The sequence below is a fragment of the Pinus tabuliformis genome, chromosome 3_1, assembly GCF_031772625.1.
Source record: "Pinus tabuliformis cultivar Carrire ecotype Pingquan chromosome 3_1, CPIR1, whole genome shotgun sequence".
Lineage (NCBI taxonomy): Eukaryota > Viridiplantae > Streptophyta > Pinopsida > Pinales > Pinaceae > Pinus > Pinus tabuliformis.
In genome coordinates, this window is record NC_142301.1 from 221116185 (window position 1) to 221188273 (window position 72089).

Here is a 72089-nt window from a genome sequence, read left to right on the forward strand (position 1 = left end):
CGGGAAATGAAAGCTGGTCCACGAGCTTGACCACTTTTCCTTCGTGCGGAAAACACATTACTCTAAAGAGTGAGGAGACGATGGCTCTCATGCAATATATATAGTCTCGTCCAAGGAGTAGGTTACAATCCAAGGGTCCTTGAACGACCATCACGTTCATTTGAACGGTCTTCCCTTTCAATGTGATAGGCACATTGGGGAGGATCCCTAAAGGTCGACTGGTTCCTTTATCAAAGCCTGTCAGATTTCTCATTTCAGGCAAAAGCGCTGGCGAACCAAGCGCTTTCCAAGCAATAGAGGAAAGGATACTCACAGATGCCCCCTCATCAATGATGGTGCCAGCCATGACCATTCTGTATATTTGGACGATAATTCTGAATGGTATGCTTGCTAGCAAACGGGGTCTGCCTAGTTGGTTCCAGTCGAAGGAGACAACTAGGTTGCTTGGTGGTGGGACCGAGTAGACGGCCGGGTATCGCTCTGACGAACTTCCTTCCTGCGATAAAGGAATGGGGGAATTGCCCCTATGTCCGTCGGAGTCTGTGCTGATGAAGAGAATCTGGATGGTGTCATGTTTATTCTCTTCAGTGACTGTATCATTCGAAGATAAATCCTCTTAAGGCAAGACCGGGTCAACTGCCGCCTCGACCTTTTGACTTTCGTCAGGTATGGATTCAGCTGGTTCATATTCAATGACCGGCGCTTCAGCTGACCATTTGAGCGGGCCAGCTGGATTTTCAACTAACGAAGGACTCGGCAAGACTTTTTTATATCCAGGAGGAAGTCGTAACGGTGAAACCGGATGATCATCCAAAACTCATTTCGCTTCGTCTAAGAAGGGACAACGGTGGATGGCGTGGTTGCCTTCGCACAGTCTACAGGGAGATCTAGCTCTCCCTTTTTGTCCAAGGACTTCACTTTCGCTAGTTGACGGTATGCATTCAACATGGCTATCAGAGGTTGATGCCACCAGATTGTGCAAACGGGGAGACCAGTCCCTTAGTATCCGAGGGATGCAGGGACAATCTCTGTGGAAGTAGTCTCCCTTGCATATGACACATGGCGATTTAGGCCTAGTCAGTGCTGTGTGTGGATTTTTGTCAGACGACACTTGTTTGCCCCCAGTCGCTTTTGGCTCCTTCTTCTTCTTCTCTTTCTTCTTCTTTTCCTTATTCTCCTTAGGAACTTGGTTTTTTGTTTTACCAGTTCCGTCAAGTGAAGAGGAAGGAGGAGAGGAAGAATTAGAGGAAGTAGAAGGCTGGTGGGCAACTCTGGACTGGTCTAACTGTTGATTCGACTATTCAGGAATAGTGGTGTTCTGAACGACATTGTTTGAGAAGAGCCAGACCGGCAAGCCAATTGTCAGTCCTGGAAGCGACAATGTGGCCATATGGGGCGCACCAACATCTCCCCAAGAGGAGAAGGGACACCAAGGGGAATTCCTTGGTTGGTGGGTTCCATTTTCTCATCTTAAAGATCAACACAGGAAAGAGGGGGTGATTGTTCCGTTTAAAATAAATTTTAACGACGCTTTAGACACAACTTGCTTTTTCACTTTTAAAGAGTCGAGAAAAAGCTAAAGATGACTCTAGTCTCCTTCGATGTTTTAAGGAGCCCGAAGTGACAAAAGCTCGGATGGACTTTTTCTGTTATAGAGTCTGAAAAAGGCCAAAAGGAACTGCTCTGGAGTTCTAGGTAGAGGGTGTGCCAAACTTTTCGCAAAACCGCAGAATACTTTTTAAGGTACGGGCGGTCAATCTTCCCGAATGTTGTGTTTAGTGCATTGCGATCAGTAGGGTGGCCGACACGGCTTCCTAAGGATAAAGATTTTATGCCTATAGGGGTCTCCCAATATATACTCAACGGTACATGGGAGCACAATCCATACTGGCTCTATCGTCCCTCAGGAGGAATCACCCAACCATCAGCGAGATCGACAGTCACCAGGTTTTACGACGCCGGAACACGTCTCTAGCCTAGACCTCTATGTTGTGCGTTAAGTTACAAAGCGTTGTTAAGTTCATTCAATTTATTTTAGGTTGATCTTTCTTAGAAGTTTGCCTTTTTGGATCACCACGAGATGTATGATACAATTCCTAAATGCAGTCTAAAGATGATAAGCAAGCTTTTATATCTTTTCAACAATGAAAATCCTAGCTACAAGGGGAAAAGGAAGATACAAACTTTTCTCAAAGAGCATAGAGCACACTGTAATGCACTTTTCCCTAAATCAGAGCATGCAAACTATCAAAATGCAAATGCACAAATGCATGTATTTGTTTTCGCTTCCTTAATATTGATGCCTAAAAAGAAAGCTGTTGTACAAATTTGAATTCGATTTCAAGTGAAAACATAAACAAGTTCCTTTTTCAAAATCAAAAAGACGATTACGACACTTTATGATTTACTTGTTTCGACACTAGAAATGCATAAATTCAAACCAAACGACAAAAGTAAAAGCTCAATCAACTGTGAACAACAAACCAACTCACTCCTAAGATCAAAACGACACTTATGACAGGTCTAGATCTAAGGGCGACAGTATGACTAGTTTACTTTTGTAATGGGAAACTGCAAATGATGTAACAAATACATAAAGAACAAATACAGTTTCTTTATACAACTGAGGCGGAATTGAGGCAAAGAAAAGGGGTTTTAGATAGGTACACTGACTGATAACAGGCTGCAAAAAACAGAGATGAAACTGAGCAAAAGGAAGCAGGGAACCACAGCTGCACAAGGCAAAGACTGATCAGCGCACTCCCAACACAGAGGATTTGACATTCAGCGCAGGTAGCCTTCACGGGACCTGCGTTGAAATGCAGAACCTCTTCACAGAGTCTACGCTGAAGCAGAAACGAGAGTTGTTTCTGGGTTCTGGGTTACGGTTTGCAGTTTGATCTACAGTTTTTGGCCGGATAAAAGCTATCAATTAGGTACAATTAGGAGGATGATTTATAGGAGGACTAAGATCTATCACAAAGGGCTGTTAGAGCACTTGTGGATTAGTTTGTTCAGATCATAAAAACAGGCCCAGTGAGTGGGCTAGAGCGGCAGATCTCTACTTTGCACTTGAAAATGGCAAATGCATTTCGATTCGGCACTCCTGAGTTTATGAGAAGAACAACAACAGAAACACAAATAAACCAACAAGATACGTTCCCCAGTGGAGTCGCCAATTTGTTGTTGGGAAAAGTATCCAATTCGGAATGCCCCTATCCCACTCTAAGAGGTGATAGTGCCTTAGCAACAAACAGGTAAACTTATTCGAGTATTCTTCTTTATGAAATGCAAGTGAGGAAGAAGGATCTAACTAACCTGTATCTTCTGCTAGTTTGTCGATCCAATCGCTCCTCTCTTCAGTAGTTCCCAGCTCCCAGCTCTCTCACCGGCCCAGCTTCACAGAATTCCTGCAAGATCACAAGAGAGAGAAACTACAAGAAGATACAGATATACATTCATAAAAAGCTCAAGATCAGATTAAGCTAAACATGTAAGCATAACAAAACATCATTGATATACAGCATGTAGGAGAAACTCAAATAGTTTATTGATAGAGTGATAAAGTCCAAGAGGAGATACAACCAAATGAGGCCCGATCTAGCATCTACCTCCCAGCAAAGGAATCCCTTCCTCTCCTCCAAAAAAGCATAAATCACCCAATGTACTAATCTCAATCTCAAACCAACAGCAATTCTCTGCAAAGTACAAAATTCTAGCCTCCTGAACCTCTGGGTGAGAGATCCATATATAGATGTAAGTAGAGAAGATGAGTCAGCTTATGTTTTGACTTGTGGCTTCTCTCTGTTAGTTCTTGCTTCCACTTGGAGGTTGAGAACCTCTTACTCATCACTAGTCGAATTCATTAAGGCAAGTGTCATTGAGGAAGATTCTGGAAGCTTCTAGGGTCTTTCCACCTCGTTGAATGAACTTGCCATTTGTCATTTCCCGCTCAACGCACCCTGGTAGTGCTTCTACCTGCGTTGCAGTGCACCTAGCCAGTGTAACCTCTGCATTTCAGTGTAGACAGCTAGTGGAGCCTCTGAATTGATCCTGAATTGACTGTTTCTGAGTGGTTTTTGGTGGAGAACTTATGGGAGAAGCTGTCTTTGGTTGACCTTGTTCCTTTAGGGGTAGGAACAACTCATTTAGGGACTTTGGATCCCTTGGATTATGGACATTTCATGGTCAATGCTATAAGGCACAAAAATGTCTATAACACTATGTTGGAAGAATCCTTCACGGTCCTCACCTCCTTACAGGAGGAACCCACCATAAAACGACTAGAAACAGAGGCATAAGAGCTTCAAGTGCAATATGACAGTGTGCATGGAACGACGCAGATAGTTGTCCTGACCTAATGGCTAGCGAAGCTACAACAGGCAAAGGCGTTAAAGGAACAGGGGGATGCCGCACGACAGAAAGAAGCAGTACTTAAAGCGCGCGTCCAACCTTGGATCGATGAGGCCTTCCTCATCATTGTTGATATCGAAGGAAATCTCGCAAAGATGAAGGTGATGCATGTCGTAAGTCAGGGATTTGCCCTTGACAGTGAGAATTTTGGCAGAAAGAGCAGAGTAGATCCAACAGACAGCAGAACAATGCGTTGCAGACCTTTGCGCAGCAGAGGCACAATTGGAGGTGCTCTGGGCCAAGATTGCCGCACCAGTACAGTGACTCAGGACGAGTCACGATGATTGTGTTGGGGGCCTGTTGGGCATGGGATCCCCCATAGCATGTTTTGGGGCTCAAAGCCCAAGTTTTGGTCAATTGTATTGTAAGACTCCATGAATTGCGGGCGCGAAGCGCAAGGTCTAGGATGACTCATAGGGTTGTCCGCCCTAAAATATTGTAAATTAATATAAAGTTGTGTCAGCCTATCCATGGTCCGCAGACTATGGGATTGTATAAATAGAGCGAGGCTCTGAGTGTAAAGATAGCTAAGGAAAAAATGAAAGAATAGCGAAGGGCATGGTTCGAGGTTAGAGATAAATCTGAAGTGTACTGGGTCATAGTAGTAGAGAGAGGTTCTACAGCTGAGTGAACAGGGTGGAGTCGGGTTTGTAATTGAGATTAAAAGCTAATAAAGAGAAGTTTATTCTGTGCATCTATTCTTGGATCTATCCTTTGATGTTATGCATTACTTTTACTCTGTTTATATACTGCGCGCAATTGGTAAATACTTGTATGAATGCTAATATATGACCATAATCTAAGTAATCAACTAACAAAGCTTAATTAAGGAAGACTTGGGTAAATAACACGGGTTGCGCTGCGACTAGAGCTGTGCGAAAACAATATTGCAGGGTGTGGGGTGCCCGCAGGTGCACGTAGCATAGTAGGTGCGAAGGTTGGACCGCGTACTAATCACCTCATATTAGACATCCCTAGGGTGCGGAAACCTGGTTCTAGCACCTTCCCATACTACTTCGGGAGAGACCTCAATTTGCGCTCCACGGACTGTTGCCGAAAGGGCTAGTAGTATCGGGATTTGCTTGGATAAATCACTTCTGAATTTGGGTCAGGCCCCACTAAGCCAACACACTCCATATATACTTCCTAAATGAAATGTGTGAAAAAAAACACTACTTCACTAATGACAAAAGTTAACTACAAACTCAAATTGTATTTCACATATAGATAAATGTATTTAAAATTTATCATTTATATTAATTTTTATATCTTATATGAAATAAATAAATAAATAAAATAAATTGGAATAAAGTAAAAAATAAAGAAAAATTATCATTTATGTTATTTATATCCTATAAAATATATATATAAAATTTGAATACAAGAAAACTATCATTTTTGTTACTTTTTATATCCTATATAAAATCAAAAAGTATAATATATATCATAATGCCATATGATATGTTTTCAAATTTATTTACAAAATTTACATGTTAAACGAAACAATGAAATTTTAAATAAAAGGAAAAATGATGAGGATTCAAAAAACATAATATGTAAGTCACAACACATATACAATATGTTATGCAATTTTTTTAATGAAATTTGAATAAAGAGAGAATTGATAATGGCAAATTGGAGACCAATTTTGAAAGTCTTTAATTTTATTTATATCCATTAAGAGTATTATGAGTGAGAAGCTTAAAGAAGCTCGTAGAATGATTGAGAAGCTTAAAGACGCTCATAGCATAATTGATGTTTTGTTTTTTTAATATTATAGCATAATTATATATGTTAAATGAATAATTAATGTCTACAAATTAAATATTATTAAAGTTAAATTGTATTCTTGTAGAATTAAGTGATTTTGTTTGATCTTGCTTTTTCTTTTTTTCCTTTTTAATAATAATGGTTATTTTTTATTTTTATTTTTTAGTAATATAAGAAAATTGAAATTATATAACAATAAAAAATTATTAATTAAGAAGATTAAGATTTAAGTTTAATCTTATTTCTTTATATGTAAAGATTAGGAAAAATATATTTTCTTTACTAAATTACTTTTTTACAAAATAACAATGTAAATTATTGAACGCGAATTGTAAACTCAAAATGAGAACTTTAGCAGAAAAACAATTCGCAATTGAAAAGTGTTGATGGTTGAATATATATTTTTTTAATTATTTTTTTACGGGATAAATTTTCAACATTTTTTAAAATGAGAATAAAAACCAATAAAAACTATTTTTTTTTGTACAAAATACACCTTGAAAACAAAAAGTGTTCATGTTGGAATGACATATTTTTTTTCGAGGTAAATTTTCAACATTTTTTAGCAATGACTTTAAGGATAAAATATCATGACTTCGAAAAACCTTAAAATTCCAACAATTTTTAGGCATGACATTAAAGATAAAATATCACGTCTCTAAAAAGCCTTAAAATTCCAACAATTTTCAGTGATGGCGTTAAAGATAAAATACTTTTAACTGTTTTCAACCATAGCATTAAAGATACAATATTATAACAAAGAAAAACCCTAAAATTTTGACAAATTTTCAACCATGAAATTAAAACCAAAGATCACAAGTACATAAAATCTGAAGTTTTCAACATTTACGGAAAAAATTTACGACTAAAAAAACTTTATAATTGAACACCTAAATGAAAGAGTCATTATACCAAGAGTGTTTTTTTTAAATTCTAAAAGTATAATGAGTTTAAAATCTTAGCCTAAGACAATTTGACACATTGTGAGGGAAGACTTGATCCATTATAACAAAAACTTTAAAATAAACTATCAAATTGACATATAATGGGATTGGGTCACTAGTCGATGATTGACATAGACCCTACTAGAAAAAATAAAATAAAATAAAATAATAAATAAATATATAAATAAATAAAAATGCAAAATGCAAAATAAAATCCTCGATGGGAGTGAGGAGTAGAGAGGAGGATGTTCCTAAGGGAACGCGTGGGTGCCTGTGGTAAGCACGTGTCTACAGGATGGCGAGCTGGCCTCACGTCCCTTCCATATTACCGTGAGTATGAGAGGTAGTAAATACCGGCGTGGGAAACCTTAAGTCACATTCGGTCTTGTAGAGGATGGTGAGCGCATTAATGTTATGGAGGGTGGTGAGGGTGTTCGATGGTCATTCTACAGTGGAGAGAGTTTTGGAGCCTGTGTGTGGAATGTTGGGAGAAGAGGAGGGTGTTGCAGAGGCGCTATGGGCAGACCAAAGGGTCGACATTCTCATAGAAGGTTTCGCCCCTACTGGTGGGTGTGGGTAGTTGTCAATTGCCGAGTTGGGCTTGGAAAGAGAAAGTCTGCAAGGAATGTGTTGTAAGTGTGTCTAACAGGGGTGGTTTGTTGTGGCTTCTATTTTTTTGGTTCGGTTTCAATCCGGGTTGGTTGCAAATTTACCTTTGGTGGAGCGGGATTATTGAAGTGTTCCTCCCCAACTAGTTCACAGGGTTCTGGGATGCGGTGTGGTGCCATTGGAGAGTTTGTCGTGGGTTTTAGTTTGCTGGAATTGTGAGGGGTTGCTTCATGGCGGGTGTATGTTTTTGGTTTGAGGTGGGAATAACTTTGTAAGTTGTGGGTGCCTGATACTGGAGGGAGGGGAGGTTCAGTCAGAGCTAGTGGTCTTGACCCTTGTGTGGATTGTTTGGGAGCTATTGGAAGGGTGGTCTTCGTCTCGCTTAGGTGGAGTTGGGGTTTCAAGCATGCGAATGGTTCCTCAGCCCAAGTGTTGCCTAATTCGAGCAGGCCAAGCATGGCTAAGTCCCGACCCTGACTCGAGCTAGTGTTTGGCAGTGGTGGAGTGAGTCCGAAAGGTCTAACTAAAGAGGGTTCAAGCCACGGGGCTTCAGGAGGCAAAGGTGGTGGCTGGTCGGGGTGTTCTCGACATGCAGGGTCAGTAACTCGAGGTCGTAGATGCGGGGGCTCAACTGGGAGTCGGGGCCACCTCACTCCACCTATTCTGCAGCGAGGGGGTTTAGTTTTTTGTGGTGGTTCTGGGCGTCGTGTGTCGGTGCGTCAGGATGGTCGCGGTCAATGACAAGGTTGCTGCACGGAGCACTACCGAGATGTGGTTAAGTCAATTCTAGATCATCTGGAGAATTCAGAGTAGGTTAGACAGGAGAAGCACACCAATTTGATAGAAACTATGAAAAAAATGCATTATTTCTAGTGTCATACCTGGTAGTGTGTTGTGGCGGTTTGGAGCGGCTATAATTTTCTATCAGAGAAGGTCGAGAAATTGGAGGCTTGGATGGCCCATTTTGAGGAGCATGTCCAATGCTCCTTTCATCCTTTGCCACCTCCTGGTACAACTATAGACAAACCAGCCTCCATCACCTCTGAAGACTACCATGGATGCAGGTGTTTCATATGTCCAGTCTGTTTACTGGGGCCTATGGCCTTAGAAATTGTGGATTGTGTCTCTCTTTGTTTTTTTGTTTCATTGTCATATGCTTTCGGTGGTAGTCAACATGTTAATTTTTCATAGGGCTACATTGTTCTTTGCTTTGATAATTACATTTATTCATTAATATATTATGTTCACCCCATATCATCATTACATTATTATGATCTACACCATTATTCGTCAACATATGCAATCATATAGAAAGAACACCATCATCATCATCAATGCAACGAAACATAAAGGAATAATAAAAGAAAATCAGGCACACATAGAGACACCATGATTGGTCTGAGACTAGGGAAAAACCCACTATGGGGAAAACCCTTGCAAATATTCTTCTTCTTAGATCGTCATCAAATGATTCAACAAAAGAGAGTACAATGATCCATAACTTTATCTATGCAACAAAACCACTATGATATCCATGAAGCAGATCTAATCATGCTTGAAAATAAAACCCCGATTCTGATGACTTTAATATGTTGTCACTAATTGTAGACAAATGTTGGGTACTACTGTTACTGTGTTGAACACTACTGAACATTGTGAAGAATCTTCAGAATACTAAAATATCATCTTTGAGTCCTAGACACAGTTAGGAGGAATTGTGTGAGCGTCTATAGCAGATATTGATGCTCTCTGTGAAATGTATGTCAACGCCTATGGAAGCCCAGACTCTCCTAGACCATTTTGTGCATGCGTCTTGGGTCAACCTCACAATATCTGCTCCAAAACCCTTGGATGCTCTCTTCCAATTTTTATGTGTACGTCTAGGACAGCTTGGACACTCTCGGGACCACTCTGTGTGAGCATCCGAGGACCGATACCTTCAGATTTGCCTCTGAAACTCTGGACGCTCTCATAGCCTCTGTGCCAGCATCTATGGGTCTCTAGACGCTCTCATAAGCTTGTGTGCCAGCGTCCAGAGAATAAAATGCCACATTATGTGCCAACATATAGGAATTAGAAAGCCCTAGATGAGTGAGGGCTTTGACCCTAAGATTTCACACCCTTGTGCGAACTTTCCTCCAACAGACCTGTGAAAACCAAGACAATAAGAGAAGAGAAGTTGGCCTGATCAAGGTTTCCAAATGAGCTTGAGGTCTCTTCTATTTATAGGATTTCATGAGGGCCCACTTAGGGTCTAAGTAGTTACACATGTGGTTAGGTCCGACCCATTCCATAATACATGTATGAATAAAATAATTCAAAAACTAACTTTCGCTTGTCCAAATGAGGTGATATTTAAGTCTATTTTTGTCCTCTCAAAAACAAGAATCTAATGCAATCATCATCTTGGTCATTTGATCCGTCTAAGGTGGAATTTAAACGCAGTTGAAAAAATTAACACTCCCTCTCAACAAGGGAGAATTCCACCTGCCAATATCTGACCATGGATCAAAATACCATTCTGGTGTCTTCAAGTGTCATCGCATATCATCCCTAATCATCTTTGTCATGTATTCATAATTACATGACCACCTCAATCATCTCAGATCATCAATGTGCATCTTGATCTATCCCTTTCTTATTCCTTCTTATCTCTTGATTGTTCCTGCTCATATGCTAAACATTCTTGAATCTAGAAGAAGAAGAATTTGTTACCAAAGGGGAGGTGAAGCTACCACCCTCTACCCATCAGGTTGTTACCTTTAGTCTCTATCAATGGGCTTCTACCCGAAATATCATCATCAATCGTCATTAGAGAGCATATAATCAAGGAGAACATATCAACCTGGAACCACATCGAGGAGCACATATCGACCCAGAATCTCATGGGGGAGCTATACATATACAACCTCATATCGAAAAAATAGGATATCCAAACACACACGCAAGCATATCTTGACCCTGGGATCTCATAAGGGAGCTCAATCTAAACTTGGAATCTCATAGGGTTATCTCAACCCATTCTATTTCCTACTAATCTTCCCATCGATGACCCTGAATAGTGATGTGGTAGAACACTTGCATCATAAGCGACTTGGGTTATACATCCCAAGTACACTCTCAACTTGTTGGCCAAACAAGGAGCGGTATTCTTGACAAGCCCAACTCGTGGGCATGATTCCAAATAGGGTATCCTCTACAAAGACTAAACACAGGAGTAACATTCTTCGACCCTATGAAGATAGGGGAGTAGCATATTCAACCCTATGGGTAACCAATATGGGTCATACATTATTTTCCAAAGTTCCGTCAACCCCAGGAGCCTTCCATCTCAATTCCTCACCCTGGGAGCTCAGATAGGGAGGAAGAGTTGGTTTAGTGTCCTCAATTAACATTGCTCTCATCATACTCAAATCTGGTATCTGCTTGTCTCAAAAGCAATTGTTTCCTGTTCATACAGGACATCATATGAAATATCATGTCAGAACATAAATAATCATATAAATCACAAAAGGATACCACAATCATCCTCCCTCTCAAGGAGGTGCCAACCACAAGCTTGAGCTTGTTTCGAACAACTGCATTGTCTCAATATATGAGAGTATATTCCTCCCAACTATAAATATGGGACTTTCTACTAATCAGATCACAATGTATCCATATCATATCCAGATCATGCTCACACAACTCTCTAAGGAACTTCTTCATCTTTCCTCATAGCTAGACATGCTAGCAACATCATGTTCAACCTTGGTCATTCTATGGATTTCTCATCCAAGATATCATGGCAGATATCATACTAAATCAACATCCAAATGTGCTTAACAACAATAATCTCAAATATGAGCAATACATCCATGTAGTCACATATCATAGGAGAAATATCTCATCCTCAAAAATAGAAAACCTCATGCAGATATGTCAAAGCATGCTTGGTGGAAAATCTATGTGAATGAAGTAGCTCAATCATGAATTTATTCAAGTTCTATGCACATCATACATATACAAATGGATGTTCAAAACGAAACATCAATGCTTCAATCAACCGTCAGATTCCATGTCAATTTCAAAAACATCTTGAACTTCAAATTAGAGTAGCCAAGGGTTTTCATTTTCATTATACAAAAACATTTTTCAATAGCTTTGCAATATAGAATTTCTTTTCAAATTCCAGAAGTCGATTCATCATGCTAAGATACATCATTTCGAGCTTTAGGAGCTATCTCCCTTTGATTTAGATCATCAGAGGCTCATCACCTGTCAAGAATAGACCATCAATATGTAAAATCAAAACCATAATCAATATCAAAGCCATACCTTGGAACTCATCCTCCTGACTTCATTAGATAATTGTCAAATATAGATATATCCTGATCGGGGAGCTTCCTTCATGCAATGCTCTAAGAATAATGCCTTGCTAAGCCAACATAATCAAACTTACATAAATCAATGTTGTCCCATCACGACAACAAAGTCAGCTCATCAAAGTTTAGAAGCCATATCACAACCTTTATCAAAGTCATAAATATCATAGTATCAATTCCTTCAACCAGGAGACAGGTGGAGCTCATATCAAATCTTGACTTCATCATGCCAACAAGTTGTAATCAGTCATTCAATATCAACCCAAACTTCATCAGGTCATTCTCATAAGTAATATCTATCGCTAGGTGCAAATGTACACACCAAGGATGAGTCATGCAGGTTCCGTTTTCATGTTGAATCACAACTATCAATACCTCAACCAATTTGCTAGGAATGAGGAGGCCAATACAAAATCATTTTCCTGAATACCCACATAAGTCATTATGCCCGCATAGCATTGATATAAGGGAAAATCAACAATCGTCAAATCAAATAATTAGACATCAGGTCAAGTCCAAATGAGCTATCGTAGAAAGATCTATATTGAAAACATATCTCAATCATCAATTCAAAGTTATTGTCAAGCATTATGACAAAACATTGTTCATATATATCAGTAAGCCAAATCATGCCAACCTTTTGTAGCACAAACATAGTGACATATCTATATGTATGTCCCGGTCACCTGCAAACACAAGTTAAATTTGCATGTTCATATTATGACAAACATTCAACATTTTCATACTTGAAGATATTTCTGTTATCTGCCACACATCTGAAGGACTATCATCTCCGAGGTGAACATCTGATTTCATGCATAGTGATCAACAATTTAACCCAACAATTTCAGAAATCAGATTAGAGTGGCAGAATATGTCAAAGACATATTGATTCAGAGTTCATACATCTTTAGAAAGCTTCAGATGATGGTAAACTATAGCCAAACCCCTGGACACTCCCTTCAGGTTAGCATGAGAGTGTCTTTAGATTCCTAGACATTGTCTAGGCCTTAGCATGCGTGCGTTTGGGGACGAAATCTCCCAATTTTGTGACTGCACCCAGAGAAGAATCCCTAATTTCCATACAAGCTCTAGATTTGAGACTTTGTTGCAGATCAATAATGTTAGATGTACATAAATCACACTTCAATAGTATAGAATGAAATTATTAATAAGGGTAAGAATCTTGAGATCTCCCTCTGATTGGGGATCTACTTCATTCATATTCATTCATGTCATCAGCTTGTCACTACTAGAGTCATGCAACAACCTATCTGTTAGATCATAAACACATATCTATCATGGCTATCAACATCATGACATCAATATTTCATCAAATATTAGACTCAAAGCAACATATAGATGCAACATAATATCTAAGATATTATGAACACAATGAAACTTTCTATCAAGTCACTCCATCAACTTAGGGAAATAAGATATGCCATAGTTACTCATCACATCAAGACATGACCATAGTTAGTAAGATATCTAGAATGTCAATCTCGTAGTTATACCTCTAACATCAAGGTTATCAAGCTTATCATGATCAATGAGATAAAGTTAGGTCATTTAATAAAACTTTACCAAAACAATAAGAGTGTCAATCTCTCTTTCCATATGCTTTCATCATGCTTAACACAAGCATTACCAACAGACTCATGTATAGGAGTCAATGAGTTATTCTTCTATATAAAAACCATGACAAGTATCAAGAGTATCCTTCTTTAAGGTGTTATCCTTCTTTACTAAATTTAAGGTGTTATCCTTCTTTATAGGATCAGGATGTCCAACGGATGGATGTTAGCCAATAATCAAGTGTATCAATATATCAACATTAGATAACCTCGTAGAATTAAATAAGATCAAAATGTTCAACATCAGGTGTATCATTTCATCATAGGAAACATAGATCCAAATCACTTTCATATGCATGTATGAGCCATCAAAGAAAGAGACATTCTCATCATACCTTAGGGCTTACCGAGCCATCCAATGTTACAACTAAAATATAACATACTATGCATACCTTGTGATATTCAAATACCTATGCACATTTTCATTAGACATAGGCCACTTGAAGCACTTTTTCATCTTTTCATATAGTTCCTTTTAACCTCTTCCAACTCTAGCCATCCTTCCTTCATTTCAAATGATCCTCAAGAAGGATCTACCCATCACATCTCATCAAGGAGGCTAGAAACATACATATACTCAAATACATATGCAGGAAGTATAAGAAATAAACATAATCATCAAATCCATAAGTCTAAACAAAAGTAGGAGGAATCATAAGTTCATAAATACTTATCTTCAATGAGAGGTGATCCTCTCCCTCTTGAACCAATCTTCAAGAGAAATTAATGTCCATGGTCCATATACCAATTGTTGCCTTCAGTTATCCAACCAGGTCTGCTATGGATTATCTCATCTAGGGCTTCATCAAATATTTTCAAGTGCTTGAGCATCTTCAAATTGACCAGCTAGGTTTCATACCTCATATTGTTTCCATAAACCAAGGTTTTCTCTCCCACCCTAATCTTATAGAATCCATCAAACCCTAATAGTCAAGTTGCTTAGGGTTTTCTTCAAACCCTGTAATTCTTTTGGGTCTCCATCATCCTCTTCTTGCTTGAATCAAAGGTGTCATCATCAGGGAAATCTCCATGGCTTTTCTTCAGCCTAACTCTGATACTGTGTTAATTTTTCATAGGGCTACATTGTTCTTTGCTTTGATAATTTCATTTCTTCATTAATACATTACGTTTACCCCATATCATCATTACATTATTCAGATCTACACCATTATTAACCAACATATGAAATTATATATAAAGAACAACATCATCATCATCAACACAATGGAACATAAAGGAACAATAGAAGAAAAGCACACACACATAGAGAAACCATGATTGGTCCGAGACCAGGGCAAAACCCACTATGGGGAAAACCCTTGCAAATCTTCTTCTTCTTAGATCGTCGTCAAATGATTCAACAAAAGAGAGAACAATGATCCATAACTTTATATATGCAACAAACCAACTATGATATCCATGAAACAAATCTAATCATGTTTGAAAACAAAACCCTAATTCTGATGACTGTAATATGCTCTCACTGACTGTAGACAACTACTGGGTACTATTGTCACTCTGCCGAACATTGTTGAACACTGTGTAGAATCTTCAGAATACTGAAATCTCATCTTTGAGTCCTAGACGGAAGCCAGAGGAGTTGTGCGAGCATCTTTAACATATATGCATGCTCTCTGTGAACTGTATGTCATCGTCTATGGCAGCCCGAACACTCCCAAACCATTTTGTGCATCCGTTTGGGGTCAAAATCACAATATCTACTCCAAAACCCTTTGACGCTCTCTTCTAATTTTTATGCGTATGTCCGAGACGGCCTGGACACTCTTACGACCACTCTGTGCGAGCGTCCAGGGACCGATACCTTCAGATTTGCCTCTGAAACTCTGGACGCTCTCATACGCTTCTGTGCCAACATCTATGGGTCTCTAAATGCTCTCATAAGTTTGTGTGCTAGTGTCCAGGGACTAAAATGCCTCATTTTGCCTAATGTCCAGGAACTAGAAAGCCCTAGATGAGTGCAAGCTTCGACCCTGAGATTTTAGACCCTTGTGTGAACTTTCCTCCGACAGATCTGTGCGCACCAAGACAATAAAAGAAGAGAAGTTGGCATGATCAATGTGTCCAAATGAGCTTGAGGTATCTTCTATTTATAGACTTTCATGAGGGTCCACTTGGGGTCTAAGCAGTTACACATGTGGTTAGGGCTGACCCATTCCATAATACATGTATGAATAAAATAATTCAAAAACCAACTTTTGCGTGTCCAAATGAGGTGATATTTAGGTTGATTTTGGTTCTCTCAAAAAGAGGAATCTAATGCAATCATCATCTTGGTCATTTGAGTTGTCCAAGGTGGAATTTGACCACAGTTACAAAAATTAACACAACAAACCTGATCGGGGTGAGATTACCTGTGTTTTTCCTCTGAAGTATTTCCTTTTGGAACTATAAATAGAAATTTGACTTAAAAACAAATACAAAAGAAAACAAAAATTAAAACATTGAAAAAAAGCAAATAAAAATATATATTAAAATATAAAACAAATTAAAAACATGACAAAAAACAATAAAAACCAAAAATAAAATTAACTCATGAAAGATCAAAGTTTAAGCAAAAAAATTAAAGATGAATAAAAAATAATAAATAAAATAAATAAATATTTCTAAAAAAACATAGTTTAATGAAAAAGAGAAATATTAAATAGTAAAAAAATAAAAATAAATAAATAACACATTAAAATAAAATTAAAACATAAAAAATAATAAAAACATTTAAAAAACATTTTTTTTCTTAAATTAAATAAAAATATTTAAAAAAAAAAACATTTTTTTTCAATAATAATTAAAAAATTAAAATTAAAAGCAGCACCCATTCTAAAGCATGTGGTTCCATGGGCCCTTAGACAGGGCAAGGTCATCGGTCAAACATAGCCCAAAATGTTTGTTTGTTTGTTTGTTTTGTTTTGTTTTTCTTTAATCTAATCATATTTTTTTGTGTTTTTATTTTTATCTATTTTTTAACAAATTTTTTTGTTAGTTTTACTTAAAATTTTATCTGAATCATTTTTTTGGAAAAAAATCTTCAAATGTCTTCATCTTTGGATATAAAATTCATAAAAATTTCATAAAATTTGCTATTTTTCAACTTTTTTAATTCAAATTTTTCATTAAAAAACCTTATTTAACATGTCATTTTTAGGGAAAAAGATCCTGGAATACACATTTTTAAATTATATCTATATGCAAAATGTGTATTTTTTTTCTAGTGTTTAAAATTATTATTTTTTAGTGACAAATAATATTATGTGTATTGAAGTATTAATTAACAATTTATAAATATGTAAAAGATCATAACCTCAAATTACTAATGTTATTATTTTTTAAAAATTTGCAAAAAAAAATAAAATTTTCATTATAAAAAACATTGCAAAGAAAAATAAAAAACACAAGCTTGAAAACCAAGAAGAAGAATAAAACAACTTGAAAAATAGTTAAATAATCAACATCAAAAAAAAAATTGTGCATAGTTAGGACATAAAAAAAATTAAAGTGTCAAAAATATGCCTTAAAAAAATATCGATGCTTTTCAAAATCCGCATGAAAATTACCAACATTTAAAAAAAAATTTGCACACTTAATACATTAGAAAATTTAAAGTGTCAAAAATAAGCTCTCTAAAAGAAAGGTTGATGTTGCAACAATTTTCAAAATCAACATGAAAATCACCACCATTTAAAAAAAAATGTTCATACTTAATACATAAGAAAATTTAAAGTGTCAAAAATATGTTCCAAAAAAAAGTGTATTTTGAATCAACACTTTTCATAATTGGATGATTTTTTGCTAGCGCAAAAAAATAGGTACTTGGTACCATTCCTGTTTGATAGTTTATTTTCTATATTATGTTTTTTTTGTAAGTTTAGTTAGACTACATCTTTATCATGTCCAACTTCTCACCCTGATTAGGGTGATAACACAAGATTTGAACCCAAGACTTCCACTTCAGTAAGACTTCATTTCCATAATCATTATTGATTGAACTACCCCAAACAGACTTTATATTATACTTTAAAAATATATTATAATAATAACAATAATAATTATTATTATTATTATTATATTTTGAAAATATATAATAAAAAAATTAACTAAAAAGAGTTAAAATTCTAATTTAATTTAATTTTATATATGTAAAAAAAAAAAAAAAAAACCTCTTTATTAAATCTTATCTCTACCCATAATTTATTTAAAAAATTATAAAATCCTACGTATATAAATTAGTTTCTATATGTCATAACCAATTCCCCTTTAGATTAATAAGAGAATATATTGAAACTAATATGATATATAAAATTTTGAATTTAATTTTTAACTTTAATTTAATTTTAAGCTTATTGAAATAATGTAGAGATAAAATTCAAAATTTATCATATATTATTTTAGGGGTTTTGGTTTAAGAAAGGTATTTTCCATGAGGAAGGGCAAGGGGATATGAATGAGAGCACATATATGATATATTATTTTTTCCAGGTTAAACATATATAATTTACTACTTATATATAGGTAAACTGACCATCATAATTTAGTTGAGGACGTAATTATAAGTATGGTTTTTTTTATTAAAATGAGTTGTAATTTTTGGATAAAATTCTACATTTTATAAAGATAAGTGTATATTTTTATTAACCACGATGAACCACACTGGTTGGTTCGAAACGCGTCGACGAAATATTGGTTATGTGATTTTGCCGAAGATTTCTATACAAAGTAATGTAATGGTAAGTAATGTATGAGTTTCATAAATAAACAGGAAAACTTTAGCAATGGTAACGATTTTTGTTCAAAATGTAGTCGGAAGTGGATCTTGTAGAGTGATGAGCTGAGGATCTCTTAAGAAATTCCTTGCTTATATGTTTCCGAGAGATAGGGTACCAAATTCACTAACTTGCTCTTAGATCTTTGTCAAACTCCTCTCTAGAGAGACTGCTCATTAGATTTTCTCCTTCGATTTGGTTTGTGACCTCATGTTTTACTTAGAGTTTTGGGTGAGTATTCCTGCAATCATGCAACTCTTGCTTTTTTAAGTTAAGGAACTAGATGATGTTTCTCCTCTCTCAATCTACAACATTGTTAAATATGTTACTGTTTTATGGTTCTACATTTATGAGGGGCCATTAGAGGTAATCCTCCTTCCTCTCAAACCTCTTCTTATAAAAATGTCATCCATGCTCGACCCCCTTCTAAGGTAGATCAACCCCAGTAGACTCTTGGGTCGTTTTTGGTGGAAAAATCTAATGACGTTCCCTCTATAGAAATATCTCACCTAGATTTGGAGGATCTTCATCAACTATATTTTGAGGCAAAACCCTAATCTATCATTTTAATGGCTTCTGGTCTCATACGACCAATCTCTACCTATGGATCTACTTTGTATGGATTAAAAATGCAAAGTTATTTTATGCTCAAAAGGCTTCTTCATTTTATTTATTTATTTCAAGAGGAATTAAAATATTATCAGAAAGCTTTGTCTAAGAGGTTGTAGTTTTGGGACAATGTTGGATTGTTTTTAACTCCTTGGTTCCTGTATTTTGACCCTTCCACAACTGTCATTACCAAGCTGCCAATATGGGTCAGGTTTCCTAATCTACTGGCACACTTGTGGCACTATGAAATCTTTCAGGGCATTGGAGACTCTCTGAACCACTACCTTACTATTAATACCTCTCGAGGACAGCTTGGTGTGTACACCTATGGCATAATTTGTGTTGAAATTGATATCAATGAAACGTTGCTAGACCAAAACAATTTGAAAATCGGTGATTTTCACTGGACTTGGGCTTTGGACTATGAGAATATTACTTTCAATTGTCGTTCTATCATCAAATATGGCATTTACAAATTTCTTGCCCAATGTTTAATTCTCAATAGAAGCAGAACATCCACAATTCCAAATCTAAAAGTTGGAAACCTTGTAACCATAGGAGGGCAAGGTCTATTCTATGTCGTTCAAGGACGATTAAGAATCTAATGATGAAATCCTTCTGGGGGACAAGGTCTAAGATTTAGGGCCTCAAACATCTCTTGAGGCTCCCGGTGTGAACCATGTTCCTTTAGCAAGCACAAAGATATTGAATGGTAATGCTTCTTCAAGTATATTGTAATGAGCTTATGAGTCAGCTTCTTCCGATTCTCCTTCAACGTGCAATGATAATAATCTACAAATTTCTTTGATCAACCCGTCTTTAGAAAGTTGGATCAAGGTTTCAAAAAAGAAAGGAAAGAAAGGTCACCTTGAGGATAAACTCCAATTTGGGTGATTCTCCTCTCTAATTGTTTCTTAAGTCCCTTTATGTCTACTTTACTATTCCCAATATCATACATTTATTGGGCTAGGAAATGTAATATAATTTATTTCTGATTGATAATAAAAATTTTAGATTTACAAAAATATCTTTATTAAAGCAAATTGTATTGAGTCAACTTTAAATAAAATATTACTTTTATTAAAAAAAAATTATTAAAGATAAATCTTTTTATTTAACTTAAAAAGACCTTCTGTATGGGGTTCAAAATGGTGAATTGAGGTAGAGTAGACTGATGATCCCGTAGTCATTCAGGCAGGCCGTTCTTTGGACAAGCTTGCTCCTGCTCCCCCAGACCATCTTTCTCTCTCCAAACCTAACGTGATAGTTTCCCATCATAAGGCTCTCTATCTATAGATTGAGCCATTACCAGTTGGACAAGAAGCTGATTCGTCCAGACAGAACTCAGTTGACTGAAAGAACCGGTCCGCGAGGGGTTATCCCTTCCCCGGTTATCCTCGCCGCAAGGTTATACCCCTCGCTACTATAGGTCTAACCGAGAGGTATTACTGATGCTGCATAGCGCTTTTTGCTCCAGACCCCTCCCTAGTTCCCATTCTCTCGCTTGTTGAGCGAGATCTGCTACTACATGATATGATCAAAATGGGGCGGGCGCTACTTATAAAGGCAGAACAGAATTTGTGTAGGCGCTATAGATCTATAGTGCATGCACAAATTCTGAACCTCCGCAAATGCATAACCTTACCTTTACGGTCTAATATTACTGACATAGAAAAGTGGGATTCCCGGAATAGCCAGCGATCAATCTATTTTTTCTGCTCCCGCTTCCGAGCTAGCTACTTCAAAATAGGGGCGCGTACTTATATAAATAGAAATAGAAATATACATATCAATATTCCCATAGGGGCGCGTACTTATAAATAGAAATATTGATCTAAATCTCAATATAAATAGGCAAGCCCACCCACTCGGTGAAACAGCAATATGCGCAACTCGTCAATCAAAATGTATGTTTGTTTCGCATATTATTAATTAGATTATTGGAAATCAAGGGGGTTATGCCTGTACACAATGGACTTACTTACTGGCTTTCAATACGTGTAGCCTAATAAATAGGGAGGGGCAAGGCAGGCTATGTGGATGGAAGGGGCAACCTTAATGACGAAGGTAGTTTTGGCTTTTTAGCCCCACTATCTTCACCGGACAAGTGAATGGGGGAGCCGTGGCGAACGAAACCTCGGTTCATCTCGCCCCACCCCTATTCTTATTGTCATATAGGGGGGAAATTGCCCCGCACCTGACTGTGATAAGCCTTCCCGAGACCAGTGGACCTCGAATAGCTTCGTAACTAGCGATCGATCAGAGCCTCAGGCTCGGAAATAATCCCGATAAGGCACTTAGCCTGAGCATAGCGAGCGAAGGGTAAGGTCCCGGAGGGGCTTGCGCTTCCTAGTGCAAGGGATAACGTCGCTGGAGCGTCTTTCCAGTGAATGGCCCAACAAGGAAGGTGGGTGTTAGTGGTTCATCATGGTCAATGATGCTAATCTGTGCTGCTACCCTATTCTTATTCATCGGGAAGAAGATAAGGTTCTACCTTTCCTGAGGCAGGCAATGTTTGGTTCAAATTGATATGGAAAACGTGAGATGTCAATTTCAAGAAACTTGTTTCTCACAACCAATTGTCTCCTACAAAGTTCATGGGAATTGAACATGATTGATATAGAGTTAAATGCAATTGTGTTTGTGGCAATGAAGACATGGGAATATTAAACAAAACTTTTATTGTTATCACTCAAATGGCCTCTCTTTTTTTTGCACAACAAAACTGAGTTGAGATTATCTATAATTTGTAATTTAGTATTAAATTATTTTTAAAATTAAATTGTAAAAACATGTTAATTAATATTTATGAATAATTCGTGATAACAATTATTTAAATAAAATATATCATTAACCATTTTTAGTTTTTTTTCTAAATTTTATACTTATGTTTATGATTTGTGATTTAGTACTAAATTAATTGAATTTTCTGTTTTTTTTTTTTTTTTTTTTTTTTTTAATTTTATACTTTTGTATATGATTTGTGATTTAGTATTAAATTGATTGAATTTGACACACACTTTGAATAAAAGTAGGAATAAAGTTGCAGTAGATTAAACCGCTTTAATAAAATTCACACATTAACTTTTTGCATGGTAACTGAGACCAATCTTTTGTGTTTGATTTGAAGAAAGAAGATAAAACAACTATAACAAACCAATTGAAACAAATGAGAAATTGAACGCTAACCTCTCAATAAATGTTAAACAATCTCCAACAACTTGAAACAGAATATGGAACTTCAAAGTGGGACCCTGATAATATCTCAGTGGAGTTTCAAATCCTTTGACATGGGAGAGTAATAGACATTAATCACAAACACACTAAAAAAACATGAAGATTAATTTCTTGAATTTTTGAGATACTTAGGAGACAATAATTATAAAAACTATGTTTCATTAAAACAAATTCAACAAAGTTAGGAAACAAATGCTCACAAGATTCTAAAAATTAGTAACTATACATCAATAAAACTTTCCTAGTAAAATTAGGAAATAAATGCTTCTAAAAACTAATAACTAATTATCATAATAGTTATTAACTATAAAAGTTGTGTAAACAAGGAAAAAAAATTATGATTAATGTAATTGGAATTGAAAATAGAGAAAAAAAATAGAAAAAGACAAATATATATATATATATATATATATATATATATATATATAAAAGTTAAATTCAAAAGTAAGAAAACTCAAAAAAAAATTATTGGGAAAATATTTTTAATTATTTTATCCTCTTTAAAAATTGTCATGTTAAAAAAACCCATAGAAAAAGACAAAATATATATATGTCAAATTAAAAAGTAATAAATCAAAAAGTTAAATAGAAATAAAACAAAAAAAAAATAATAGAATTCACTAAAACGCCCGATAATAAGACCTCCACCAGTCATCTTATAAATAAATAAATTTAAATAATAACAAAAAACGAATTCTCAATGTTAAATTATGGATAATTGACATAAATTTTTGGTCAAAAACAACTAATAAATAATTAAAAGCAAAATTAAATATGTAATAAGGCAAAATTAAATATATAATACCATGCCTACTACAAGTATAATAAAATAACAAACTAATACAGAGAATAACTAAAAATAATTATTTTAAAAAATAAAATAGAAACAAACATTAAAACTCTTTATTTATATATATATATATATATATATATAAATAAAAATAATCATTATCTATTTAATAAATAAATTTATATAATAATGAAATTGTATCCTTTCTTTCATAATTAAAATTATGATCCAACCATCCAAAAAAACTGTTTATCTATATCGAGCAATACCTATAGGCTATGATTACAACCTTTGCCTGATCCAAGAATCTGGTTCATGCCACTTCTTTCTTGTGTCATAAAAAAATTTACACTCTGAAACCAATTAGAAGAGACTTATCTTCTAAAAGATTGCAACATCAATTCATGCTCTTCCACTGCAATCTGGTAATTGCAGTTTTCAGAAAGAGCATATAATTGGAAGTCTTATGCTCAAGTTTTTAAAATCTAGCTTTGTCATAAAGGCTTTATACCTTTTGAAACCAATGAGAGAAAAGTTATTTTCTGAGAGATTGCAATACCAACTCCTTTTCCACTATGATCCTGCAATTGAAAGTTTGTTTATCTCATTATCTCACTTTGAGCCTTTCCAACAGGAAGATTTCCTAGTTTTCCTTTCAGAGTACGTGTTCTGACTGCATACAATTAAGAGCAATTTAATCCACTATGTTATATCTTGAGACCACTATTATGGCTTTTGCTGAAGGGCGCAGTGACACAAAACTTCACATTCTGAAAGAAAATTAAGGACTGCAGGCTCCATTGGCATTTCTAAATAACAACATAGTGAAAGGAAGCATATATTTAGATCAAGGGAAGCATATATTTATATATTTGTGAATGGGTAGAATTGGCAATTGAGCTATACTGCTAGTAATCCATGGGTTGATTTTCATTGATTAGAAAAATATATAATTGCTATATATATATATATATATATATTTTTGTGTGAATAAGTAAAAGCTAGTATTATTATTATTGATAAATCGCACTGGGTTAATATTAGTCTGACATAAGATTAATTCCCATTGCTATTATTATTGATAAAAACTTAATATTAACATGACATAGGGTTGATTCTCACTGTTATCATTATTATTAGTCTATAATCATTATTATTATTAGTCTATAGACTAATAAAAACTTAATATTAACCTAACATGACATAAAGTTGATAACAGTGTAGACCTTACTATATCACTCAGTAAAATCGAGCCCTGGGACCTGTCAAACAAATCCATTTTCGGGCAGCCGAGTTATATATACACCAATTCATGTACATAAATGATGATTTCAATTTCAATTATTTTTTATTAATTAACTTTGATGATCTTTTGTACCATGGAAACTATATACTATCTCTTTTTCAATAATAATAAAAAAAATTACAGGTACTGATACGCAAGCTAAATAGCTTTTTAAATATTAATAAGAGTTACAAATAGACCCATAAACTAAATAAATATTATTTTTATTGGATTTTCACACTACCCCATTGAAAATCTAGAGGTGGGAATCCATCAAATAGACTACTGCCACGCTTTCAAATCACTTATCATCTCTTAAACCAAACCAAATTTTGTTGTTCCACTTTGCGGGTAAAATATTATAGTGATCTGGCGCTGTAACCAGGCACCTCCTGCATGTTTATTGATAATTTTGAAAATTATTTGTTCCTTTGCACCTGAGAATTAGCTCATCTCAATGCATGGATTCCAAATGTTTTATTTTATCACTTGGTTGGTATGATGCAGGACGAAGGTATTATTTTTCAAATTTAAATTTTGCCAGCACTTCAAGCTCGTGCACGGCCTCCACCAGGTGATCGAGCCTCGCCACGAACTCCACAAGCAAAGATGCGAAGGTCCCCAGTGCTAAATTGTTGGCAATCTCACTGCCTCTCGTTTTTTCTAGCCCCCCTTCTCCTCCTCTGCCGTCATTTTTCTTCCTCATCTGGATTATCAAATTCCTTTGGAGATGGCAATGAACAAAGCTTTTCACAGTACGATTCTGCATCGTTTTTGTGGAATGATGATGATCGGGGACTGTTGAGGGCGGAGCTCTGGCTGAGTTCTGGAGAAATTACAGTTCTGGGCTTAGGCTCTAGCAGGAGATATGAGTGTTGGTCAACTTTGCTTTGCAGCCGCACTGCTGCTGTGTGCACATTCTCCAGCAGCAATTTGGGTAGACTGCATTGCTGCATGTGGTTGATACTCCTACCCAATTCTCGAACCAGTGCAGCGGCCTCCATGCTTGCCTCTCGAAGCTCGCTGTCAAAAGCCTTCCTCAAACTGTAGGGCGCCTGAAACAATCAGGTCACATATGTTAATACATATATCTCCTACATATAGCTCAATAGTTGCAGGTGTTGAACCAGTGATTTCATATAAAAAATGTATTAATGAATTAAGGTAAAAAAAAAAATTAAAATAACATTTTATTATTCAAACTATTTATTTTCATATTTTTTTTTTATAATGTAAGGATTCTTTTTGAAATTATAAATTTAAAATACTAAAAAATCCCAGCTTAAACTGATGATTCCAATAAATCACTAAAATTTATAATACCAACCAATAGCTAAACAAATTTTACCAAAAAAAATACCTTAATTATTTTTAAAACCTATAACAAATAAACTAATGCCATTTTTTATTTTTCTTAAAACCTATAACAAATAAACTATTGCCATTTTTTATTTTTTTTCTTCTCATGATTAGGTTTTTAATATGATCAGAGTTTTTGGCTTATGAATTTTCCGTGAAGGTGGTGCATATATTACCTGTATCTCAGAGTGGAGGCAACCATGGAGGGCCATGACTTCGTATGCACTGCACCCACCTTCACATATTTTGACCATAGATCGAAGAAATGCCTAAATTTCCCATGAGGAGATTCCCACTTGCAGATTTCGCTTGTAAATTGCAACAGATCACCGATCACCAGTAATTAAAAGCCATGTTAACATTTAAAAAATGAATACTAAATTGTTACAAAAATTTAATCATTTAAATTAAATTAAATTAAATGGTTAGTTATATTGGTAAAATAAAAATAAAAATAAATTAAAGTTTAATTTTAGATTTCTTTTCACTTTGTCATAGGACTTGTGAATTTGTTAAGGTGCGGTAGGAAAAATCTGTGATGAAATCCATAGAGATGATTTCTAATTTCTATTTTGGAATGGGAATGGGCTGTAATAAGCTTGTTGGGTGCTTGCATTCATCTTTCACTGGCTGATATTCTATGCATTTAACCACAAAATTAACCACTTCTTTCTTCAAATTTGATTAATGGTAGAACATTTTAATGCCTGTGAGAGTCTTTTGATAAACTAGATGGATATGGCTTTCTTCAAATTAGACGAATGGTAGAACATTTTAATGGCTGTGAGAGTCTTTTGATAACCTAGATGGCCTTATTATGGCTTGACATGAAACTCTCTTATTATGAACCTCTTCAATTCATCATCATTTGGCACATAATGTTTCTTTCTGAACCTAATTAGGCTATCATCAGGGAGGGGATATTTGTAATGTTTACATTTTGACTTAGTTAAAATTAAATAAATATTCAATTAAAAATAAATAAATAAAACATAAAAACATAAAATTTTCTAGTTAGTAATTTATGGTTTTTTAAGTGGCTTATTTAAAAGTTAATAATTAAATTAGTCTAAATCCATTTTAACTTTGGATCTACAGGGCTTTTCACTCTAAGAAATGTTTAGTTTGGATCCATCTTAACTTTGGATCTACAAATCTTGGTAGATCAAGAGTTAAGATAGATTTATCAATACTACTATAAATATTTAGACATAATTAAATCTTTCTAATAATTAATAATTACTCATAATTAAAATATAATAGTGAAAGACCTATTCTCAAATACCCAAATATAAAAAAATGGAATTTATGAAAATATTTTTTTTTTTTCAAATTTTTTTATTCTTTCTTGATAATTTATCATGGCTTCTTCTGCGGCTGAAAAATCTAATGCTGGCATCCATTTTAACTTTGGATCTACAGGTCTTTTCACTCTAAAAAATGATTAGTTTAGATCCATCTTAACTTTGGATCTACAAATCTTGGTAGATCAAGAATTAAGATAGATCTATCAATACTACTATAAATATACAGACATTTTTAAATCTTTCTAATGATATTTAATTACTCATAATTAAATTATAATAGTGAAAGACCTATTCTCAAATACCCAAATATAAAAAAATGGAATTTATGAAAATTATTTTTTTTTTTTCAAATTTTTTTATTATTTTTTGATAATTTACCATGGCCTATTCTGCTGCTGAAGAATGTAATGCTGACATCCATTTTAACTTTGGATATATAGGTCTTTTCGCTCTAAGAAATGTTTAATTTGGATCCATCTTAACTTTAGATCTATAAATCTTGGTAAATCAAGAATTAAGATAGATCTATCCAAACTACTATAAATATTTAAACATAATTAAATATTTTTAATAATTAATAATTACTTAATTAAATATTTTTAATAATTAATAATTACTTAGTGAAAACTTATTTTCAAATACCCAAATATAAAAAAATAAAATTTATGAAAATGATTTTTTTTTTTTTTTAAATTTAATTGTTTCTTGATAATTTACCATCGCTTCTTCTGCTGCTGAAGAATCTAATGCTGACTTATATCTATTGAATGCTGGTTCACCCTCATACTCGCCCATGGGTGCCTGCGTTTTTGGAAGACCATGCGCAGCAGTACTACCTTCCAAGTATTGTTTCACACATTCTACAGGAATTTATTCAGTCAGTCTCCTTGCAATTACAATATATAAACTAATCCTCAGCTTCATAAGTTCATGCATTAATTTTGTCATACCTTCAAGGGAATCGGCAACGCAGTCAAAGTTCTTCACAATTTGCTTGTGGAGTTGGTCTCCTGCCCAACAGGGAAATATTGCCAAGCAGACTACCATGGTGACAACACCTCCTATAGATATCGAACAGAGTCGGTCTATCGTTGTACGCACAGGATTTCCCACCCTGTAAGTTGAAATTACAATGAGGGAGAAAGTGAATAGAATCACTCTGAAACTGTATTCATATTCTTTCATAGAGGGCCATAACTTTATGAAGGAAGTCACCGAACCTGCAATAATGTAACCATTGCTTCTTGCATCCTTGACACCATTTGCATTTCTTCTTGGAGTGGGATTTCTTCCAATGTCAACTTGACTCTTGCTTTCGGTGGAACTGGGAGCATCAAGATTTCCTCCAGGCTTCCTCTCATCCTTGTTGTTTGAAGCATTATCATTCTTGCTTAAGGATTCAATTGCATAGCTAAGACCTGATTTATCAAGGGGAGACCTTTGATGACTTAGGATGTCATCTAGAGTTTGAGAACTTTTCAAGTTCTTATTCAGCAAATCAACTTCCTTTTTAAGAAAGACAATTTCTTCCTTCATTTTCTTGCATTCTTCATCCTTATTTGATAGAATGATCTCCATTTCTTCCTTCATCTTGGTTGCTTCACATGATTGGGCCTTAAGCAAAGTGATTTATGATTTTAACTTGGTGATGTCATCATCCTTTTCTTCTAGTTGGCATATCATGGTGTTTCTCTCCTTTTCTACTTCATCAACTTGTCCTTCTATGAATGTCAAAGCTTCCATCACCTTCTCAGCTCTTTATGCTTGTTTCCTTGCTTCTTCTAGTTGAGATCTAAGGGAGGAGACCTCTTCCTTGTATTGACCAATATTTGCTTCAAGTTTGTTCAAGCTTTTGTGCCTTTGTTCAAGGTGGCTTGACAAGGTATCTTCCCGTTTCTTTTCCTTATCCAATTGATTTGTCATGCATATGACTTCTTCATGATGCTTTCTCTTATTTTGATGAAATTCTTCCTTAATCTTGGCGAGATCCTCATCTATTTCTTGTACTTGAATCTTGACAAGGTCAACTTCCTTCCTTGTCGTGTCCAGATCACCAACTTGTGCTTTCTTCTTAAGTTCTTCATTTTCATTTTTCAAATTGTTAATCTTTCCATGGTAGCCATAAGTTTAGTGAGGAGATCTTCTTCAAAATATTTTTCATTCCCTTCATCTTCTAGGTATTCTTTAGCCTTGATGTTATCACTCTTATCTTCACCTTCCTTGATGGGATCTGGATTTCCTTCTTGTTTTCCATCATTTTCTTGACTAGATATCATTGTCAACACTCCTTTTGAGTGAAGATCATGAAGTTTATCCCATATGCCTTTTTCTGACGAAATTTTTTCAAAATTGGCCTTCATAGAATCTGGTATCCCATTCAAGATTGCTTCCATTGCTCTTGTATTATGTTCCTTGGATTCTCCATCCATCATGTTATCAGTAATCACTGATTTCCAGACTTCAATGCCTTGAGTCTTTAAGAAATTCCTCATTCTTTCCTCTCATATATCAAAGTTTCCATTGAATAATGGAGCCTTCACAAATTGATTGACTTCAATTTTAGTGGTTGAGGGAGACACATCTTTAGGAGGCTTGGAGACTTTCTTCCTTGGCTTTGCCATTTGTGTTCTAAATGATCAACCTTCAAGCTGTTAGGCTTTGAGTGAAGGTACTGGCTCTGATACCAATTATTGGAAATACTGAGGGGGGGTGAATCAATGTTTTTTTTCAATTGTTACTTTTACCAGTTAAATCACTTATATTTAGAACACAAAATTAACAATAAGAATAAATTTTTTTATTAGTTTCTTCTTTACAATAAATCAAATACAATATATGTAGAGCTCCAACCCTAGATGAAGACACCGATCTTCAATTCCCCAGGGTCCAACCTGTAATGTGCCAAGCACCAACTTGGACTTTCCAAGTCACCAACCTCAAGGGCTCCAACCTTATATTTGGTTCAGGCTCCGAACTCATTTCTTGACGACTCTGATCCTTTAGGGCTCCAACTTTACCTTCCAAGGCACCAACCTTATATTTTCAAGGCTCCGACCTCTTGGGCTCCAACCCTTGCTTTACTTCATCAAGATGTGTTTAGTTTTACTTCATGGCTCCCAATGTCTTCTTCACTGAGCCCTATCAATCTTCAGCAATCACTTAGTCTCCATGCCACGTGATCAATGACAAACTTGTTCTTCACATGAAGATGTCACCATTGCTCTTCATGTTACCCAAACAAAACTTCTTCAAGGTCACCTCATGACAGCTTCAATGTATCATCATCTCCAAGGGTGCCTTCAGGAACAACTTCTACAAGTCTTCCAAATGTCTTCAAGAATCCCTCAAGGTGTCTTCAATGGGCTGCTAGATGACTCTCCAAGGTATGCTCAAGAATATCCCCAAGGAAGCTACAAATCCACTTCAAGATATACTACTTCAAAATATCTTCAAAACAATGTCTGATGGACTGCTCTCAAACAATATTCAAATCAGCTATACCAAGATTAGTCTTCAATAACTGTTTCAAAATATTCTCCAATGGTTAAGTTTCTTCAACAAATCTTCAAAATATGCTTCAAGGAGGTCTTCACTAAATTGCCCCAAGAACTCTTCAAGATAACAAAGTCTTCTAGATGATCCTTCAAGATTAGCTAAAAACTTCTCAACAAGATGTCTGCATACAATCGCCTTCAAAGGTGTCTTCAATAATGTCTCTTCATCTGCTCAAGGGTCTTCTTCAAGGGCTTACTCGGTTACTCTTAAAGTTCAACAAGAAGTTTACAAGGGTCTATCCAAAAACTGCTCCAAGTCTTATGTTCTTCAAGTATTCCCTACTATTATAATGTTGTTCCTGGCCAACATTGCTCCAAAGATGCTCTTTCAAACAAGATATTTTATGTTGTATTTTCAAGGCTTAAGATCTGTGCTAATGATGAAACTGATGCATCTGTTCTTCCTTCAATTTTGTTAAATGAATGTGTTCTTCCCTTGATGATGTGATTACATTGTTCTTGATTATGTGGTTGTGCTTTGGTCAAGATAGTCCTATAGGTACCGCTTTTACTTCTTGAAACTGTTGTAGGTCACCTTCTCTAACAGTGATGATGATGTCCTTACTAATTGCTTGTTAAATGACTGGAAAAGAATATCTTCGGTACTCCTACTTCACTGCTTTAGATAATGAACCTGTTCATAGGACTGAGCTAAAAGCCTCATATCATTGGTTTGAAGTTATTCAATGGGACTGCAATGCTACAAACACAGGTGTATACTTCAGGTTTCAAGATGACTATCCTTGTCCAAGCTGTCAACTAGCCTGAGGTAACCCAATCACAAATATTTATCCCAAAACATGATGCCAAAGTCCTTCTCGGCCTTCTACCTGATATGTCCCTTTTCTCTATGATTTCACCGAAATTACTTAAGGAAAACATAGGTATGAGCCTCTCTTTATATACCCTTTCTGTCCTTGAAATGAACAGTCGCATCCTCTATTTGGAGGCCAACTTATGTAGGCTGCTCAAGACAGCTCCATGTCTAGATTTAATAAATTAACTTCAAAAATTCATAATTTTCAAACTTTCAAACCGTTTGGAGTTTTGGGCTATGTAATAGCTCATTGGAAAGAAAAAATTATGCTCTAAAATATGGTCTAGGTATCATAATGAGATTCTACATCTAATGAGGTGAAAAATATTTTTTAATGTGACTGTCGTTATTTAGTGCAGAAATATAGGACAACAAAACTTTTCATGGATGGGCTTCTCATGGATGAGCTTACTTTTGTTTGGTTTCTTCATCAAGGCTCCTAGGCTCATTAATGTCATCATGTCCCCAAGATAGTGATGTGTCATCAATCATATGCAACAAGTAGTCTTTCATCATCATCGTATAGTCTTCCATTATCAAGATCATTGGAGGCAAGGACATCTAAGATTATGGCTTCATAAGATCATCAAGACCATAAAAGGTAAGGACATCCATCACACAGGTCATCAAGAGCTCCTAGATCATCAAGGTACACTTGACACTTCTTCATTAGTGACTTGGCATCTTCATCAATGACATTGTAGAATCTCAAGAATATTTTCCATCTCGGCTAGTGCCATATTGACATCAATGACAACCTAAATTAACAACTTCATCAGGTCATTATCATAAGTAATTTATGTTGCTAGGTGAAAATCCACACACCAAGGATGATTCATGCAGGTTCCATTTTCATGCCGAATCACAACTATCAATACCTCAACCAATTTTCTAGGAATGAGGAGGCCAATACAAAATCATTTTTCTGAATACCCACATAAGTCATTATGCCCACATAGCATTGATATCAGGGAAAATCAACAATCGTCAAACCAAATCAATAAACATCAGGTCAAGTCCAAATTATCTATCGTAGAGAGATCTATTGTGAAAGCATATCTCAGTCATCAATTCAAAGTTATTGTCAAGCATTATGAAAAAACATTGTTCATATATATCAGTAAGCCAAATCATGCCAACCTTTTGTAGCACAAACATAGTGACATATCTATATGTATGTCCCGATCACCTGCAAACACAAGTTCAATTTGCATGTTCATATTATGGAAAACATTCAACCTTTTCCTACTTGCAAATCTTGTTGTTATTTTCCACACATCTGTAGGACTGACATCTCCCAGGTGAACATTTGATTTCATGCACAGTGATCAACAATTTAACCCAACAATTTTAGAAATCAGATTACAGTGGTAGAATATGTCAAAGACATCTTGAATCAGAGTTCAAACATCTTAAGGAAGCTTCAGATGATGGTCAACTGTAGTCAAACCCCTGGACGCTCCCTTCAGGTTAGCATGGGAGCATATTTAGATTCCTGGACGATGTCTAGGCCTTAGCATGCATGCGTCCATTGACGAGATCTCCTAGTTTTGTGACTGTGTCCAGAGAAGAAACCCTAATTTCTGTACAGGCTCGAGATTTGAGACTTTGTTGCAGATCAATAATGTCAAATGTACATAAATCATACTTCAATAGTACATAATGAAAATAGTAATAAGGGTAAGAATCTTGAGAAGAGATTCTCCCTCTGTCTGGGGATCTACTTCATTCATCTTCATTCATGTCATCAGCCTGTCACTACTGGAGTCATGCAACATCATATCTCAGATATTATGAACACAATGAAACTTTATATCAAGTCACTCATCAACTTAGGGCAATCAGATATGCCATAGCTACTCATCACATCAAGACATGACCATAGTTAGTAAGACATATAGAATATCAAAGGTTATCAAGCTTATCATGATCAATGAGATCAAGTTAGGCCATTCAATAAAACTTTACCAAAACAATAAGAGTGTCAATCTCTCTTTCCACATGCTTTCAGCGTGCTTAACACAAGAATTACTAGTAGACTCATGTATAGGAGTCAATGAGCTATTTTTCTATATAAAAACCATCATGACAAGTATCAAGTGTATCATTTACTAAAGTCAAGGTGTTAGCCTTCTTTATAGGATCAATATTTCCAATGGATGGATGTTAGCCAATCATCAAGTGTATCAATGTATCAACATTAGATAACCTCATAGAATTCAAGAAGATCAAAATGTTCAACACCAGGTGCATCATTTCATCATAGGAAACATAGATCCAAGTCACTTTCATATGCATGTATGAGCCATCAAATAAAGAGACATTCTCATCATACCTTAGGGCTTATTGAGCCATCCAATGTACAATCGAAATATAACATACTATGCATACCTCGTGATATTCAAATACATGTGCACCTTAAATCATTAGACATAGGCCACTTGAAGCACTTTGTCATATTTTCATATAGTGCCTTTTAACGTTTTCCAACTCTAGCCATCCTTCCTGCGTTTCAAATTATCCTCAAGAAGGATCTACTCATCACATCTCATCAAGGAGGTTAGAAACATCCATATACTCAAATACATATGCACGAAGTATAAGCGATAAACATAATCATCAGATCCATAGGTCTAAACAAAAGTAGGAGGCATCATAAGTTTAAAAATACTTATCTTCAATGAGAGGTGATCCTCTCCCTCTTGAACCAATCTTCAAGGGACATTAATGTCCATGGTCCATATACCAATTGTTGCCTTCAGTTATCCAACCAGGTCTGCTAGGGATTATCCCATCTAGGGCTTCATAAAATCTTTGTCAAGTGCTTGAGCATCTTCACATTAACCAGCTAGGTTCCATACCTCATATTGTTTCCATAAACCAGGGTTTTCTCTCCAACCCTAACCTCATAGAATCCATCAAACTCTAATATTCAAGTTGCCTAGGGTTTTCTTCAAACCCTATAATTATTTTAGGTCTCCACCATCCTCTTCTTGCTTGAATCAAAGGTGTCATCATCAAGGCGATCTCCATGGCTTTTCTTCAGCCTGACTCTGATACCATGTTAATTTTTCATAGGGCTACATTGTTCTTTGCTTTGATAATTGTATTTCTTCATTAATGCATCATGTTCACCCCATACCATCATTACATTATTCATATCTACACCATTATTCATCAACATATGCAATTATATAGAAAGAACAACATCATCATCATCAATGCAACGGAACATAAAGGAACAATAGAAGAAAAACATGCACACATAGAGACACCAGGATTGGTCCGAGACCAGGGCAAAACCCACTATGGGGAAAACCCTTGCAAATCTTCTTCTTCTTAGATCGTCATCAAATGATTCAACAAAAGAGAGTACAATGATCCATAACTTTATCTATGTAACAAAACAACTATGATATCCATGAAACAGATCTAATCATATTTGAAAACAAAACCCCGATTCTAATAACTATAATATGCTCTCACTGACTGTGGACAACTGTTGGGTACTACTGTCACTGTGTCGAACATTGTTGAACATTGTGCAAAATCTTCAGAATACTGAAATCTCATCTTTGAGTCCTGGACACAGGCAGGAGGAGTTGTGCGAGCGTCTATAACAGATATGGACGCTCTCAGTGAACTGTATGTCAACGTCTATGGCATTCCAGACGCTCCTAGACCATTTTGTGCATGCGTCTAGGGTCAAACTCACAATATCTTCTCCAAAACCCTTGGACACTCTCTTCCAATTTTTATGCGTACATCCAAGACAACCTGGACACTCTTAGGACCACTCTATGCGAGCGTCTGGGGACTGATACCTTCATATTTGTCTCTGAAACTCTGGACGCTCCTATAAGCTTATGTGCTAGTGTTTATGGGTCTCTAGACACTCTCATAAGCTTGTGTGCCAACGTCTAGGGACTAAAATGCCTCGTTTTGTGCCAACGTCCAGGAACTAGAAATCCCTAGATGAGTGCGGGCTTCTACTCTCAGATTTCAGACCCTTGTGTGAACTTTCCTCCAACAGACCTGTGAAAACCAAGACAATAAGAGAAGAGAAGTTGGCTTGATCAATGTGTTCAAATGAGCTTGAGGTCTCTTCTATTTATAGGCTTTCATGAGGGTCGAATTGGGGTCTACGCAGTTACAAATGTGGTTAGGGTCGACCCATTCTATAATACATGTATGAATAAAATAATTCAAAAACCAACTTTCGCTTGTCCAAATGAGGTGATCTTTAGGTTGATTTTGGTCCTCTCGAAAAGAGGAATCTAATGCAATCATCATCTCGGTCATTTGAGTTGTCCAAGGTGGAATTTGACTGCAGTTGCAAAAATTAACACAACAAACCTGATCGGGGTGCGATTACATGTGTTTTTCCTTTGATGTATTTCCTTTTGAAACTATGAATAGAAATTTGACTTACAAAAAATTAATAAATAAATAAACAAAAATTAAAACATTGAAAAAAAATAAAATCTAAAACAAACACAAAAAAGCTAAAAAACAATAACAAATAAATAAAAATATATATTAAAAAAAAATTAAAATTAAAACATGAAAAAAACAAAAATAAAAATAAAAACACTAAAAAACGAAAAAATAATAACAAGTGAATAAAAATATATATTAAAATATAAAAAATTAAAAAACATGAAAAAAAATTAACTCTTGAAAGTTAAAAGTTTAAGCAAAATAAATTAAAAATAATAAATAAAATAAATAAATATTTCCAAAAAAATATAATTTAATGAAAAAATAATATTAAATAATAATAAAAAACAAAAATAAATAATACAATAAAATTAAATTAAAAACACTAAAAACACATTTTTTAAAATTAATTAAAAATATTTAAAAAATAATTTAAAAAAATCATTAATTTTAAAAAATAATTGAAAAATAAAAATTAAAAGACTCATCAATGACGAAGCCTGCGGCCCCATGGAGCGGGATAAGAGCATCGGCCAAACATAGCCCAAAATGTTTTAGTGTTTTTTGTAATTTAATTGTATTTTTTGTGTTTTTATTTTTATTTTTATTTTTAACGATTTTTTTTGGTTGGTTTTACTTAAAATTTTATTTGAATAATTTTGTTGGAAAATAATAATAATAATAATAATTACTTCAAATGTCGTCATTTTTGGATATAAAATTCATAAAATTTGCTATTTTTCAACTTTTTTTATTATCATTAAAAAAACCTTATTCAACATGTCATTTTTCGCGAAAAAGGTCTTGAAATTTGCAGTTTTTTAATTATATCTATATGCAAAACTTGTATTTTTTTTAGTGTTTAAAATATATATTTTTAATGACAATTAATATTATGTGTATTGAAGTATTAATTAATAATTTATAAATATGTAAAAGATCATAACCTCAAAATATTAATGTTATTATTTTTTTAAACTTTGCAAAAAAAAGTTAAAAGTTTTATTATAAAAAAACATTGCAAAGAAAAATAAAAAACCACATGTTTGAAAACCAAGAAGAAGAATAAGACAACTTGAAAAATGGTTAAATAATCAACATTTAAAAAAAAAATGTGCATAGTTAGAACATAAGAAAATTTAAAGTGTCAAAAATATGCATTACAAAAATGTTGATGCTTTTCAAAATCGACATGAAAATAACCAACTTTTCATAATTGGATGATTTTTTTGCTACGTCAAAAAAATGAGTGGTCGCACTACATCTTTATCATGCCCAACTTTTCACCCTGGGTGATAGCACAAGATTTGAACCCAAGACTTACGGTTCGGTGAGACTTTATTTCCACAATCATTACCAATTAAACTACCCCAAACATACTTTATATTATACTTTAAATATATATAATAATAATAATAATAAATATTATATTTTGAAAATATATTATATTTAAAAAAATAATTAACCAAAAAAATTAAAATTTTAATTTAATTTGACTTTTATATATATAAATTAAGAAGATATATCGTCTTTATTAAATCTTATCTCTCCCCTAATTTATTTGGGAAAATCTAAAATCATATATACAGAAATTAGTTTCTGTAGGTCATAACCAATTCCCCTTTAGATTAATAAAAGAATATACTAAAACTAATATGATAAATAAAATTTTGAATTTAATGTTTAAGTTTATTGAAATAATGTAAAGATAAAATTCAAAATATAAAAATTTATATAGTTTTTTATATCTAATTTATCATATATTATTTGAGGGGTTTTGGTTTAAGAAAGATATTTGCCATGAGGAAGGGCAAGGGCATATGAATGAGAGCACATATATGATATATTGTTTTCTTCCGTATGTTAAATATATATAATTTTACCATTTACATATAGAAAAACTAAACCATCACAAATTGGTTGAGGAAGTAACTATAAGTATGGTTTTTTTCATTAAAAGAGCCGTACTTTTTGGATAAAATTCCACATTCTATAAAAATAAGTGTATATTTTTATTAATAAATAATGTAATGGTAAGTAATGTAATTATGAGTTTTGTAAATAAGGAGGAATACTTTAGTAATGGTAACAAATTTTGTTTAAAATATAGTTGGAAATGGATCTTGTAGAGTGAAGAGCCAAGGATTTTTTAAGCAATTCCTTGTTTATATGTTTCCAAGAGATAGGGTGTCAAATTCATCAATTTATTTTTAGATCTTTGTCAAGCTTCTCTCTAGAGAGACTTCTCATTAGGTTTTCTCTTTAGATTTGGTTTGTGATCTCAAGTTTTACTTAGATTTTTGAGTGAGTATTCTCTCAGTTATGAAACTCTTGCTTTTTTAAGTTAAGAAACTAGATGATGCTTCTCCTCTCTCATTCTACAACATTGGTAAAGATGTTACTATTTTATGGTTCTACATTTATGAGGGGACATTAGAGGTAATTCTTCCTCCTCTCGGACGTCTTCTTATAAAGATGTCATCCATGCTCGCCCCCCTCCTAAGGTAGATCAGCCCCAAGAGACTCTTCGGTCATTTTTGGTGGAAAAATTTAACGAAATTCCCTCTATAGAAATCTCTCACCTAGATTTGGAGGATCTTCATCAATTGTATTATGAGGTAGCTCTAATTTATCATTTTAATGGCTTCTGGTCCCATACGACTGATCTCTACCTATGGATCCATTCTGTATGGATTAAAAATGCAAAGTTATTTTATGCTCAAAAGGTTTCTTCGTTTTTTAATTTCAAGATGAATTAGAAAATTATCATAAAGCTTTGTTTAAGGGGTTGTGGTTTTGGGTCAATGTTGGATTGTTTTTAACCCCTTGGTTCCTGTATTTTGACCCTTCCACAACTTTCATTGCCGAGTTGCCAATATGGGTCAGGTTTCCTAATCAACCGGCACACTTATGGCAATATCTAATCTTTCAGGGCATTGGAGACTCTGTGGACCACTACCTTACTATTAATACCTCTCGAGGACAGTTTGGTGTGTACACCTATGGCATAATTTGTGTTGAAATCGATATTAGTGAAAGGTTGCTAGACCAAATCAATTTGAAAATCAGTGATTTTCACTGGACTTAGGCTTTGGACTATGAACATTTCTTTCAGTTGTCGTTTTGTCATCAAATACGTCATTTACAAAATTCTTGCCCAATGTTTAATTAATTCTTAATAGAAGCAGAACATCCACAATTCCAAATCTAAAAGTTGGAAGCCTTGTAACCATAGGAGGGCAAGTTCTATTCTATGTCGGTCAAGGACGATTAAGAATCTAATGGTTAAATCCTTCCGGGGGACAAAGTCCAAGATTTAGGGCCTCAAACATCTCTTGAGGCTCCTGTTCTGAACCATGTTCCTTTAGCAAGCACAAATATATTGAATGGTAATGCTTCTTCAAGTATATTGTAATGAGCTCATGAGCGAGCTTCTTCGGATTCTCCTTCAACGTGCAATGATAATAATCTATAAATCACTTTGATCAACTCGTCTTTAGAAAGTTGGGTCAAGATTTTAAAAAGGAAAGGAAAGAAAGGTCACCTTGAGGATAAACTCCAATTTGAGTGATTCTTCTCTCTAATTGTTTCTCAAGTCCCTTTATGTGTACTTTGCTATTCCTAATATCATACATTTATTGGGCTAGAAGATGTGATGTATTTCTGATTGATCAATAAAATTTTTAAACTTACAAATAAAGTAAATGGTATTAAGTCAAATTTAAATAGAATATTACTTTTATTAAAAAAAAATTGTTAAAAATAAATCTTTTATATAAATATTTTTATTTATAACTTAAAAAGAATAAATCATTTAGATGCCTAAATTAAATATATATTTATTCTTTTATTATGATGTTGAGTTTATTAATATCATTTTTCTACCCAAAAATCACATTAAAATTAAAATTAGCCATATGTATTATTAAAAATAATATATATGTTTTTTTTCCCTCTGCATAATAATCACTAAATGAAACATCATTATTTTAAATTTAAAACTTTACATTTCATATCAAAAATTAAATTAAAAAACCCTAAATTAAATATATATTTATTCTTTTATTATGATGTTGAGTTTATTAATATCATTTTTCTACCCAAAAATCACATTAAAATTAAAATTAGCCATATGTATTATTAAAAATAATATATATGTTTTTTTCCCTCTGCATAATAATCACTAAATGAAACATCATTATTTTAAATTTAAAACTTTACATTTCATATCAAAAATTAAATTAAAAAACCCTACATTTGCTTGCTAGAATGCTTTAATATTATACCTAATTATAATCTATTCAAAAACTTCACAAGTTATTCTTACTCTATTTATAAATATATATATTTTAATAATATCCACTTACTTTGACTTCTATAAATGGTTTAAAAGATAAACCATAAATATTATTGAAATGTTCCTATACCAATGACTTTTCAAAACAAAACAAAAAAACAAATATTAAACTTTTAAATACAAATATCTATTTTATAAAAAAGCAATATTACAAATAATTATATATATATATATATATATATGCTCTGGCTGCTAAGATCGGATGGCGTCTACTTACCTCAGATGGTCTCTGGTCTCAAGTCGCATATGCTAAATACATCAAACCACAGACCGTTTTGGATTGGATCTGTACACAACATGGCACCAATCATCAAATTTCCAATATCTGGAAAGCAGTCATCGGCACCTTACCTCTGCTGCGAGATGGTATCACTTGGCGCATAAAGGAAGGAAACGTCGTCCGCATCGGGCTGGACCCATGGGTTGGATGTGGAAATGCCCACAGGTTATCTGCTGATCTGATTAGATACCTCCAAGACAGAGGGATTACTCACATTAAACATATTGGAGACCATGCAAATTCCTCGTTCCTTCAGCAAGTTTGGTTATCTACCCAAGCTTTAGAATTGCCTACACAGTGGATTAACGAATGGTCGGATTATACAAGCGCACTATCTCAAGCACACATCAGGCTCACTGATGGACCAGACGAGATCATTTGGGCGTTCGCCAAGCATGGTGTCTACACACCAAAGCTTGGATATCTAAGGCTCATGGAACCTTATAGACCCCCAGATATACTACCCACCTAGAAAGCGCTCTCGAAGCTTAAGTCAGCCCCTCGGACGAGATTGTTGATGTGGAACATCCTATTTGATAAAATTCCTACCGGCACCAACCTCATGAAGAGGTCCTTCTATGGACCCTTTCGCTGTCACTTATGTCATAACGCAGAAGAAAGCACCGATCATTTGTTTCTATTCTGCAGCTCTTCTATTCAATTCTGGAAATCTCTTACCTCTCAGATCCCGCTTTTGAAAGATTGGCATGGTAACAACCTCTCCGAAGCTTGGAATGCCTGGTGCCATAATCACTCTGGGAAAGCTATTAACCTGCCTCTGCTGGCTTGCTGGGCCATTTGGATCGCGCGGAATCAGTCAATCTTTAACCTTAAAGACCCTCACTGGCCTTCTATCATCCTCCACATGGTTGCTGATTATAATATGCTTCCTGAAGAAGATCCCCCCGCCCCGCCTCGTATCATCAGACCTGTTCCCATCGACATATCAAAACCATGGGCTTTTTTTGATGGCTCGGCCCAAGAAGCGGGCTGTGGGGGTGGTGCTATCCTCCATTCAGACGAGAGGCACTGTTTCAAGTTACAAATCAATCTTGGTAGAGGCACAAATAACTATGTTGAACTGTGCACGGCCAAACATATCATCCACTTTGCTATCCATAAACAATGCAGACACCTACAACTATTTGGAGACTCTAAAATTGTTTGCAACTGGCTGAATGATGCATCCCATTGTCATGCATTTTCTTTGAGGCACATACTTGATGAAGCAAAGAGATTGACTGCAGCCTTTGAATCTTTTGTTTGCCATCATGTTTACAGGGAACAAAACACCGTCGCCGACCAGCTCTCCAAAGAGGCCGCGCATAGAGAAGGAGAAGACTGGTTGATCCAGGAGGAAATAGACGGCATATACTACCAACACTACCACAGACCATTTGATGACCACATGGACGAGGGGCTATGAAGCCCACACTTTATTTCAGTTAACTTTTTGTTTATAGCATGTACATAGACACTGTCTAGACATGAGTTCAGCTCAACTCTATTTTGTTTATATACAACATATATATTGCTCTCTGCGAAGAGCATAGGCAAATTTTGATCACTGATAAACATACCAGTATTTTTTGGAAATGCTCCCTGCGTGGAGACATCTTGGACTACTCTCACTAGACTACAGTTATTTTTTGATCTAGACAGACAATGCTGCCTCCATATGAATATGCTTCGGCATCTGCAAAATGTAATTTCTTAACACATAATAGAAATTACGACTTTTTCCCAGGGAAAAAAAAAAAAAATATATATATATATATATATATATATATATATATATAAGTCAATAATACGATATAAAGTCAATATTACAAATTAATTATATATATATATATATATATAATAAGAAGTCAATATTACAAATAATAACACAAATTTTATTTTCATAAATACATGTAATATAAAACAAATGTTAAGTGGTAGCTGGTTTAATTTAAATATAGTTAATTTGTGATTTAGTATTAAATTATTTTTTAAATTAAATTGTTAAAATATGTTAATTGATATTTATGAATAATTTGTGATAATAATTATTTAAATAAAAGATATAATTAACCCTTTTCAGTTTTTTTTTTTCTAAATTTTATACTTTTGTCTACGATTTGTGATTTAGTATTTAATTGATTGAATTTAACAGTCACTTTGAATAAAACCTAGAATAAAGTTGTAGTAGATTAAACAGATTTAATAAAATTCACACATTAACTTTTTGCATGGTAACTGAGACCAATCTTTTGCGTTTGATTCAAAAAAAGAAGATAAAACAACTTTAACAAACCAATTGAAACAAATGAAGATTAATTTCTTGAATTCAATTTCTTGTTATAAGATCAATTTCTTAAATTTTTAATATACTTAAGAGACAATAATTATAAAATTTACGTTTCATTAAAACAAATTCAACAAAGTTAGGAAACAATAAAAATTAGGAACTATACATCAATAAAATTTTCTTAGTAAAATTAGGAAAGAAATGCTTCTAAAAACTAATAACTAGTTATCATAATAGTTATTAATTATAAAAGTTATGTGTAAACAAGGAAAAATAAATAAATAAATAAATCTAAATAATAACAAAAAATGAATTCCCAATATTAAACTATGAATAAGTGACATAAATTTTTTATTAAAGACAAACTAATAGGCAATTAAAAGTAAAATTGAATGTGTAATAAGTCAAAATTGAATATATAATACCATACCTAAAGTAAGTATAATAAAATAACAAACTAATACAGAGAAAATAACCATTTTTTAAAATAAAATGGAAACAAACATTAAACTCTTTATTTATATATATAAATAAATAAAGAGAGATAATCACCATCTATTTGTAGGAATGAAATTGTAGCCTTTCTTTCCTAATTTAAATTATCACCCCACCATTAAAAAAAAATTGTTAGTATCTATATCGAGCAATACTTGTGATTACAGCCTTCCCTGATCCAAGAATCTAGTTCATGCCACTTCTCTTTTGTGTCATAAAATCTTTATACTTTGAAACCAAACTGTTGTATCTATATCGAGCAATACTTGTGATTATAGCCTTTGCCTGATCCAACTAGTTCATGCCACTTCTTTCTTGTGTCATAGAGAACCAATTAGAAGAGACTTATTTTCTAAAAGATTGCAACATCAATTCATGCTCTTCCACTGCAATCTGGTAATTGCAGGTTTCAGAAAGAGCATATAATTGGAATTCCTATGCTGAAGTTTTTAAAATCTAGCTTTGTCATAGAGGCTTTATACCTTTTGAAACCAATAAGAGAAAAGTTATTTTCTGAAAGATTGCAATACCAACTCCTTTTCCACTGCGATCCTGCAATTGAAAGTTTGTTTAACTCCATTCAATGATTATCTCACTTTGAGCCTTTCCACAGGAAGATTTCCTAGTTTTCCTTTCAGAGTACGTGTTCTGACTGCATACAATTAAGAGCAATTTAATCCACTATGTTATATCTTGAGACCACTATTATGGCTTTTGTTGAAGGGCCTAGTGACACAAAACATCACATTCTGAAAGAAAATTAAGGACTGCAGGCTCCATTGGCATTTCTAAATAACAACATAGTGAAAGGAAGTATATATTTAGATAAGGGAAGCATATATTTAGATATTTGTGAATGGGTAGAATGGGCAATTGAGCTGTACTGCTCGTAATCCATGGATTGATTTCCAATCATTAAAAAAATATATATTAGTATATATTTGTGAATGGGTAGAATGGGCAATTGAGCTATACTGCTCTTAATCCATGGGTTGATTTCGATTCATTAGAAAAAAATATATTAGTATATATTTGTGAATGGGTAGAATGGGCAATTGAACTATACTGCTCGTAATCCATGGGTTGATTTCCATTGATTAGAAAAATATATAATGGTTAGTTATAGTTATATATATATTTTTGTGTAAATAAGTAAAAGCTAGTGCTATTATTATTGATAAACCACACTGGGTTAATATTAGTTTGACATAAGATTGATTCCCATCGTTATTAATATTAGTTTGACATAAGATTGATTCCATTGTTATTATTATTGATAGAAATTTAATATTAACATGACATAGAGTTGATTCTCACTGTTACCATTATTATTAGTCAACTTAATAAAAACTTAATATTAACCTAACATGACATAAAGTTGATTCTCACTGTTAATCATTATTAATAGACCTTACTGTATCACTCTGTAAAATCGAGCCCTGGGACCTGTCAAACAAATCCATTTTCGGGCAGCCAAATACATATAGAAAACCATTATTGATCAACCAATATCAGTAGTGATAACTGTGGGAATTGACTCCCTGTCGTGCAAATTCAAACCTGGCCGAGTTATATATACACCAATTCATGTACATGAATTTTACTTTATGATTTCAATTTCAATTATTTTTTATTAATTAACTTTGATGATCTTTTGTACAATGGAAACTATATACTATCTCTTTTTCAATAAAAAAAAAATAAAAAATAAGTAAAAAATAAAAATAGAACACAGGTATTGATACACAAGCTCAATAGCTTTTTAAATATTTTTAAGAGTTACAAATAGACCCATAAACTAAATAAATATTATTTTTATTGGATTTTCACACTCCCCCATTGAAAATCTAGAGGTGGGAATCCATCAAATAGACTACTGCCACGCTCTCAAATCACTTGATCATCTCTTAAACCAAACCAAATTCACTATAGTTGTACCACATTGCAGGTAAAATATTATAGTGATGTGGCGCTGTAACCAGGAGGTCCAGGCACCTCCTGCATGTTTGTTGATAATTTTGAAAATTATTTGTTCCTCTGCACCTGAGAATTAGCTCATCTCAATGCATGGATTCCAAATGTTTTATTTTATCACATGGTTGGTATGATGCAGGACGAAAATATTATTTTTCAAATTTAAATTTTGCCAGCACTCCAAGCTCATGCACGGCCTCTACCAGGTGATCGAGCCTCGCCACGAACTCCATAAGCAAAGATGCGAAGGTCCCCAGTGCTAAATTGCTGGCAATCTCACTGCCTCTCGTTTTTTCTAGCCCCCCTTCTCCTCCTCTTCCATCATTTTCTTCCTCATCTGGATCATCAAATTCCTTTGGAGATGGCAATGAACAAAGCTTTTCACAGTACGATTCTGCATCGTTTTTGTGGAATGATGATGATCGGGGACTGTTGAGGGCGGAGCTCTGGCTGAGTTCTGGAGAAATTACAGTTCTGGGCTTAGGCTCTAGCAGGAGATACGAGTGCTGGTCAACTTTGCTTTGTAATCGCACTGCTGCTGTGCGCACATTCTCCAGCAGCAATTTGGGTAGACTGCATTGCTGCATGTGGTTGATACTTCTACCCAATTCTCGAACCACTGCAGCGGCCTCCATGCTTGCCTCTCGAAGCTCGCTGTCAAAAGCCTTCCTCAAACTGTAGGGCGCCTGAAACAATCAGGTCACATATATTAATACATATATCTCTTACATATAGCTCAATAGTTGCATATAGCTTAATAATTGCAGCTCAATAGTTGCAATAGGTGCAGGGAGCTGAACCAGTGATTTCATATCATAAAATGTATTAATGAATTAAGGCAAAATAATTTTTTAAAATAATATTTTATTGTTTAAAATATTTTTCATATTAAAAAAATATATTAATGAATTAAAACAAAATAATTTTTAAAATAATATTTTACTATTTAAAATATTTTTCTGATTCAGCAAATCATTAAAACTTATAATACCAACCAATGGGTAAACAAATTTTACCAAAAGACAATAACTTGATTTTTTTTTTTTTAAACCTATAACAAATAAACTAATGCCATTTTTTTTAAATTTCTGTTAATTTTTAGGTTTTTAATATGATCAGAGTCTTTGGCTTATGAGTTTTCCGTGAAGGTGGTGCATATATTACCTGTATCTCAGAGTGGAGGCAACCATGGAGGGCCATAACTTCGTATGCACAATGGCGTAGTACTGCACCCACCTTCACATATTTTGACCATGGATAGAAGAAATGCCTAAATTTCCCATGAGGAGGTTCCCACTTGGCAGATTTCGCCTGTAAATTGCAACAGATCACCGATTACCAGTAATTAAAAGCCATGTTAACATTTAAAAAAAATGAATATTAATTTCTTACAAAAATTTAATCATTTAAATTAAATTAAATGGTTAGTAAAAGTTTATAGAGATAAATTTATCATAAACATAATACATACTTTTATGTTATAATACATAATATTTTATTAATATATCTTTTATCTTATATTACATGTTATATTGGTAAAATAAAAATAAAATTTAATTAAAGTTTAATTTTAGATTTGCTTTTTCACTTTGTCATAGGAATTGTGAATTTGTTGAGGTGTAGTAAAAAAAATCTGTGATGAGATCCATAGAGATTATTTCCAATTTCTATTTTGGAATGGGAATGGGCTGTAATAATCTTGTTGGATGCTTGCATGCATCTTTCACTTGCTGATATTCTATGCATTTAACCACAAAATTAACTGCTTCTTTCTTCAAATTTGATTAATGGTAGAACATTTTAATGGTTGTGAGAGTCTTTTGATAAACTAGATGGATATGGCTTTCTTCAAACTAGACTAACGGTAGAACATTTTAATGGCTGTGAGAGTCTTTTTATAACCTGATGGCCTTATTATGGCTTGACATGAAACTCTCTTATTATGAACCTCTTCAATTCATCATCATTTGGCACATAATGTTTCTTTTTGAACCTAATTAGGCTATCATCACGGAGGGGATATTTGTAATGTTTACATTTTGATTTAGTTAAAATTAAATAAATATTCAATTAAAAATAAATAAATAAAATATAAAAGCATAAAATTTTCTAGTTAGTAATTCATGTGGCTTATTTAAAAGTTAATAATTAAATTAGTCTAGATCCATTTTAACTTTGGATCTACAAATCTTGGTAGATTAAGAGTTAAGATAGATCTATCAATACCACTATAAATATTTAGACATAATTAAATCTTTCTAATAATTAATAATTACTCATAATTAAATTATAATAGTGAAAGACCTATTCTCAAATACCCAAATATAAAAAAATGGAATTTATGAAAATGATTTTTTCTTTTTCAAAATTTTTTATTGTTTCTTGATAATTTACCATGGCTTCTTCTGCTACTGAAAAATCTAATGCTGGCATCCAGTTTAACTTTGGATCTACAGGTCTTTTCACTCTAAGAAATGATTAGTTTAGATCCATCTTAACTTTGGATTTACAAATCTTGGTAGATCAAGAATTAAGATAGATCTATCAATACTACTATAAATATTCAGACATAATTAAATCTTTCTAATAATTAATAATTATTCAATTATAATAGTGAAAGACTTATTCTCAAATACCCAAATATAAAAAATGGAATTTATGAAAATGAATTTTTTTTTTCAAAATTTTTTATTGTTTCTTGATAATTTACCATGGCCTATTCTACTGCTGAAGAATCTAAAGCTGACATCCATTTTAACTTTGGATATACAGATCTTTTCACTTTAAGAAATGTTTAGTTTGGATCCATCTTACTTTTAGATCTACAAATCTTGGTAAATCAAGAATTAAGATAAATCTATCAATACTACTATAAATATTTAAACATAATTAAATATTTTTAATAATTAATAATTACTCATAATTAAATTATAATAGTGAAAACTTATTCTCAAATGACCAAATAAATAAATAAAAATAAATTTATGAAAATGATTTTTTTTTCAAAATTTTTTATTGTTTCTTGATAATTTACCATCGCTTCTTCTGCTGCTGAAGAATCTAATACTGACTTATATCTATTGAATGCTGGTTCTCCCTCATACTCGCCCATGGGTGCCAGCGTTTTTGAAAGACCATGCGCAGCAGTACTACCTTCCAAGTATTGTTTCACACATTCTACAGGAATTTATTCAGTCAGTCTCCTTGCAATTACAATATATAAACTAATCCTCAGCTTCATAAGTTCATGCATTAATTTTGTCATACCTTCAAGGGAATCGGCAACGCAGTCAAAGTTCTTCACAATTTTCTTGTGGAGTTGGTCTCCTGCCCAACAGGGAAATATTGCCGAGCAGACTACCATGGTGACAGCACCTCCTATAGATATCGAACAGAGTCGGTCTATCGTTGTACGCACAGGATTTCCCACCCTGTAAGTTGAAACTACAATGAGGGAGAAAGTGAATAGAATCACTCTGAAACTGTATTCATATTCTTTCAGAGAGGGCCATAACTTCATGAAGGAAGTCACCGAACCTGCAATAATGTAAACAGACCAGAAGATTCAGTTTTCCAAAATATTTAACGTTGAAACTCTGTAAAAGAGTGAGCCATGCTCAGTATGCATTGACCAGTGGTGTATTTAATGGTATATGGGTATACATGGTCAGACTTGACACATTCAAGTTTTCTTATACGTTTAAGTTAATGTTTTCTTATATGTTTAAGTTGTTTAATTTGTCAAAAATGATTTAATTTGTAAATTTCATTGGTTTATTTATACATTTCAATATATATTTTAAACAATAAATTATAATTTTACTGAATATCGTTTGATTTTACCAGAAATCGTATCATAAAATTCTAACAAAAAAATATTATTTCATGTATTATTTTTATGGTAAGTTTTTTACAGAGTGTAATCAAGTTCTGGAATTGTTGGATTTTCACATTTACCTTGTTGGGAATTGATCACATGGACTAATCCCCACTCTGGGATCCACCCTGGGACCACTAAAAAATAATGATAATGGTTTGGAAGTTTACTAATGCTTGCAGGTTTTGGTGTAATGGAAAACCTCAATACTAATTTAAAATTTATCTTGCCGGTCAATTAAAAATTTGATGATTGTCATTTGTTTTTCATGCCTTTACGTTTTATATTGACTTGTGAGAGTCAATTTTTTTTAATGTTGTTATATGCAAATTTTTCATAACAATTGAGACACTAATTTCAAATTTATCTTGCCTGTCAAGTAAAAATTTGATGATTGTCATTTGTTTTTCATGCCTTTATGTTTCATGTTGATTTATGAGAGTCAATTTTTTTAATGTTGTTATATGCAATTTTTCATAAAACTCGAAGGTAATTATCTTTAAAAAAAAAAACACAATAATTCCCCACTCTTACTATGTATATCAATGGTGTTCAACTAAAAAAAATACCAATATCTCAATATTTCTCTATATTCTTTTTTTTTATCCATAAAAATCTTATTTCCCGCCAATAGACCAAGGAGGAATGGTGACCAGAAATAAGCGTTGCAACGAGCAGATTGTTTAACTTGAGTTCTGTTTAAATCACCCATTACAATTTATAACAAGCAACTTATATATTTCAACTTAAAATTTACAATTTTAAATACTTTTAAAAAGGATAAAAAAACATTCTATAAAAGGTCAAATTCCAGGCCTGGTGTAAGCTAACCTTGTGCCTTCCTGAAGCATATTTAAGAGAGCTTCTGAAAGGCACTAGATTTGCAACATTAAAATAACAGATTTTGCCTAGAGCAGGACCTTGTCATTTCAATGTTACACGAGACAAGAACGTCTACACTGAGTTATATACCATTAAATGCATCACTACTGGGTTATTACTGTTATTAGTATGATAACAAAAAACTATTACCAACTAGGAAGACACTGAAACCAATGACGACAGGTTGCGCAACTGTCCCAGCAGATAAGGCCACCTGTGCAACGCACAGAGCCATAACTCCAGCTGCAAAACTCCCTAGAGCCCGGTTGACTCCCTTGCTGTAGGTGGCACCTGCTCAATAACATTTTTCAATACATTTGCCATTTAGATTGCTGCATCTAATAAATACAATAACAGCCACACCAAAGCTAATAATTGGAAAATTTCTTAATATGAACTGCATTCATTGATCAATCAGATTCTTCTCACACACCTACAGTATACTCAAACACTACTGCTACCGTCATGATCGACCATACAGCATTCGATCCAAACGCATCGTAAGGTTTTCTAACGAGCATAAGCAGAGAACAGACTGTGACTGCAAGGCCTACTTTTAAAGAGAAAGTCACTCTGCTGGGATCCTCCTTGCAGAATTCCCACAAATTTTTGAAGAATCCCTGTATGGCTTTGCAAACCTTGTTGCTCAATCTGTTTCTATTGTGATGAGTGTCAGAACTTGGTAGAAATATGCCATCAGTGACCTGAATGGCTATGGAGTGGTTCCCTTTATTTGCATCAATCATTCTCCTAGGGGTATCTAGGACTAATCAATCAGTCCAGCAATCGTACTAGATTTGTTGCCTGCAAGATTTTTATGAAATCAGAAATTAAATTGAATTATTTGATGAAATATAGATACAGAACCATAAAATTCTTATTTTTGCACTAATTTTTCATCCTAAAATGATTTATCATCAAGATAGTGCAAGGCTTTCATTTTATCATCAAGATAGTGCAAGGCTCAGTAAGCCTTTTATCATCAAGATAGTGCAAGGCTCAGTAAGCCTGGATGGATGGCTTACTGGATGGATGCTTATTAAGAAGTTTAAGTCCTCAAAGTAACTTCCATCTTCTATTCTTTTCCATGAAACTTAAACTTATGACCGGGAAACTAAACCCTACTCAAACCAACAAACCTACCCCTAATAAATAATGACATCTGCATTGTTATTAACGTAATAAACACTTCATTGCTTTCCTAATGAATATGGCTGTCTGTCAGTATGAAAGTGGTGTGAGAATATACCCAAGAACAACATATAAATCATAACTACCCCTAATAGATAATGACATCTGCATTGTTATTAACGTAATAAACACTTCATTGCTTTCCTAATGAATATGGCTGTCTGTCAGTATGAAAGTGGTGTGAGAATATACCCAAGAACAACATATAAATCATAGCATACTTCAGATATACTGTAATCCATATGTAAATGGACTGAGCATTTATACCAATGGAGAGGATACAAAAGTAGCAACATTTCTAATGAACAGTGACTGAATACAAAACAGGCCTCTTTGTATAGATGCACGTCTGAGAATAACAGAGCATAATAAACCTGAGAATAGACCATCAGTTTACCTTGTTTGGAGTTGCAGAAATACCCTCCTCACTATTTTAACTAGTCATGCACAGATAAACACACTCAGGAAAAATGGAGATTGGAATGGAAATACTATTAGTAAATTACCTGCAGAGGCAACCACATGAGGGAAGACAGAAATGAGGAAGAATAGGATTTTCTGCAGGGGCCATAAATTCCATTATATAGAGAGAAAACGAAAATACAGAGTTGTGAGTTTCTGCCTCACGCAAGAAAGCACTGATTCGACCTATCAGAGACGTTGGTTGATCGAACACCACAATTGGTCAAAAGAAAAGATTAGGCAGAGATGAAATATTCTTGGAGGCAATAATGTTGGAATTACTTGGAAAATTAAATCTCTCAAATCAATTATTTGCGCTTTACATTCTGTTTATATACTGAGAATACACCAGAAATCCCAAGGTTCAGGCTCCTTAAAGTTGGACTGTGGATGCCTTTCTTTTATTTAAGGAAAGCTTGGAATTGATTCTTGCATTTCAGCACCCAATTGGGTCACAAGCAATCTCAGACCATTGGACTCTAAAGTGGAAAGGCAATTTATTTAATGACGCTTGGAAAGACAATTAGTGGGTACAGAGGAAAGCAAAATCAGTGTGTTGCATCTTCTTATTCCCAACCATTTGATGCTTCAGATTGTTCACCCAGACGAAAATTCTTAGCATTTAAGGATGGCGAACCACTTTATATCCTTGAGAATGCGCACCAGATCAGATTATCCAAACTTCTGACACATAAAGAGAATGCATAACGAGACATTTTATGCCGACATTCACTCTGTTAATACTGTTTTAATCTCAATTGTCTCTTAATCTTTACTCCTGGTCTGCTAATTCACTGCTGGTCTGCTATTTCAAAATGGGGAAGAAATTTAGCAATACAATATGTTTTGTGTTTTTGTTGGAATTTGACGATACAATATAATTTTGAGTGATAACTTTTCAAATAACATTGTGATTCTATAAATAAATTTAGTATTTTCAAAACAAATCTATAAAGTATGTAGATTTAAATTATATAATTCAAATTAATTGTGGGGGCAGTTAGATAAATGATGGTAGTGAAAATGGCCTGTCATGTGAGATCCAAATCTCCTAAATCATCTAATTCTGCAAAAGCACTTATAAATAGAGGTTATAATGGTAACAATTGGAATTGATAGCTTCAAATCTCTTAATTCACCTAAATCTGCAAAAGCACCTATAAATAAAAGTTATAGTGATAACAATTAGAATTGATCCAGCAACCTAATTACCAATTCTTCTCAATACAAACAAAAATAATAATAACAGTTACACAACTTAAACTTATAATTTTAATCAATCTCTATCAAATTTTAAACATAATTTTCAAAACACAATTAGATAATTAAATTCAAAATTCAAAAAAATTAATATAATATACATCACTTAACCAAAATATATTCTATATTAGAGCACAACTGAAATTGAAATTATAATATAATATAATATATATCACTTAACCAAAATATATTCTATATTAAATCATATTTGCAATTATAATATAATATAATATACATCATTTAACCAAAATATATTCTACATTATGGCGCATTTGGAATTATAATATGCATATATTCGAGGATACCTTAAATCTTTACCGAATAAGTCAGTTTACCTTTTCACATTTTTAAATGTATTAACTTTTTGACCTTTTCTAAATATATTTTAATTTAAAAGGAAAAAGTATTGTATCTTTTAATTAACTAAATATATGGAATATAAAAATATAATTAAAGAAATTAAATATAATAAAAAGTCTATGATAGGTTTCAGATGCGGGTGATTAATAGCGCTGGTACAATGTAGCTCATCTGGGCTGCCAAGTGGCATGGCCACATGGCCACCCACGCTGCAACCAAGATGCTCACCGCCATAATTAATGGCGTTTTAATGCTGTCTGAAAGCAAAAAAAAATTAATACTGGGTGAAAGCCGAGGATACCTCACTCTAATCCATAAGATGGAGAATTCGGATGGCCTTCCCCCCATTCTGCCTCCTCTGGCCTATAACTACCTCCTCGCTGCCGCAGAGCGGAGCTCTAGAACGACTACGGGGAGAAGGTGGCAGATCCTCTATTGCATTGAAATGGTCGAAGGCACCCACTTCTCGCACAGCCTGTTTTGTTGTCTCAGAGTTGCTGCTACGGCCCTGAATTCTGATCGAATTCCCCACTCTGCTGCCTCCATGAGCCATTCCATCCCTCCTCTTGCTCCTCCAAGCCCCCATTAGACCAATATTGTAACGCCCTGCGGTTTCGTGCACGGGCGCGCGCGCCCTCCCGACGCGAAAATTGACTAAGGCAAGAAAAGTGCGATGGTGAACCAAGGCGCATGTATATATTATAGGAGCGAATGGCGAACCATCTTTATATGGCGAGCTGGGCGAAGCAAACGAAGGCAGGCCGACGCATGAAAGGGGCGTTTTGGTGATCATTTGGGGCGCTGGCTGCACGATTGGGAGGTCGGCCGGGTGTAGGTCGACGCTCATGTTTGGAGCGTATAAACCATAGCGTTGTGCGCTCATTTTGGCATCAACGCAATCGCATTCACTCATCGCTCTTGAGGAGATGCGAAGTTGGACTTAGCGCAGATTTGGAAGAGGTGTTGGGGATGCGCCCGCCGAGTCGGGCAAGGCAACACGGACTTCGTGCAGCGCGGTTGTAGTGCGGGTGGAGGGCGTAGTAAGGCGCCCGCCCGCCGGTCTTGATACACGGTTGGGTTGTGAACAGGCGCGGGTCGTGCATGGGTGCGCCCGCCCATTGGGCAAACATTTGTGTGTTGTATTGTATTCGGTTGAAGGTTGAGGCAAGACCGCCGTGCGCTCTTGCACGGGCGGGCGCCCGCCTTGTTTATGAACGCCGGTGGAGCGCGGCTCCCGGTCATTGTAATCTTTCTCTTATATAATAAAAAGATTACTTCTCTTATTATTGGGTTATTATTATCGTTCTTGTATTATTGATGGATTCCGCACATTAATAATGTTAATTCATGATTATTATGAATTGTTGAAGGCGTAGTTCGTAAAGTTAATTAACGATGGATAAAGTTATTAACTTAGGCGGTGCCGCACCCGACCAATTTAACGAAAAAAGAATTGGGGGCGTGACAGGTGGTATCAGAGCAGGTTCACAAGTGGTGAAGCCGTTGCTTATGATAGGTGAAGCTGATTCAAGGTTGAAGAAGCTTGATGAACAGGGAAAAGTTATGGAGAAATCGTGGATGAGCAGTCTGGGTTTCGTGGACTTGATGGTTCATGGCAAGACCATTCAAGCCCTAGTGGACACGGGGGCCACTCATAACTTCACAACGACACGGTTGGCAAAAGAGGTTGGACTGATGATCTTCCCATCGAATGTGGAAGTCAAAGCAGTGAACTCTAGAGCTAAAGTGGCGGGTTTGGTACACGAAGTACCTGTGCAGATAAAAGACTGGAAGGGTCAGTTGGACTTCATGGTGATGGAGATAAATGACTTTGATATGATACTCGAACAGGATTTCTTGAAGGGCAACAAGGCTATTGTTGTCCCCTTCTGTGATGAGGTGGTGCTGGTTGGACAGACACAAACTTGGACTTTGCCCACTCATAGGCAAAGGAGGGAAGTCAAGGTGCAGCATGTTTCAGCACTGAGTTTGGAGAAGGCTATGAAGGAATTAGATATAGAGACATATGCGGTGATGTTCAAGGATGTCGAAGGTGATGGAGTGGGGACGCCTGTTCCAGCCAAGATTCCGAGGTGCTGACCAAATATGCAGATTTGATACCTGATGAGCTACCAAAGAAACTTCCACCAAGGTGTGTAGTGGACCATAGCATTGAGCTTGAGCCAGGAAAGCAACCCCCAGCTAAAGCACCTTATCGGTTGTCAGGGCCTAAGTTGGAGGAGTTGAAACGACAGTTAAAGGAGTTAGTTGATGCAGGTTTCATTAGACCTTCAAGGTCCCCTTATGGAGCTCCGGTATTGTTCCAGCGGAAGAAGGATTCGAATGAGCTACGGATGTGCTGTGATTACCGTGCATTGAACAAGCAGACGGTAAGGAACAGGTATCCTTTGCCATTGACTGTTGATTGCTTTGACAAGCTTGCGAAAGCCCGAGTGTTTTCCAAGCTGGACTTGAGGCATGGGTATTATCAGGTGCGGGTAGCTGAAGGAGACGAGAAGAAGACCGCGATAGTAACAAGGTATGGTAGCTTTGAGTTCCTTGTTATGCCATTCGGGTTGTGCAATGCTCCTGCTACGTTTTGCACTTTGATGAATGATGTCCTACGACCATACTTGGATTCATTTGTAGTAGTGTACTTGGACGATATAGTGGTGTTTAGTGACAACATGGAGGATCATAAGAAGCACTTGGCGATGGTGTTCGAGGCACTGAGGGCAAATCAGTTGTTCTTGAAGAAGTCTAAGTGTGTGTTCGCTCAGACCGAGATTCTGTTCCTTGGGCATATTGTTGGTCAAGGGTACATACGGATGGAGTCGAGTAGGGTGAAGGCGATCGAGGACTGGGTTGAACCGAAGAATGTCCATGAGATGACGGCGTTTTTGGGCATGACCAACTACCAACGGAAGTTTGTAGAGGGGTACTCCAAGGTGACATCGGCACTGACAAACTTATTGAAGAAAGACAAGAGGTGGAGTTGGACAAACAAATGTCAAGAGGCATTTGATGACTTGAAGAAGAGGATGGCTACAACACCGATACTGAAGTTGCCTGACTTCGAGAGACCTTTTGAGGTGCACACTGATGCTTCAGATTTTGCCATAGGAGGGGTTCTTATGCAGGATGGGCATTCGGTGGCGTATGAGAGTCGGAAGTTGCAGGATAGAGAACGAAGGTATCTGGTTCATGAGAAGGAGATGACTGCGATCATTCATTGTCTTCATGTGTGGAGGCATTACCTGATTGGGAAGCCGTTTGTTGTCAAGACTGACAACGTTGTAGCAAGTTATTTTGCATCACAACCGAAGCTTTCTGCGAAGCAAGCTCGTTGGCAGGACTTCTTGGCATAATTCGACATGACTATCGATTATAGACCAGGAAGGCACAATGCGGTAGCAAATGCCCTTAGCAGGAAGGGACAACTTGCAGCATTGGAGGGAGAAGACCGGGCAGCAAGGAGTAGGAGTCGAGTTCAGATGTCAGAAGAGATGCAGAATAAGATCAAGGAAAGTGTTGAAACCAATACTTTGGCGCAGAATATAGTGAAGCAGATAAAGGAGGGGAAGACACAAAAGTTATTTCTACGAGACGGGTTCTTGTTCTTTGGAAACCGACTCTATGTTCCAAAGTCATCTGGGCTCAGGAGGCACCTTTTGAAGGAGTGCCACGACTCGCCATGGGCTGGCCACCCAGGGATGCGTCGTTCTTTGGCATTGTTGGAGAGAGGATTCTTTTGGGAGAAGATGCGGGAGGATGTAGAGGAGTATGTACATACGTGCATCATTTGTCAGCAGGACAAATCGGATACTCAGAGGCAAGGAGGACTGTTGCAGCCTTTACCGATTCCTGAGAGACCATGGATGAGTGTCTCGATGGACTTCATCACTCAGTTGCCACAGGTTCAGGGGTATAATGGGATTATGGTCGTGGTTGATTGTTTTTCCAAGTATGTTGTCTTTGTTCCTACAAAGATACCTTGTGGAGCCGAGCGAACTGCGGAGTTGTTCTTTAAGAACATAGTGAAGTATTGGGGGATGCCATTGAGCATTGTGTCGGATAGAGATCTGCGTTTTACAGGAAAATTTTGGACCACATTGTTCAAGCTAGTCGGGACAAAGTTGTTGATGAGTTCGAGTTACCATCCACAGACAGATGGGCAGACCGAGAGGATAAACGCGTTGCTGGAGGACTACTTGTGACATTATGTGACGGCTGATCAGAAGAATTGGCCTGAACTCTTGGATATTGCTCAATTTAGCTACAATATTCAAAAGAGTTCTGCGACGGGTATAGTCCATTTGAGTTGGTGAATGGACAGATGCTGGTTGCACCGCATACCGTAGTGACGGGAGGCTTCTTGAGAAGTCCTCATGCAAAGAAGTTCATGAAGGCTTGGGAGGAGACCTTGGAGTTAGCACGGTTGCGCTTGCACGATGTTGCAAGGAGGATGAAAAAGTATGCTGATCGTGGAAGACGGGAGGCACACTTCAGTGTGGGAGATATGGTGTTTCTCACAATTACCGGGAAGCAGTTTCAGCCAGCCAAGGGGACTATGAGAAAACTGACACGGAAGTATGATGGACCATTCCGAGTGAAGAAGAGAGTGGGGGAAGTTGCTTACGAGCTGGAGCTTCCACACCATATGCACATGAAGCATCCAGTTTTTCATGTGAGTCAGTTGAAGAGATGTAGACTTGATTCAGACCATCCAGAGAGAGCTGAACCGACGAGAGGACCAGCCGGGATTGTGGACAAGCCAGGACTAGAGTTGGAGAAGATTTTGAGGCTCAGAACTATAGGGGTTGGTTGCCACATGAGAAGGGAATTTCTTTGTAGATGGAAGAATGCACCGGAGGAAGAGAGTTGGGAATCGGAGGACTCACTTTGGAGATGGAAGGACAAGATCGAGAAGTACAACAGGAAGTTGATGAGAAAAGCAGGATTGTCGAGGGCGACAATGATTTCCAGTGGGGGAGGATGTAACGCCCTGCGGTTTCATGCACGGGCGCGCGCGCCCTCCCGACGCGAAAATTGACTAAGGCAAGAAAAGTGCGATGGTGAACCAAGGCGCATGTATATATTATACGAGCGAATGGAAAACCATCTTTATATGGCGAGCTGGGCGAAGCAAACGAAGGCAGGCCGACGCATGAAAGGGGCGTTTTGGTGATCGTTTGGGGCGCTGGTTGCACAATTGGGAGGTCGGTCGGGTGTAGGTCGACGCTCATGTTTGGAGCGTATAAACCATAGCGTTGTGCGCTCATTTTGGCATCAACGCAATCGCATTCACTCATCGCTCTTGAGGAGATGCGAAGTTGGACTTAGCGCAGATTTGGAAGAGGTGTTGGGGATGCGCCCGCCGAGTCGGGCAAGGCGACACAGGCTTCGTGCAACGCGGTTGTAGTGCGGGTGGAGGGCGTAGTAAAGCGCCCGCCCGCCGGTCTTGATACACGGTTGGGTTGTGAACGGGCGTCGGTCGTGCACGGGTGCGCCCACTTGTTGGGGAAACATTTGTGTGTTGTATTGTATTCGGTTGAAGGTTGAGGCAAGACCGTCGTGCGCTCTTGCATGGGCAGGTGCCCGCCTTGTTTATGAACGCCGGTGGAGTACGGATCTTGGTCATTGTAATCTTTCTCTTATATAATAAAAAAGATTACTTCTCTTATTATTGGGTTATTAGTATCGTTCTTGTATTATTGATGGATTCTGCACATTAATAATGTTAATTCATGATTATTATGAATTTTGAAGGCGTAGTTCATAAAGTTAATTAATGATGGATAAAGTTATTAACTTAGGCGGTGCCACACCCGGCTAATTTAATGAAAAAAGAATTGGGGGCATGACAAATACTTACCAAGCAAATATGCCTCATTTGCGGCATGGGATGAGATGTAGAAGGGGTAGCAGTAGAGACAGAGCCACTCGCCCTCCCTCGTTGTCCCTCTCTGTCTCTGCTCTTGCGGATTCCTCCTTGTCCTTGTCTGCTGCTCACTGCATGGGTCGGTATCCCAGCACCCGTAGTGACTGGGGGCATGCCCAGATGGTTGGCTATAGGAGTGATGAGGAAGCCTAGCAACCTTCGAATTACTCTGTCCTGACGATGAATCCTTGCCATTCTACCCAGTTTCAGTTTCGGTACACCTTGGAGCACCTGTGTATTATCGCCACCATTTTTGTTGCCTTCAGAGAGGAGCAACAGAGCACTGTTGCCCCGGCACGCATCAGTCAGGACAGGACCGGCACCAGCAGGCAAAAAACTCATGATAAAAACTCGGGGACTCGTAAAGCTCATGGTGAAGCTCAAAACTGGACAAAAGCAACTCAGATGCGAAGATGGAAGCCACGACGAGCAATCCAAGCGACAATGCGAAGATGGAAGCCACGACAAGTGGTCAACAGCAAGACGAAGAAGATGTGGATGCCTACAGGTTTCTCATTGTGGAGGAACCGCTGCCACCTACTGACACCTAGCAAGCCAAGGTCTTTCTCAGTTTTTTAATCACTCGGTCACCATCTTAAGGGTACTTTTTGAAGGTTTTTGTTGTAATCGTTGTCAATTGGGGTCAATTTTGTATGTTTTGTTCAAAAACCTCTTCTACAAGGTTATTACAAGCTGATTCCCCTGCGTGGGCAGCTCATACAGTGACTTTTGGATTGATTTCCCCTTGAGGACAGTCTTTTTTCAGTCACTATCTGTTAAAACATGGTAAATTCTGAGACAGGTTTTGCAGAGGCCAGTGCCTCCATGTATTATTATTTTTGTTCTATTAATAGATTTAGTCTTATTTAAAAAAAAAAGGAAGAAAAAAAAGAAAAAAAAAAGTTCATGATAGGAAATATTACTTTTATTCAAAACATTAAAGCAAGTTTGTTGTTATTCTCATTTTATTGGGTTGAATATGTATTTTAGAAGTACCAAAATGTGGAAAGTTTATTTGAGAGGATATGTTAATTTTATTTAATTAAACATAATTGAATATGTATTTTAGAAGTAACAAAATGTGGATAGTTTATTCAGAGGATATATTAATTTTATTTAATTAAATGTAATTGAATATGTATTTTAGAAGTACCAAAATGTGAAAGTTTATTCAGAGGATATATTAATTTTATCTAATTAAATGTAATTTTATGTTTTATTAAGTAGAGTTTTAACTTATGTGTTTATTGTATTATTAATTATAAGTCATATATGTTTATGAGTGTATGTTTATTGTAGTGGTTAAGAGTGTGTTTCTTCTTAAGAGGTTATAGGTTGAAAATTAGAGGGATAGAGTATGTATGTTTTTATATGCTTTATTACAATTTTATTAAAAATAAAATAAAAGTAAAGTTTTTTTCTTTATAAAAATAACTATATGTTATAGGAATTTTCTCTCATTGAGAATTTATTTTTTTGGTTCTCATTGAGAATTTGTTTTTTTGGTTCATGCAAAAGTGTTCCAAATTCACGTTTTTTTAAGTGCTACAATGTATCACAATAAAATGATGTTTGTTGTGATGTATCAAAGGTTCCAAATGCCTTAACCATCAATTTGGAAGATCAACATATCCATTATCATCATTGTTTGATTTGATCTAGCATATCCATATTTGTGTTTCCCTCTCTTCCACTAAATATTGATGTGTTATTTGTAGGGTGGATGACTAAGGACACATAGACCATCATCGAAAGCCATAACACCCTAACAAGGACTTGCTAAAAATATAGAATATAGAATTTTATTGCTTGCCAAAGAGAAATAAAGAATGGGTGTAAGGTGCAAGGAAGAGTATAGAAGAAGAAGAATATAACAAAACACAACCAAACTAAGTTAATCAAAGCTAAATACAAATCTAGATCATTCTAAGGCATCAAAGAATTGAAGAAATTGTTGTTGCTTTCATAGGATAGCGAGGGAATCTAAAAAGCTTCAATGAATATGTCTTGTCGCAAAGAGGAGGATAATGAAAACTTAAGGGATTTGGAAGAGTATTTGGGTATTATGTTGTATTTATTTCCTACTTACCAGTGACTTGGGAAACTTTGTAATCATTGTGAAAGACAATGTACATTACGTCCATGGCCTTGGCCTTCTAATATAAGGGAACCTGAAAACCTAGACTTCATGTTGCTATTATATTTCAAAAGGCTTCCACTTGGATCTTGGAGTGTGAATTTATTTCTAGGGAAAGAATTGATATTTTCCAATGGCTCATAGAAATAATAATAGGTGAAGTTTTCCATTGGCAAAAGACACCCTTAAATGCCATGGGAGTATGTTAGAAAAGAAAAATGAGGTAGGCATGTTATGCAAGATTTGGATTCAAATGGGAAATATCAAGATATGGTGGGATGAATATGCAGGCTATATTATGAAGGATGGCCAAATTAAAGATGGTCATCATATAACAACATACCAACAGGAAATGGATCTATAGAGGGGGGATCATGGATGGTCATTCAAAAAATATTAATGGATACATAGGCATTCACAAGTCCCATCATGACATATGATTTGCTAAGGGAAAACGCCTTGCATTTTGTGCAACTATAATTAATAAGTTGTACAATGGTTAGAAGAAATTTTCAAGAAGATATGCAAGAACATTATTTCATTTGTAGTTCTGGAAAATCAAAGAGCACATATGCAACAAATTAGTTATATACTATTGTGAACCAATTAACACATAATGATATTCTATATTGTTTCTTTTGATTATGAAATACCTTTTTACTCTTCAAACTCCTAAGAAGTGGGTACAGTCCATGAAGAGATTAACAAATCCAATAATATTTCATTTATTCAAGGATTAATGTGTAAGATGAAAAAAACATAAAAGTGGCATTACTTATCATATTATTAGGTTTCTAACACCATTTTGAAGACAAACATGAGGTTACTAAATGAATACTTCCACAAATAATGGATATCTATACACTACTTGCATTATTGAAACCAAGTGTGGAAATGAATCATATACATAAAATCACATGTATGTAAAATATGGTGTCTTTTAATAGGATGATTTAGTTCAAATTTGGTAAATACATCAGGAAGGATCGTCTTAATAGTCATAGCTCATCTTCTCACTTGAAATCAAATTTTGAAACTTCAAATTTTAATTAGGAAATTGTTAGAAATTTGATTCTATAATTTAAACCATTCAAGAATTTAGAAGTAGGATAAGGAAAATATGAAAAATCAAGTGGTGAAGATCAAATTTTTAAATTTCACATTGAGGTTGAATATGTCCAATTTGAGGTTGGGAAAATGGGAGAAGGATGACAAACATCGATCAAAACATTTTCATCTGTTCATCCAGTAGCATCATTGCATGAAAACTTGAGTTGTCTTGTTTAAGTTGAAGATAGCAATGACTAAAGGGAATATGCCAACGAACTTGATATTTTTTACAACCACAATTCTCCCATGCCTACTCTTGCTACCTCCACCACTAGGATTCCTCGTAGCACAAAAGGTATCCTCTTTCAAAGAGCACTCTTGGGGCTATGAAGCTAAATATTGTTACATTCTAGGGGTTGATGATAAAGAAAAATTAGATGGTCATCGAATGGATCTCGATGCGTGAGATGTTTTTACAAGTCACAGCAACACTTAAAATAAGAAAATGCCTTAATTGGATTGGCTATTGTAGCAAGAGGAAAAATATACTTGACAATACACCAGAATCACCAATGAATATGCCTTCAATGATTGTTAACACATATCAAGGAAAACTATGCCACCAAACATATTTAACCAATGATCCAATAATTTTCAAAATTAAATTATTAATATATTTCTTTTAATTTTAATTTTATTTTTTTGTTGGCTAATCCTCAAGGAGGTTTTGTAACAACCCCATTCCCACCCTTTTGTAAATATTGTTATAAGCATTGTTGTGTAAAATCGATGTAAATTTATGTAAATAATAAAAATAGAAATGAGGACTGGCCTAAGAGGGAAACTTATTCAGAGTCTGTGGAGGATAAGGAAGAGGATTGCTTGATAATCCTAAGCCTACAATCTAACCAACCTAAGTACTTTTTTTGAATTAAAAACCCCACAGGTACCACTATCATGCATTAAAGTCTGTGTATGAGAGCCATTGTCGAGAAGGGGGAGATGAGAGGGCACAGACGAGGCATGCATTAAAATCTTGTATGGGTTGTCACTATGAGAAAGGCATATGGCACTAAGTAGGTAGGATCAACGACACCATTACCATGAGACACAAAAAGAATCAGAGGAAGAGTAGTATTGGCCAAAGTGCAAGGATAACCTTAAAGAAGGAAAAAGAATTGTTGTTGAAGAGTACAGGTGGAGCAAGTGCTCTGGACTCCTTTGTGATTCACGTGGAGCCATTGTGAGGCTAGGGATTCCTAATCTTTTGATTTACATATGGGGGCCAAATCTCTAGATTCCGATGAAGGCTGTCAGGTGGAACTGCTTGTGTGATTTGGACTCCTACAAGAGATGAGTGGAGGCATTAGGTTTTGGATTCCTAATGAGAAAAATGGGTGAAGAAGATTGGACCTATGGATTCTTGTAGTTTTATTGAGAGTGAGGGACTATAAATAATGGATTCCCTGAAGTATATGTGGGACAAAGCTATAAATGTCTTGGATTCCCTGTTATTGCTTGTGTTTGGGTGGAGACATACTACACTCTGGATTCTTTGTGGATAGGTGGAGCTTTGTGGACTTAGGATTCCCATGTGAATGAATAATTGAGAACTTCCCTTCGCAAGCTTTGAACCAGGTTCGGGGGTGGTTAACTGTAAGAAATACTTATTGTGCAACCAAATTATGTTTGGGTGGAGAGTGGAAGTCACAATCTTAGTTTCCAATCATCAAAGCCTCATATAAGTTACCTACTTGTACTATCATGTAAATGAACTACATGTAAATGCTTATTGCTTATGTGAAATATGAATTCTTTTATGCATGTTTTGTCTTAACAACAACTTGTAATACTATGTATGTATGGTCATTGGTAATACTCTAGTGAATGATGGTCAAATGATATTTTCTTGTATTCTTGGAATGCACTATATATATATATATATATATATATATATATATATATATATATATATATATATATATCAAGAGAGGTAGACCTATGTATAAGGTTGAGTGTTGTGGGTGTCCTATTAACACGTGTAATGTTCCCAATTTTTGTCAGTGCAAAATTCACTAAGGAGTTTTGCCAATTTTTGGTGATATTAAATAAAAAGGAGAAAATATTATTTTGTGGGAGAAAAGTGGAAATTATTATTTTAATGAAGAATGACGGAAAAGTAATATTTTATTGGTGGAAGGTGGGGACCACCAAGGGAGAGGACTATCAATTATAAATAGAGTTTGGAGGCCTACATTTGGTATCTTTGATCATTTGACAATTCAACATTATTTCTCTTCAGCTACTTAGCCAAGGCAATCGTGCTGTTCAGCACAAGGAATTTCTGAGCGGGAATTCCACCCCCATTTCGGAGAACTTTGAGTGTCTCCCTAGTGAGGCAATTTGGGGAGCTAAATTTAGAGTTTCCATTGGTCATACTTCCAAGTTATTTCAACTGGGCTAATTTGAGAGAATTTTTGGGGCTGAAATTCTACATTTTTGGAAGTCCAAAGGGGTTGGAGGAATAGAAGTTGAGGAGAGATAAAGGTCAGAGATTGGAGGTATTCCTCAGGGGAGAATTTAGCCAAAGTTGGGAGAGATTTCCAGTGGTGGATTTTGTCTTAATGATCTAGGTGGATATTGGTGGCCACCTGCCAAGTCCACTTGGACCCCCACCATTATTTCTTTCAGCTTTTCAGTTTCCTTAATTGTAGCACAGTTTAATATTTTTAGTAGTTTTTCGAGTCCTAAACTTCCGAAGCCATTTTGAGGCCCTAAACGATGTTTTTTGGGAAAACTGGGAGCAAAATGGGTCTGTGGACCAATGTTGCTCTTCCCAAAGTTGTAGTTCTCATATAGATCTTTCTAACGAGATACTGTGCACGTCAAACGAAGATCGTATGCCAAAGTTACGACCCCGGGAAGTTGATGTACCAATTTACCCAAATGGGGCCCATAGTTTGGCATTTCATCTTCTAGGGTTAGGTTTTGTATGTTTAGGGTTTTCCATTGTTTCTCAGCAATAAATAGGCCTTCGAGCCTCATTGTAACGCAATTCAAAGGTAGGTAGTTGCCACATTTTTTCTCAGAGATAAGCTACCATTGCCCTTGCTGGTTTATTTTCATTTCTATTTGTAAGCATATTTCAGTATTTTACATTAATGAAATGAAGTATTATTTTTTATGCATCTTTGTGTATATGGTTATCTCTATATTTTGTTGCATTCCTGTTGAAATCTAGATCAGTGGTATCAGAGTGGTTTGCTTTTTTCCTCTATTTTTCTTTACATGTCCCCAACGAGGTCGGGATATAAGGAGTTAGGGCTTGAACTGGTCGAACCTTTGCAAGACCAGCCTCGCAAATTCCGATGGCCTCCCATGGCAGATGAAAGGAAAGACGAGGGGGTAGGAGATCCTATCAAAATCTTGCTCGAAGAAGCCCTCAAGCGACATAGGAACGCGATGATGGACAACTTTGCCCAGATCCTTCAACGGCTACCCAGGGGTGACGCATCGACTTCCAACAGCTACTCTGGAAACGCCACACTGTTTAAGGTACAAGTTAATTTTGAAATCCTCATATTCGAGGGCTAGATAGACGTAGATTCCATCGATAAATAGTTAAATCTGCTAGAGGGTTATTTTTCTGTTCATGATTTTTCCAATCGGGAAAAGATTATTTTTGCTTTTCTCAAAGCAAACGTCCACGTCAAGGACTGGTGGGAAACCTACTGCGAGCATAAGGATGAAAGTACAGGCTCACTATTTTTGGCCGCACCCACTTGGAATTCATTCCGAGATGCCATCAAGGAGCAGTACTACCCTGTCGGAAGCTATGACGATTAATACATAAAGTGGACCACGCTACGGCAAGGAAGGGACCAAGACGTGCTAGAGTTCACCAATATTTTCCATACCCTTCGCACAAAGTTGGGTATCAAGGATTCAGAGCAGCATTTGGTACTCAAATATTGCGGCTACCTGCACAAGTACATCCAGGAAGAAATAGAATTCCTAAACATCTCCTTGCTCACCACTGCATACCGATATGCCGTCAGGATCGAGCAAAAGTTTAAATAGAAGAAGTGAGACTTTGGATCTGTGAATCCGAAGCAAGGGAAAGGTGCCCCCAAACCGCAGAACAAAGGACAAAGCCAAGGTGGGGCAGCCCAAGACAACTCGCTAAAGCTGCAAGCAAAGAACAATGCCGCGAAGCTGAAAAAGGACATAGGAAAGTGGTGTGAGTTCCATAAGAGCTCCACTCACAACACAAGTGAGTGTCAGGTCAAGAAGTCACTGGTGGCTGAGCTAAAGGTTTCAAAATCAGCTTCAGGTTCTGACTCTGAGTCAGAACCTGACTAGGGGAATGACAAAGGAAGCAGATTATCAATGTGGAGCCCAACGCCACCGTTGCCACCACGAATATCCAGAAGGAGGAACCCGTAGATCCAGAGGAGGAGGATCATCTCTTCCACTCCCAAATGTGGGTAAAGGGTTCCCTGCTATAGTTCATTGTCGATAGCAGGAGCCAAAAGAACCTCATTTTGGTAGAGGTCATGAAGCGGCTGGGCTTACCGACCATAGCACATCCACAACCATACACCATCAGGTGGCTTCACCAAGGATGGGATCTTCATGTGAGCCAGCAGTGTCACCTTCCATACAACATCAAGCCCTTCACAGATGAGGTATTATGTGACATTGCTCCCCTTGAAGGTTGTGATGTATTACTAGGACAACCATACTTGTGGAAGCGACATGTTGTGTATGAATCAAGGCCCCGTGCTGTTATTATTACTTTGGGAACTAAGTTGTATAGGATACCAAAGGTAGCACTACCTACCACCATCTCTTTGACTACTGCAAAACAATGCACTAAGCTCGTTTCCAAAACTGGGAAATTTGTTTTCTTGATGATACGCCCTCAAGGAAAGAAGAAGATGATGGCCACGACCTCCAGATAGGGACCCTCTGCACGACAACTACAGATGGACAAGGTCGTAGAGGAGTACGAGGACATCTTCACCTCCCCCGCAGGGGTTCCTCTGCACTGTCAAGTCAAGCACTCCATCGATCTAACCCCAGGTGCGCAACTGCCCAATGGACCAATCTATCAGCGCTCCATTTTGGAGAATGATGAAATCAAGAGGTAGATTCAGGAGCTGCTGCAGAAAGGTCACATCGTCCAAGTTCATCGCCCTGTGGGAGCCCGATCGTGTTGGTATAGAAGAAGGATGGGACTTAGAGACTCTGTATTGACTATCGGGCACTGGACAAGATCATTGTCCATAATAGGTACCTGATCCCATGGATTGATGACCTCTTGGACCAACTAAAGGGGGAAAAATATTTCAGCAAGATCGATTTGAAGTCATGATATCACCAGGTACCAATCGAACCCTCTGATGTGTGGAAGATTGCCTTCAAAGCCAAGGAGTGCCTATTCGAATGGTTGGTGATGCCTTTCGCATTGAAGATTGCTCCTGCAACCTTCATGAGGCTAATGGATGACATCTTGCGGCCATTCAACAACTCATTTGTAGTGGTATACTTAGATGACATCCTGATCTTCAGCTAAAGTTGGGAAGAGCACCTCCACCACATCCGACAGGTTCTCCAAACACTGTGGCAACACAAGTTATGTGCCAATTTGGAGAAATGCGCTTTTAGCATGACCCAGGTTCAGTATCTGGGATACATTATTGATGAACAAGGGGTGCATGTGGATCCATCCAAGATCCAAGTCATTCGAGATTGGACATCTCCAATCACTCTGACAGAGCTCCGCAGCTTTCTAGGCCTTGCCAACTTCTACCGCAGGTTCGTGATGCGATTCTCTCATATCACTTGGCCCTTGAGTCAAATCACCAGGGGAGGAGCGAAAGAAAAATTCTTTTGGTCTAAATCTCAACAGAGGGCATTCACAGAGTTGAAAGATCGCCTCTACATGACACCCGTGCTCGCATTACCTGACTGGAAACAACCATTTGAGGTTGAGACAGATGCCTCTGACTATGCTATTGGGGCAGTCCTTACTCAACACGGGAATCCAGTGGCATATCACAATGAGACACTTTCAGACACAGTCCGGAAGTATCCCACTTATGACAAAGAGATGTATTCCATTGTGTAGGCTTGTTGACAATGGAAGAATTACATTTTGGGGAAGGAAATGGTCATCCACACAGACCACCAACCCCTGCAGTTCATACAGACCCAAGGGAAATTGCAGAATGATCGCCATTAGAAGTGGTCCACATACCTGCAACAGTTCCATTTGAATATCAAGTATAAGAAGGGCAGCACCAATAATGTTGCAAATTGCCTTAGTCTACCATCGATCATGGCGTTAACCACTGTGTTCAACTCTTGTGGGCACGAGACTTCGGATTGGCCACTTCTCTACAAAAGCGACCCAGAATTTGGCCACACATACCAGACACTCTTGGAGGGTCAACATGTTCCAGATTTTCACCTCCAGGATGCCCTGTTATGCCACCTGGGTCACCTTTGTGTTCCTTCAAGCAAGTGTGCCAAGATGATTTGGGAAGCACACTATAGTCGGGTTGCTGGACATTTCGGGGTCAAGAAAATGGTGGCAGTACTGCGAGTGTATTTTTATTGGCCGAATCTTCGACATGATGTCAAGAAGTACATCAGATCATGCACTGCCTGCGCCATTGCCAAACTGACCATCAAGAAGCAAGGCCTCTATACCCCGCTTCCTACCCCTAGTCGACCTTGGGAATCCATCTCCATGGATTACATGTCAGATCTTCCTTCCACTGAGCATGGAAAAGACTGTGTTTTTGTGGTCGTCGACAAGTTCTTGAAGATGGCCATTATGGCCGCCTGCAAGAAGAATATCACAGGAGAAGCCACTGCTAAACTCTTCTTTGAACGAGTGTGGGTACACTTTGGGATCCCACAGTCTATCATCTCAGATCGGGACAACAGGTTTCTCAGTACATTTTTGTCCAGTCTCTGGTTGATGCTCGACATAAAAATTCACTAAGTCCACAGCCTTCCATCCTCAAATAGATGGCCAGACAGAGGTTGTCAATAGGATGATCGTACACATTCTGCGCATGTACAACTCAAAGCATCCACGCACGTGGGACGAGAGCCTCCCCTATTTTCAACATGGCTAAAACCGAGCTCTCCACAGCTCGACTGGCCACAACCCTTTTCAGGTGGGCTTGGGATTCTAGCCACTATGTCCTGTTGATGTCGCCATGCTAGTTGTAGCTACTCACACGGATTCAACTCATGTCCAGTCCGAAACAGATAAGGCAAACAAATTCATTGAGCACATCCAACATATTTGCCAGCAAGTCCATGACATTCTAGAGAAATCAAATGCCAAGTACAAGCAGTGACATGATCAACATCGGGTGCCACACAAGTTTTAGGTGGGCGACAAAGTCTAGTTGCATTTGCAAAAGGAATGCCTTACCGAAGCCTATCGGAAACTCAAACCACTCCAATATGGTCCTTACACCATTACCAAGGTTGTGGGAGACAGTGCATTTGAGCTCAGCATTCCCCCATTCCTTGGCCTGCACCCAGTGTTCAATGTGGACCACCTTCGGTCATACTTTCCACCATTACTAGACATATCCGACATTGCAAAAAAGCTCACACCCACAGAGTTAAATCCAGATTGCATGGAACAAGATGCAACTAATCGGATTATGGACACACAGATCAAGCACACTCACTAGCAGAATATCCAATTGTATTGATTTTTCAAAGTAGGCCAACTCCTTCACCAGGGCAAGTGGCTCACTAGGGACCAAGTTCAGTAGAAGTTTCCTCATCTCATGGAGGAACTCAACACAATGGGGACCATTGCTTCCTAAGGGGGGAGGAATGATCCTGGTGGATATTGGTGGCCACCTGCCAAGTCCACTTGAACCCCCACCATTGTTTCTTTCAGCTTTTCAGTTTCCTTAATTGTAGCATAATTTACTATTTTTAGCAGTTTTTTGGGTCCTTAACTTCCGGAGCCGTTTTAAGGCCCTAAATGACGTTTTTTGGGAAAACTGGCAGCAACGTGGGTTCATGGTTCAATGTTGCTTTTCCAAAAGTTGTAGTTCTCAGATAGATCTTTATAACAAGATACTGTGCGTGTCAAACGGAGATCGTATGCCAAAGTTACGACCCCGGGAAGTTGATGTACCAATTTACCCAAACGGGGCCCACAGTTTGGCATTTCATATTCTAGGGTTATGTTTTGGATGTTTATGGTTTTCCATTGTTTCTCAACAATAAATAGGCCTTCAAGCCTCATTGTAACACAGTTCAGACGCAGGTAGCTGTTGAGTCCCAAACCTGCATCTTCCCTATACACTTTTTTAGCCTTCTTTTCCAGTTACTTGAACCACCAAGCTGTCAAATCATTGCATATTAGTTTAAAAAGAGCTTATAAAATGGTTTCCTAACTATGTCTTGTGACTGCTATTTGATTTAGATTTTTGCTTAGTCAGCTGCGGAATCTTGTCAGTTTCCGCAGCCAGCTCAACTTTCCGCAGCCATTTTGTTGAAGTCTATGTTATAGGTGTCTACTGGAGAATTCGGCCACATGGGCAAGCTGCAAATGATGTGTACATGGAACATGTCCCCTTGGTTCAGCCGAATCACTCACAAAAGGCCATGGTCAAGGATAGTCAAAGCGGTGGTCAAGCTAAGAGTTTTGCGGTGGCAGGACTCTGTTTTTCACCACGTGAAGACTTGCGTGGCAAATTCCTCAATCTTAGGAGGTGTGCTAACACCTGTGGACTGTTCCGTGAACCCAAATCCAATAGCCACCACTCCTTGGATTTAATTGTCACGGCTACCATATTGCTAGATCTCCGGACGTGGTTATTCATGTGTCTGTTTAGTAGCGCAGAATTTAGGAAGTAGTCATAGCATCCTCAGTTATAAATAACGCATTATTATATGCTTGTTAGTTAGCTGGACATATGTAATTTTGACTGTTTCACGAGCCCACTGTGTCGTGCTCTATCTTTATCTTATGACTGCATTTTAATATATGAGAAGACAGTGTTCTTAAGTTCCATTTTATGACTGATTGTTGATTGGCCGAGGTTGCAGAGGGCCCCTGTACACCAAGGCTCTATAACTACTATATAGTTTCTTGCTTTTCTCCATTATGTTACTGTTTCCATAATCGTTTGCTTGTATATATTACACTATTTCTGATATTCATGTTAACTATTGTCCATACTTTCTTTTATGCTTTCTCATGATTGTTAACTGATTAGTGTTTTTCTTTTAGGTCCTTGTAGACAGCCTGGGCAATTTTACATAACTTTTGAATGACTAATGACATGAAATCATCTTGTCCTTCTGCTGATTTATTTCTTGAGTTCTAATTCCAGCATTGTTATTTCTTTCAGTTTTGTTTTGTTCATTTACTTTTATGCAATTTAGAAATCAGATTAATCAATTTGTTTATAATTACCTCCTATAGCCAGAGCGAGACTACTGGTGAGGGGTCAGAATATGAGTTGATGTGATATGATTTAGTTTATTTTTCTGTAAGTTAGTGATTAGATTACTCATGTCATTTTCAGTTACCTCCTATAGCCAGAGCGAGACTACTGGTGAGGGATTGA

General features: G+C 36.1%; 1 protein-coding gene and 1 pseudogene across 5 annotated transcripts; both read right to left on the reverse strand.

Moving 5' to 3' along the window:
- Positions 1-24681: 24681 nt before the first annotated feature.
- LOC149186587 (aluminum-activated malate transporter 9-like) lies at positions 24682-41295 on the reverse strand (annotated as a pseudogene). The gene is made up of 5 exons (XR_016255567.1): positions 41226-41295; positions 28050-28517; positions 27811-27959; positions 25969-26096; positions 24682-25488 (listed from the first exon to the last, which is right to left on the reverse strand). The product of XR_016255567.1 is annotated as an aluminum-activated malate transporter 9-like (transcript).
- Positions 41296-45138: 3843 nt separating this feature from the next.
- On the reverse strand, positions 45139-51889 carry LOC149186588 (aluminum-activated malate transporter 9-like). Of its 4 annotated transcripts, none has more exons than XM_089411051.1 (7): positions 51763-51889; positions 50499-50869; positions 50216-50356; positions 48574-48843; positions 48341-48483; positions 46471-46617; positions 45139-45992 (listed from the first exon to the last, which is right to left on the reverse strand). In XM_089411051.1, the coding sequence occupies exons 2-7, from the start codon at positions 50809-50811 to the stop codon at positions 45456-45458; spliced, it is 1551 nt and encodes a 516-aa protein (XP_089267177.1). In that variant the 5' UTR covers positions 50812-50869; positions 51763-51889; the 3' UTR covers positions 45139-45455. The 4 variants fall into 4 exon arrangements, with proteins under 4 accessions (XP_089267177.1, XP_089267176.1, XP_089267178.1 ...); XM_089411050.1 differs by having other exon boundaries at positions 51654-51803; XM_089411052.1 differs by lacking the exon at positions 50499-50869 and having other exon boundaries at positions 45143-45992; positions 51763-51886.
- Positions 51890-72089: the final 20200 nt, after the last annotated feature.

What these genes read in the sequence shown, in the direction of transcription:
- LOC149186588 (XM_089411051.1), bottom strand. Translation starts at nt 50,811, where the DNA reads ATGATTGATGCAAATAAAGGGAACCACTCCATAGCCATTCAGGTCACT. An exon ending in AGTGTTTGAGTATACTGTAG is followed by an intron (nt 50,357 to 50,498) that starts GTGTGTGAGAAG and finishes GTTATTGAGCAG; the next exon opens with GTGCCACCTACAGCAAGGGA. An exon ending in TTTCAGTGTCTTCCTAGTTG is followed by an intron (nt 48,844 to 50,215) that starts GTAATAGTTTTT and finishes ACATTATTGCAG; the next exon opens with GTTCGGTGACTTCCTTCATG.